Raw genomic sequence first — 72,089 nt, forward strand, 5'->3', positions numbered from 1 at the left:
AGAGTCACATTGTGCTGAGCTGAGATGCCACTGGGGATCGAACTGTGAGACTGGCAGTCCAGTTGCAGCCGCTCTGGCTGCTGCACCACACCTCTATTGTAATGAAGTGCCACTAGGGAAGACCTGGCAATCAGAACCAGAAAAAAATAATGATGCCACCAAACGGGAGAAAAATCCCAGGATATCAGTCATAATTTATTTGTTTTTCAAAAACAAACTCCCGCTTTGGGAGTTTGATTTTGAAAACAAAATAGTTTGGTGCACGTTCGTCTAAAAGATGGTGACTTTGCACCAAAGTTTCAGTGCCTTAATAGGAGCTACTATGGCATGTCTGAGTGTGCATTGCCACATGATCTGGATTTTTGCTTACTAATGTTTGACTGGACACCGACGTGGCTTAACGCAACATAAATAGATCCATTAATTAACGCACTTAAAAACGCCTGCATGCAAAGTGCAAACTACACAGAGCTGTGCATTTATCCATGCAACCTTTAGTAATATAAGGACCTACCCTGAAGAAAGTGATGAACTTCACTTAGGTGAACATGCAGGGCATGCAGTGCTATCACTTCTACATATACACACAACTAGAGTTGTAGGAGAGGGCTGCACCTAGGGATGCAAGGTAGATATATTTGACTTGGGAAGAAACATATTTCCAGCCATATGGCTTTTGCAGTGCCTGGGCTATGAATGTACATGAGGGTTTTGGGAAGTAGGACTAGGCTGCATTAGAGGCTGGGTAGAGGGTAGTGTAAGTTTACTAATATGGATGATGTGTTAGCAAAGGGAGGAACACAAACAACAAATCAAAACTGCATGTTACGCCAAGGTTGATAAAATATATTTGAGTCATTTACAATTGATCTATTTCGACCTGTTGCAAGGTTGATCAACAACCAACTATTTAAATTGAGAAGAGTTAAGATTCCTGAAAAATGACACACTCATGACTCCTACCCTATATTTGCTTTGCAAAGTGCACAAAAGTCTGAATAATCCACCGGGATGTCCTATAGTCTGATAAAAAAAATAGCACCTCAATTTGCGTTGACCACTTTTTGTTTCCTTTTATAACTTGCCTAAATATCTATTTGAGGGATACAAAATATTTCATACAAAAAGTACAGGATCTCCATTGGGGGAAGTCAAGTTGCATGGTATGCTTGACTGTAGCGATCCTCTACATGAGTATCAGTCACATTGATGGCCTGAATGCCTGTAAATAATTCCTATGGGCTAGAAGCATAAATTGTTTGACACATACTCACATGATCCTTAGACTGATAGAGATCTGCCTTTCGGAAAACATTTTCATGTTTGAGAATGAACTATTTAAACAAAATCAGGGGACTGTGATGGGCACCTGCTTTGCCTCCAGCTACGCCAATTTGGCAATGGGCTGGTGGGAGAAGCGGGTGCTCTGGGGCCACCTGGTACACTGGATAGAGAAGATCAGTGTTTGGCTGAGGTACATCAATGATGTTGTTATCATTTGTGATGGTAATGAAACTGAATTGAATACTTTTGGATTAGCCTTGAACAAAAACAATGTGAAGTTTAACTTTACCATGCAGTACAGTCAAAGCATGATTGATTTCTTAGACATAAGATTCATGGTTGTGGATGGAGTCCTGAACATGGAACTGTTTAGAAAACAGACAGCAGGTAATTCAATTCTTCATGCATCAAGTTGCAACCTACTGAGTTTTAGATGGACTTTTCTGTACAGTGATTATCTCTGAGCTAAAAGAAACTGACGCTCTAAACAAAGTTACATGAGAAGAAAATTACCCACTTAGCGCACTGCAATAAGCTAGTAGACAAGGTCAAGAGAGAGGAAGCCTTGTTCGCCCTCCCCCTACTAAATGCCAGTTGGGCAATGAACCTTATTTGGTGCATAAGAACATACAGTAGTCAGGCAGGGAAACTTTAGAGGATCTTGAAAAACAGATTGGGCATCTAGACACAGGATAACATTCTTAGACAAACGATTGGAAGAACCCCTACAATGACTTATCAAAGGAATGTGTCTTTGGAAGATATGTTAGTACACAGTCATCTAACTTCACAAGTGAACAACAGGCTAGGACAGGGTAAGGGATTCTGCCGTTGTAGTCTATGTAAAGCTTGCAAATCTAGAATCAATGTCCAGGAGGTTAAGCTTCAAAACTAAATCAAAAATGGCACATACAGAAAATTATAACATGTAAAACTGACTTTGTGGTCTATGCCATGGTATGTCCCTGTTAAAAGTGGCATATCGGCTCTGCAACTTTCCCTGTAAAAAAATGCCTACCAGTACATTGTAAAGCCATAACAAACAATGGCCAGAATTGCAGCACAGCCAAACACTTTAATGAGGCACACAGTGGGGACTGGACAATAGCCAGATTTTCTGGTGTCCTAAACACTCAAGAGGTGGGAACAGATTGTCAGCATTATGCAGGCTCATATCTCAATTCATCCTACAGGCTGGTTGCATCACCCATTGGGGATGAATGCCGTTGAGGAGTTGTACTCTCATCTTTAAAACGGCTACAGAGACAAGCCTCTCTTGATGGATACTGTTTGGTGCACCTTCTAATTTTTGTGTTTTTTTCAATTTGGTGGAGGGGGTTTAGGATGTGATGCTGAGATACCATGTGGGGAGGGACATTACCAATTCAGTTGAGACAAGTTCAAGGTCATTTAATGTCAGCAAGTAATATCATTATCTATTTGTTCTTTTACAGGTTCTTGGGGAAGTATGCACAAACGACCTGAGATTAGCCACATTTTAGACATGTAATCTGCATAGGAGAGGCATACTACGCAGTTGTGGACCTTTTTCTCCTTTTGGCGAGATTAGCAAAATCCCAAGGGCTGCTTATAGGTTTACTTATGAAAAGGGGATATTTTCTCTTCACAATAGAGTGCTGAATTTCTGACCCTGTTTAGTTTTCGGCCTTTTGCAAAATAAATATGTTAGAATGGAATATGATCAACTGTCTGATTTTTCAAAAGGGTACTTAACCCTGGAAACCTTTGTTTAGGTGAATGCTATATCAGACAATTAATGCTATTTTCTGCCACAGAGTTTGATGATTTTGGTTTAGGATTACTTTTAATAATGATTTATGGGGTACTTTGCCCTTAAACAATTTTTTAATCTTTTTTTTATATTCTAAATGCCTGACCTAATAATAATGGTCAGTGCATGAATTTGGCTACTTTTAGCCTTGCTTTCTGTTATTTTTTGTATATACTTTTGTCACATCCACGTTTTTTCTTTGACTGATCCACATGAAAATTGCCCTTTTTTCAATTTGAATATGCTTGTTTTCAAATGTATAAAAAGTGTCAAAGAACTGCTGTTTTGCTTTTCCCATTGTGATTGATACTTACTGAACGGCAGTCTTTTCTCTATGTTAATTATGATCCTGTTGAGCGTGATCTTGTTTAAAAATGCGCCAAGGTGGACCTGAGCTCATGTGATCAAGACCTCTATGTGGTCAAAACGCGTTATTTTGTTGTCTAATTAAAAAGGATTGCTAAAACCAACCCTATTCTGGAGTGGCTCGTCTTTTTACCAGGAACTGGGTGAGAATTTGCTTTGCACGTTAACAAATGGCTGGTCTTTGCCGCTCTTTTGGATGCGAAGCAAATGAGCTGACACAAGAATGATTGGATTGTTGTGGGCATCGAGGCGCCATATTTGGGATGCACATTAAAACAGATGATTTTTGTTTCCTGTGTGTGGAGGCACTGAGCATTGCAGACAGACGAAAAAGAGAGGATGGGAATAAGCAGAGCAAGGAATGAGGTACAAGAAACAGAAGGGGAAATAAAAACCTTAATGTAAAGAAATGAGCTAGACGGTGTGAATACACTATTAGATATACATATGGATGCTGATGTAAAGAAGGGGTCGAAGGGTTATGGGAGAGTTATGTTGCTGTTAAGATTAAGATGTTGATTTATTGTTTGAGGAGAGGCATGTGTGGCTCAGGTAGGGAATACATGGTGTGGCAGGTGCTGGAATGGTGGATTGACGGACACAACAAAGAAGGAATAGACAGAGAACACATTCTGAATGTTCAAGTGAGCTGTGACACTGTCATTTCATCTGCAGTAAATCTCCTGCAATACTCCCAGCTTTATCTGTTAATACCAAAGCACGCAGGGAAGCTTATTGTATTTCAGCCCGTTATTACTTTTCATAATATTCTCAAAAGAACACAAGAATAAATCAATATCTTGTCCTTAATATGTTGATAATCAGGTGATAATATTGAAAGTCCTCCTGCGGCCGAATTTATTTGTTAATCTCAAGGCTGTTTTTCAATATGTTCTCTCCCCTTGGATGCACCTTCTTCCCATCTGTCCCACATTTGCACTCCCCTTTGCCTTTTTTCTATATTTGTTTATTGCATTCTCTTCCTCAAAGAAACCAGTGCTCTATGATTTTTTTCACTTATTTCATATAAGAGTATGACCATATATAGGGGCTTAGGCCTGTTGATCAAACACCCAAAACGACTGTATACCTGTCGCATACAGTACGAAAAGTAACAATTATTGAGAGAGAATGAAGGGGCATATTATCAAGAAAATCAAGAAACGGCTTTAAAATGATCGCCGCTTTAGCAGCAGAGAATTCCAATAGAAGCCCATGTTCTGGTGTGAACATGGGCTTCTATTGGAATTCTCACGGGCATATTATCAAGCCCATTATCGCCGCTTTAACTGCAGTTTTCTGCCGCTAAAGCGGCGATAATTGTAATACCCTGCTTGATAATATGCACCAACGTTTGTTGACATGTACATCTTCTACGCACCAGTAACAATTTTTGAGAGAGAATGAAGTTTGTTGACATGTACATCTGCTACGCACCAAAGTCCCTGTCCTGACATCAACAGATGAAGCATTCCATTCATCACTTAATATTTGGTATAAACTTTGAGACAGAATGCGTTGGCCTTGCATCACACATGGTGTCGCAAAGGCAATGCAATCCAATTAGTCTGATTTGTATTTCTTTATTGATCTTTTCAATACAAAGGAAACATGGATAAAAATATTAATTAGAGCCAATTTCCTGCTGATGCTTTTCATCCAACACAGGACTTTCTAAAGGCTGATTGGTTTTGCTGCAGATATTTTAAAAGGACCAGAGTAGAGTGGTATGTTGGCTACAAAGTCATCCATAGTGACAGTAGAAATAGAGCACAATGCTCACATATGCAGTCTCAGTACGCAGACAGAAGGAACCTTAATAAATAAATATATATATTTTAAATCTATATATATGTGTGTGTATATGTGTGTATAAATATTTATGAAATATTTGTATATTTGTATATATTTGTGTGTTTGTGTATATAGATATATGTATATAGATAGATACATAGATAGATATATTCCTGAAGATTTCACTCGTACAAAACCAATTAAATTCAGCAGTTATAGTTACCTAAGCTAACTATGAACTCATGTTTCGGCAATGCATTGCTTATCACCTAAAATATTACATCACTCATGACATGGTAAGTGACATCACTGATGACATCATTGAAGACATTTTAAATGACATGTGAGGTCATAAGCAGTGCATTGCGGGGCGCAATTTATATATGTATAATTTGCAGCCTCTGGGAGGTGGTGGCTTCCGTGAGCTGGGGGGGGGGGAGGGGCGCGTGTCCCCCTCTCTGAATAAAATTTGCCTTGGGGAGGTGGTAGTCCCTTGGGCTCATTGAGCCTATGGAAGGGGGTCTGCGCGGCCTCCCTTCAAAATTTAAACAAAGCCCTGGTTGTCGTATAGTTCCTAGCAATCCGTAGGACCTGCGCATTGTTTAGACAATATAAACTAAGGGCCTGGTGTCAAGACTGATTCCGGACACCCTTGCAGGATATGTTGGCCTATAGACCAGATAGCCCACAGTGCCACTGTAAGCCCCCCTAACCTACCAGGGTGCAAATGGTTTCTGACAACCACTGTACATGACAACCCTAACCCCTCAGAAATCATTGAAACAATACAGAACCTTTTGCCCAGTCAATCGTGCTTACTTATTCCCAGAGAAGTATACAGAGAATACACATTGGGACATTTTCAATAATATTTATTGAACCAACATTATTCGTGCATAATGTGTGCTGCAATGACTAGCAGACAGAAGCAGATAAATGTGATTACAAGCATCAAAAGCGTAAATAGTAGATATAGTTCTACCATGGTGCTACGCAATGCATATATGCAGGCATATAAACAAGGCAGTAATCTAGTGTACTCTACTATGCAAACCCTACTCTTAAGTGTACCTAAAATGTGTGTAGGTGTAGAGCCAAGAATCCCCCCAAGGGTCAATCCATCCCCAATATCTGATGGGATAGAGTGAAGGACACCATCTTGGTTACAAACTGGTCACCACTTACAAGATGTCAGACCCTTACATGGTGATTTCTCAGCATGCAGGGACCCTCGGTGTCAGCGGGAGCACCTCCTCTGCTAATCTATCAGGATGATCATCTTTTATAATAGAAATCAGCCTTCCAATGTGCACATAGATTAGTGATGTTTTGGACATATGAATAGCCCTGTCACCTCGTGGATGAAGTTTAATCCAACATTGTCGTGCGAGCAAATGTGTGCAAAAGGTCACAGCTGGAAATGGTATTTGTGAGGACATTGTAAGAAATAAGCTGCTTGGGTACATGGGCCTAATTTGGGAATATAACACAGGGAGATGGTGGTCCTAGGGCTCAAAGAGCCTCAGGAGGGGGGTCCTGTTATCCCTCTCCTTTTTTAAATAAAATGCTCCTGGGACCGCTTCAAAACAAGCACAGACGCCCACCTTTGTTTTTATTTTGCCATGAATTTCGCGATTTCGCTGCAATATGTTTTAAAAAAAATTATTTTTGGGCCTGGCGGGGTCTGGACCCCCCAAGTTAAGGGGGTCAGGTTATTCCTACCGTGCCCTCTATTCTTTTTTGGACGTTTTCGGGGGGGGGGGACTTGGCTGAAGTCGAGTCCGATGATGGTTGCCAACACTTCCTGGTTGAAGTGTTGGCAGCCAATCAGAGCTCTCTGTTTCCGTGCACAAGCTCACATCGTCTCCCCTAAATACAATGAATAATTACATGATCAACTGGATAAAAAACATAAATATAGCAATTAATTTAAAAGCGCTTTGTTGCTATTTGAGAACTCAGAAAATATGTCCTCATTTTAGTTTTTTAATGCCATAACCATAATTTCTGTGAAAAAAAGATCTTCTCATATTTATATTTTCAAAAAGAAATGTTTTATGTATTACATTTTTGATTACATCAAGATGACATCGGACGTGCCACACTTTTGTGATAAATATAGCAGTCTATTTGTTCAGTAGAACACTGTGGGGAAGCAGATGTCAGGAGGGGCAGTGGCAGCACAACCAATGGAGGACCGGGGAAAGGGCGGCAGGCACAACAAATAAAACTTGCAGGACAGACAAGAGAGGCTGGGGAAAACAACAGACCATTGAGAGCAGAAGTGTGAGGCAGTGGCAGCACAATCATGCATGCCAACAGACCTGATTAAGGCAGGATACTCTCAATGTTTTTAATCCCAAAAGGACTTTATTTTAGCTGTCTCCCACCTAAAATCTCCTCTAACTCAAGTGTAAGTCAATGGGGAAAATCAATTCCCCAAATGTTGTTTTTCAAAGTCTCCCTCTTACCAAGTTCAAAATGTTGGCATGTATGGTACGTTGGACCACAGAGGGCAGGAGGAATGGGATAGGGACACAGACTCGGGCAATAGAGGGCAGGAGGGAGGGGAGCAGGGGCACCAAACTGGCATTATAGGGAAGTTGCCAGGGGTTGCATTAACACAATATACCACACTGGGCTAGCGGGAGAGCAGTACCGGACTAAGGGCCATAGAGAGCAATAGGGAAGTGATAGTGCCATGCACATGGACAACAGAGAGCAGAGGGAAGAGAGGGACGGGCAGCAACCTGACCCTACCGGTCTGACAAGAGGGGCAGTTGCAGCACCAAGAATCATGAAGGGCATTAGCGAGGGGATGGGTGCACGCACATGGCAAACAGAGGGCAGGGGAAAAGTGGGCAGGAGCAAAAGCTCACCATGCGGCATAGGTGGGATAGGAACTGAAAGCACAACGCACCTTGGAGGGAAACAGGAATACTATAATGGCAATCACAGAGACAACAGAGGGAAGGTGGGAGGGGGTCAGGGGCAGCAAGCTGACCACAAAGGGCAGGTTGGAGTGGCAGTGGGGCACAAAAGACCATGTCTGGCAAGTGTGTGGGCTAGTGGCTGAACAACAGACATCGTGGGCAAGAGGGAGGAGGCAGGGCCATGCACAAAGGCCCATGGAGGACAGAAGGGAGAGATAGGAGCTAGACAAAGGCAAGAGATGGCAGTGGAAGGACTTCACAACAGACGACACAGGGTGAGTAGGAGGAGCTATTGCGGCACAACAGATCATGGAGGGCAGAAGGGAGTGGCAGCAAAATAGACCATAGAGGACAGGAGGGAGGAGATAGGGGCATGGAGCTAGAACACTAGAAGGCAGGGTGGAAAGGGCAGGGACAGGTGGCAGACATTTGACTAGGCTAGGCAGATGGGAGGGGTCAATGGCTGCTCAACATAATACTCAGAATAGACAAGAGGGGCAGTGGCAGGTCCATGGAACATGATAGGCAAAGGAGAGGGAGCCCTCGCCATGCACTGCTTTTACCTTGAATATTAAATCACTAATGACATATACATTGACTACATTTATAACATCCCTAATTACATCTGAAATGCCATCTTTGTTGATAATACTGTGCATGGCGGGGTGCGAGTTATAGTTCATTTAGGGTACGAGTTATAGTTACATCTATCCATCTATCTGTCTATCTATCTATCTATCTATCTATCTATCTATCTATCTATCTATCTATCTATCTATCTATCTATCTATCTATCTATCTATCTATCTATCTATCTATCTATCTATCTATCTATCTATCTATCTATCTATCTATCTATCTATCTATCTATCTATCTATCTATCTATCTATCTATCTATCTATCTATCTATCTATCTATCTATCTATCTATCTATCTATCTATCTGTCTATCTATCTATCTATCTATCTGTCTGTCTGTCTGTCTATCTATCTATCTATCTATCTATCTATCTATCTATCTATCTATCTATCTATCTATCTATCTATCTATCTATCTATCTATCTATCTATCTATCTATCTATCTATCTATCTATCTATATATTTCCTACTGGCGGTCGCCAGTAGGTTGTTAGAGTTAGGACCCAGTTTCCATAGGAAAAGCATTTTTTGACTTGGCTATAACTTTGTCGTCGTTTGATCAATCTACATGAAATTTTGCCAAAAAAGTATCACGATGAGTACTATTGATTGAGAATGTTTGGGGGTTATTCATGCAGTGGGGACCGAGAATTTGGGGTGTGAAATTAGGTTGAGTTTGTGATGTAAATTTCCATAGGAACCTTTAGCCACCTCTACAGCCTGAACCGCTGAACACTTACACCAAATGTGGAAGGGAGGTAGATGTCAGTTCAAGGAAGTACCTTTTGCTTATTTGCCTTAAATCCATCCAGTAGTTTTTGAGAAATTTAAGTTTAAAATTATAATGATATCGCTGGCAGCAGATATTTTGCGAAGGTTCCCCAATGAATCGTGAATGCACGCACTAAGGGGAATGCTCTGATTGGCTGGTCGCAACCTGAGTAGAAAGTTGCAACTGCCATTTTATCTATCGGGAAAGGTTTCTGGGGCTGAAAATGTGTGTGAAAGCCCACATAAGGGGTCATGGTGGAAATACCCTGACCCCTCCCAATTGAGAAATGGGAGTGTTACTGACACAAATTATATGTCCCCAATGTTTTTTAATTGCACGCGATATTCGCAATGATGACACAACCGCTACTAGGGTGGCTCTGACAAGAGCCATTGCGTTGGTTGTGTGTATATGGCTGCTAAACATAGAACTGGATGCAGAGTTTCAGGTTACTTAGAAACACCTGTTGCCTTCACCCATAAAGTGCACTCCATCATTTATATGACTTCCATGCATGTCAAAATGCAGATTGTTGGTATAGATACAGCCCATGCAATGGTCTCTGAGAAATGCAGAAACCTTTTTATTAACATGTTTCCTGGCTTTGTCAATCTGTGGGCAAAATTGATTTGACACTCCCATTTCTGTCTTTGGCATATATGTGAGGAAAAGTGACATCAGTTCTGCAAAGGTTTCTTTCATTAGGATTAGCAGCCCTACCCCAGTCAATGTGCCTTTGTCATTGACACCACAGTCCACAATCATGAGGTGAAGAGCTTGGGAATCCACAATGGATTTACCCAAAGCCAGCAACTGATAAAACATTTACCCTCTCTGTCCAAACCAAGTAATCTGCACATTTGGCAAACCCAATTCTCTGTCAATACCTCTCTTTTTTTGCAGACTCTTTAGCCCAATAGATGCAGCTGTGGCCAACAATCCATACAGTAAGCATTTTGAAGTGAAGTAGCATTAGTAGTAAGGAGAAGGCTGGAGCTGAATGAGGTAGTTTTCCAAAGGAAAAGCAAGTAAAATAGAGGTGTTTTGTTTACAAAAAATATATATACATATTTCCTTGGATGCTGTCAGCATGAAAGTGAATACAGTTAAGTAGTATGTTGGATGGCTGAGAAAGAAGTCTTATTATTGGCTGCTTAAAAAAGAAATGTATACAGACATGGAAATGCCTTTGAATCTGTAGAGTAAACCACACTTGTGGTATTTATTTGAAAGCAAATGTGTTTCTAGATCTGCTATGAACGTTTGACCTTCTGGTTCCACTGGGATGCTAGCTACACTGAGCTAAGACTGTATTGGGGGTTTAAGACAGAACATTTTTTTGAAAAGTTGAGGAGTAATGACATAATGTAAGTAATGGCAAGTTTTAATTTCCAACTCAGGACTATGTAATAAACTGTTGTGTAGTATTTAAATTTCAGAAAAATGAAGCTAGATATCGGTTTGAACTCCTGTTTGTTTTCTTGATTATTCTGCGATGATCACAAAAATATTGGAAAAACACTGCAACAGGAACCTTTTTTAGAAAGCGAGGGAAGGGTTTAACAGATGCTAACCATTCACAAGTGGAGATGCAGTAATCTAAAAGGAAATACATTATTTAATGTGCTGCCTTTCGCATGATGATAGACTGGAAAGTTGAAGAGGTTGCCATTTTAGACTTGCTTTGTATGAGAGTGGTGCACCATTCTTGTGCTTAGTTTTTACAAACAGTGCCCAAACTCTGCAGAAAGAGCTAAAATAACAAAATTATCTACTAACTGAATTCAGAGGTATGTATATAACTTTGTAATTATTTTAAAAATGTACATTTGAAATGAAGATGTATATGGGAGTTTGATTAAAAGGAGTATCACAGTGATGAGAAACATATGTATGGGTAGAACTGTATCTATCAGAGGGTATGTGTTTAAGAGGTTAGTGGTGAATGTTTTGGGAAGTAAAGGAAAACTGATTTAGTGCCGGTTTATTACATTGTGTATTTTACTGAAAAATAACAGTATAGTTTTGTGGAAAGTTGCAATGAGTAAATAAGAATGTTTTAAATGAGTAAACATTATGTGCAGAATAGATGCATCTGTTGTTTGCGTTCTGAGAGTTGTAGTACTTTTAGTAACATCATTAAACAGGAATAGTGTAGTGAGAAATAAAGGATGGGAAAATCTCTATGTGTATATGAATTAGAAAGAAGTAATACTTGTTAGGTATGCATTGGTAAGTGTTTGTAAATGTGTCTTTTAACTTATATGAACACTTTGCATATCCTAAGATGGTGAGATATACTTTTAGTGCTTGCAGATAGCTATATATACAAGGTGGCACGTTTAAGTTTGCTTGAAGATGCAGAGAGGTATATATTTTGGGAAAGTTCGCTTGAAGGTGTACATCTATTAAGAAATCGCATATATGTTTACATGGCAATCTATCTTTAGTTGGGTTGATGAAAATTTCATGTATATGGTGAGGGTTGTGTTTTTCTTTAAACAATCTTTGTTTAAAATTGAGAATGATTAATAGTTCTTGTGCTAGCTTCATTTCAAGTATAATTTTGTTTGTGATGTGCAGAATATATGTTTTAGAAACAGAAGAAGTATTTGAGAAATGATGTAGGCATACCATTCGCAAAAGGTTTTGTGCTTTGAAAAAGTTCCAAATGTTATTTCCGTTTTAGAAACTTACTGATGCATGAGCAAGTTCAGTAGCAAAGCAATGTATGTTTCTAAAGGGCCATGTATGCTATTATATAACAAGTTTGCTACCCAGATTTCACTCACACATAGCTCATACGAAAAGCATGTATACAGTAAAACAGGTAGTTTGATACTGACAAAAGGAGTTAACGAATGATTCAGGGATAAAGTGACAATTGTTATGCATCTAACAGAAATGAAGGTACTTTTTCAGTCGCTCAGGCAGTATTCAGGCAGTAGTGGAATCACCCAGCAATTACTCAGGCATTCATGAAATCGGTGATTTACTATCCATGGAGTTATTCAATTATCCAGAAACTATTCATGCACTCTTGCAATCAGGCAGGCAGAAATGATGTCGTTATTGAAGTATGCTGGCACTACGTATGCATTCAACTTATCACCTAGGTGCTATCTATTGACTTATGCAATTACCAAGGCTGTAACTATGCAATCATTATTACATTTGGGCAGAACCTATGAAGTCATCTTAACACCCACTTACAACCCATGCCGTCATTGAAATACTGAGGCATACGCATGCACTGATGAAACACTCAGAGTCTACTCATGTAATTACGTGGCAAGTACCATTGTAGGAAACCTATCACCCATCCAGTACCTTTGCAGTCATTTAATTACTGAGCCAATAGCCTTGCACTAATACAATCACCCCAGCAGTATGCTTACTTTCATCCAATCTCTCAAGCTTTAACAATGGAATTATGCAGTCACTCAGACACTAGTCATGCACTCTTCTAATTAGGTGGGCACTACTGATGTACTTATTCAATTCAGCGGGCAATACTCATATAGTTATGTAATCATCCAGGCACTGCCTGTTCACTCAACCAAAAATACATGAGCTGCATCCAATTGCTGAAACACTATTCATCCACTGATTCAATGTGCTATGCATGGGCTAAAACAATGATGCATAAATCACCTATATACTTTGTACTCACTCGTGCAATCATCCAGGCATTAGTGTTACACTCATTTAATCATCCTACCAGTATCTATGCATGTATTGAATTATTGAAGCATGAGTCACGCACTTGTCGAATCATTCAGGCTCTACTCGTGCATTCATCTAAACACCCAGATACTAGTGGTATAGTCATGCAAATACGCAGGCAGTAAGTATGCAGATATGGAAATGACCTATCGTATTATGACATAGTCAGGGAATCATCTAGGCATTACGTGTATCCTCAGGGAATCACCTAGGCACTACCTATGGACCCATTCAATCATCCAGGGAGTATTGATGTATTTAGCCACATATCCATGTATTTACAAGTTTCACTGAGGAATATGAGTGCATGAGTAGAGCCTGAGTGTTTCATTAGTGCATGCCTATGCCTCAGTATTTCAATGCATGCATGGGTTGTAATTGGGTGTTTAGAGGGCTGCATTGGTTCTGCGCAAAAGTTATAATGAATGCATAGTTACAGCCTTGTAAATTAAGTGTTACATTTAAAAAAATATAGAAGTAGAGATGCAGTAAAACAGAAAGAACGAGTTGTGAGAGCAGTTGATAATGCCTTTGCTTTGTATAGGAAGCTCTTTATTTTAATTCTAATTAGAATGAAGACTCTTGCCAAAATAATGTTTTGCATTAGGAGACAAAACTAGAAGAAAATATAAGTGAATAGAAGCAACTGTTGTACAGTTTTTGGTGGACAATGGATACATACTTCTTGTACAGAGGTTTTCTTTAATAAAGAAAGCTATGTCCAGGATAACAAATTAGTTCATGCCATTGACTATAGAGGACAATGTTATCAAATGAAGAATGGTAGTTCCATAGCAAAAGAGATGATAGTATCTAGAAATGTAGAAGAAGGTATTGCAGAAGAGGTACGAGCAAAGTGTAGTCAGGGTACTGTGTACAAATGGAATTTTTAGTAGTGTTTCTATTATTAGACAGGAATCCATTGATATATTGAGGTAATTCCTAGGTATCTTTCCAAGGCAAAGTTTAAAACAAAAAATAAGCTATACCACTCAACAATGCAAACTTTCGGTAGGAGACTGTATTATGAGAAATCTCCAGCTTTATGTTTAGGAGAAATAAGTAGAGAACGTTTGCATGGTAGTGTGGCAGACATAGAAAAGGTTTCTGGTGATGTGCGCAGTATCATTTCCTTGGTCCTGAGCAGGATTCTAGGGAAAATGAAGGGTTGTTAAGAGGAGGAGTTGCCGACCAAGGTACATAAATTACAGTTGATAGTTTTAAAAAAGAGATAACAAAATGTATTAGAGTGTTCTGTACAGAAGAGAGTATGTTTGTATATGTTGTTGGTGCACTAAACGCAGACTGTTGACTTATATTTAAAAAGTGATAAATTAAATTATGATGACTGGCAAAAGTTAGCTGTGTATTTATTTGTAGTGGGATGGTTTGACTTCTGTGTATGGCAAGTTATATGTAAGTAGTGTTACAATAAATTGGAAGATAATAAAATAAACATTAGATAGATATTGGATTGTCACGCTGCCGCTGCCGCTTCTGAATTACTGCTGTACTTTTAAATATTGTCGGAGCACTTTGCTCCTTTTTAAAATTGGACTTGTTGTGTTGTTAATTTTTTCATAAATCGGAATTGGTGGTAACCTCATTTCTAAATTCATCCTCCTTACTCCCCCCATGTTCGCATTGCCTGCACATTAATAGAAATTAACACGACTCACCACTTGGGTGAAATTCGCGCCGTCTCACTCCCGACCGCCATCTTGAGTGTGGGCTTAGAGACGCTCCCAAGACGCCTCTGGGGGTAGCGCTCTAGTCTTCCCGAGTGCTCTTTGGCAAACACTATTTAGGGGACTAGTTGGCTGCACGCGGACAACTAATTGGATTGTCACGCTGCCGCTTCTGAATTACTGCTGTACTTTTAAATATTGTCGGAGCACTTTGCTCCTTTTTAAAATTGGACTTGTTGTGTTGTTAATTTTTTCATAAATCGGAATTGGTGGTAACCTCATTTTTAAATTCATCCTCCTTACTCCCCCCATGTTCGCATTGCCTGCACATTAATAGAAATTAACACGACTCACCACTTGGGTGAAATTCGCGCCGCCTCACTCCCGACCGCCATCTTGAGTGTGGGATTAGAGAAGCTCCCAAGACGCCTCTGGGGGTAGCACTCTAGTCTTCCCGAGTGCTCTTTGGCAAACACTATTTAGGGGACTAGTTGGCTGCGCGCAGACAATGAATTGGATTGTCATGCTGCCGCTGCCGCTTCTGAATTACTGCTGTACTTTTAAATATTGTCGGAGCACTTTGCTCCTTTTTAAAATTGGACTTGTTGTGTTGTTAATTTTTTCATAAATCGGAATTGGTGGTAACCTCATTTTTAAATTCATCCTCCTTACTCCCCCCATGTTCGCATTTCCTGCACATTAATAGAAATTAACACGATTCACCACTTGGGTGAAATTCGCGCCGCCTCACTCCCGACCGCCATCTTGAGTGTGGGCTTAGAGACGCTCCCAAGATGCCTCTGGGGGTAGCGCTCTAGTCTTCCAGAGTGCTCTTTGCCATACACTATTTAAAGGACTAGAATGCAAGCGCGCAGCACTCGCGCGCAGCGGCGCGCCGGAGGAGCGCCAGAGGAAAGCCCGTCTGCGCCCGTCCGCGCCAGGACGGGCCCAGGGGCCAGTACCCCTCGTCTTTCTTATATTTACTCTATGGATACCCTTCGGGCTCTAAGAACAGGTAATACGGGGCTAGACACTACAACACTAGCCACGCTTCGAAAAGAAGCTTTGCTGCAGGGAGAAGGCGAACCTAGACGATCCAGGAGTTCGCCACACCCCCTTAGGTCCCGAGGGCTAAAAATTGCGACGCTGAACACGCGCTCTTTGCAAAAACACCATCTGGAGGTTTTTTCACTCCTTGTTGATGGCGAGATTTATATCCTTGCCCTTACGGAGACCTGGCTAGGCACTTCATCTACGCCGGACATACTGGCGGCATTGCCTCCCGAATTTGATGCGCTATGGTATAATCGCCTCAATAACTGTAGAGGGGGGGGATCGCCATTTTATTTTTAAAAAGTCTCAAGGTGACACAGGTCGTAGCTGAAAACTGTGACTGTGCGGAGCTCCTGGGGATAAAAATCTCACTTAAATCCTCCTGTATTATGTTGCTGGTAGTGTACCGCCCACCACAGAGCTCGCCAGATTTTAATGACGCCTTCCTGGAGCTCTTGACGGATTTGGGCTCCAGATATAAATCCCTTATGGTGGTAGGGGACTTCAACTACCACTGGGATAAGGTACCTAGAGACCTCACAGAGGTAGAGTTCGAAAATAATCTTTCCTCGCTTAACTTACAGCAACTAGTAGTAGGACCAACGCATGTGAAGGGCCATACACTAGACTTAATTTGGTCTTCCATATCCCAGACAGAAATAACTGAAGTCAGTCCTGCATATGGTCAGACCATTTCCTGATCAAGTGCTGGGTTCCAGGAGACCCCTCACCTGCAGTGTCCAGTCAATTGTGGAGAAAGGTCCGGTCTTGGAAGAAGATTGAGGCAGACTCTCTACTTTCCACGCTGCTTTCCACTTCACTTCCTAAGATGAGGGAGACGAACCTAGACTCCGATACTACAGCCCTTATGGCCTGGATCCGTGCTGCTCTGGACAAACTGGCCCCTGAGCGGCTGGAGAAGACCAGAGCAAAAGGAAAGGGAGCACCGTGGTTTGATGCCTCACTCAGGGAAAAGAAACAAGCCCTCAGTAAGGTGGAAAGAAGGTGGAGACTCAGCTATAGCCCAGCGGAGTTAGAAACCTTTAAATTGCTTCTCTCAAAATACAAGGCGGATATCCTGGTGAGGAAGTCAGCCTTCTATGAGAATAGAATTAGAGGGGCCACGAACAAACAAAGGGAGACCTTTGCGATCCTAAGGGAATTGACACAGCTGGATGGGAAGATTCCTGCTAGTGACCAACCCGACTGTGACACCTTTCAGAGGTTCTTTCTTCAGAAAGTACAGGACATTATTAGGGACATCACGGAGATCCCAGCTGAACCTCTGCTGTCATCTTGCCCTGCTAGTCAGATGATAGGGATGTTGAACAGTTTCCCATGTATTGACGAGGAGAGCTTGGCTGAGCTTGTCGGCCTAGTCAAGTCAGGCTCCAGCACGGATCCATGCCCCCCGAGAATCTTTCAAATGGCCCTGCCTGGTATTCAAACTCAGCTGTTGAGCCTACTGAACGATTCATTAGAGGCGAGCTATCTCCCAGTCCAGCTGAAGGAAGCTAGGGTTTCTCCACTCTTAAAGAAAGCAGGAGCAGACACCAAGGCTTTAAAGAACTATAGGCCTATCTCGCAACTGCCATTCCTGGGCAAAATCCTGGAAAAACATGTTCTGAGCACACTGGCTGGCTACCTGGAGGAACATGGTTTACTCCATGCCAGGCAGGCGGGCTTTCGGCCCCAACACAGCACAGAACTAGTAATGGCCACTGTCACTGATGAGCTGAGAATCAGGGCGGACAATAAACAGCCTTGTGCCCTGATTCTACTGGACTTGTCAGCGGCATTCGATACGGTCAGCTATACCATCTTGCTGGACCGTATCGCAAAGCTGGGAATAACAGGACAAGCGATCAAGTGGCTTGAATCTTTCCTGACGGGTCGAACCCAGAGGGTGCAGCTGAGAGACCAGTTATCTGAGGCAAGTGATGTGACCTGGGGCGTACCCCAGGGGTCCGCACTTTCTCCCTCGCTCTTTAACATTTACCTACAACCTTTGGTGGAGGAGTTAATGCATAGGAATTGTCTAATTTTCAACTATGCTGATGATACCCAGCTATTGGTCCAGCTGGAAGATACAAGGGAAGCACAGGAATCGGTAAGGAATTTGCTCCGATTCACTGTAAATTGGATGACCAATAACCTTCTGAAAGTGAACGCTGAAAAAACAGAGGTGCTGGTCATCACAAACCGAGTCAATCCCTGGTGCGATCTGTTCTGGCCCCCAGAACTAGGTATAACACCTATTCCTGGTAGGGTGGTCAAAAGCCTAGGGCTAAAGGTTGATGTAGACCTTTCCATGGCCCCTCAAGTCTCGGCGGTGGAGGGGTCTTGCACGGGGGTGCTGAGGCAACTGCGAAAGTTAGCACCTATTCTATCAGCCCCCACTCTGCAGTCCATCATGTCCGCCACAGTCATCTCGAGGCTGGATTATGGAAATGCTTTATATCTTGGCCTGCCGCAGAAGTTGTTGAGGAAACTGCAGGTGGTGTAGAACGATGCGGCCAGGCTGATCTATTCCCTACCTAGGAACTCGCATGCAACCCCACTTCTCCGGATGCTGCACTGGCTGCCTGTTAAGTTTAGAGTGCAGTTTAAGTGTCTTTGCATGGCTCACAAGGCAATTTTCGGCAAAGCCCCAGAATACATTAAATAGCGCCTGAGGAAGTACATTCCAGGCAGAACCTTGCGTTCAAGGCCTTCAATCTGATCCAACCCAGATTTAAGTTAAAATCTAAAGGGGGCAGGGCTCTTTCTGTACTTCTCCCGCAATTGTGGAATGAGCTACAGGCCAGCCTGAAGGAAGACTCGCAGCTACTGTCCTTCAGGAAGAACTTGAAGACTCATCTGTTTAAAAAGTCAACATCTTCGCCCTAATTGGGGCGGACGGCGGAGTGATCTGGGAGACAGCAGGTTATGTTCTTTTTCTGTGTGAGCGCTTAGAGACCGGCGGTGATAGGCGCTATACAAAAACACTATAACATATAAGATGCCCATTTTGTAATATAATAAAAGGCCTGCTAATGTAGAATCACCATGAATGCCAGAAATTAAAAAAACACATCAACATTTATAATTCTTTCCAGCATTGTGAAGGGCCGTTATGGACAGCTCTCCAGCAGTAACTACAACTCCACAATCCATGCAGTATGATGCCATCAGGAAAAACTATGGAGCCAAATCTTGACGTTATGTTTGGACTTTTGAAAGGACTCTCTGCCTCGGTGTTGTTGTGCTGCTATTTGAGTGGAGGGTCCTTTAGCTTTGCATTGCCTTCTTGCTGCTCACTTGATCTTCTCTAATGAAATGTGCAATAAAAGGGGAGGAAAAACACAATGTATGATTTTTGGCAGCATTTTGAACACCTGTAACACACTGCTCACCAGCATGTATAACAACACTACAGTCCATGGAGTATGTGGCCATTCTTGACAACTCTGGAACCATATCTGTTGCAGTAGTCTGCAACTCAGAAGGGAGTTTTTGACCAGGAATTGTTGCTGCACCCACTGAAGTAGATGGTCCTCCAGCTTCACTCTCCTTGATTGCCAGTTGGAGAGGTTTTTATGATAAATTTTTAGATGGCATAATATGGACATTGTGCCACATGAATATCTTTTGTTCATCCCTATAGAGAGGGTCTTGTCAGACATTGTCGATTGCACTAGTTTTGAAGCAGTTTTTGATTCCCCATAAGTTTGGCTAACAATGGATAGTCTGATGTTTGTTTGGAAAGTTATGTTGTGTTTGTGTGTTTAGATGATGAAAGTTATTTCTTGAGACTTGTTTTTTTACAAATATGTTGTTAAACCAATATGTTACTAAACAGCTAGACTCAAACTTTGTGTAAAATATGTCTCAATCAGCCTCATGCATCAACCCAAAATCCAGTCGGTAAAATACCGATTCGGTAATAGCTCCCGGTATTAAGTAAAAAATACCCAATCCCAATGCATCAACCCAAAAGCAGAAATCGCTATTTAAGGAATCCTTAAATAGCGATTCTTTAAATAGGGATTCCTTAAATACCGATTCCTTAAATAGCGATTGCATTTAAGGAATCCCAAAGTGAGATTCCTTAAATGCAATGCATCAAAGTTAAAAAATTAGCGATTTCGCTAATAGGGGGAGCAAATTACCATGAAGATGAACTGCATGGTAATTTGCAAAAACTTTGAAAAATGCACTTTTGTGCATTTTTCAAAGTTTCATGTTGCGCACACACATGCCCTTAGAGCATGTGTGTGTGCAACATATGTGCACATATCATTTTCAGGGGTGCAACAGGGTGTCCTTTTGACACCCTGGCACCCTTGAAAGTGCTCCCGCTATTAGCGATTCGGTAATACCGAATCGCTAATACAGACTGGCTTTACATTCATTCCTATGGGCCTCCAAGCCCATAGGAATGAATGGGTAGGTATTCCTTATTACCGATTCGGTATTACCGATTCGGTAATAAGGAATATTAAGGAATCGCTATTTGAATAGCGATTCCTACATGCATAGCCTTTTGCTATTCCTTATTAGCGATTCCTTATTTTTCGCTAATAAGGAATCGCAAATGGCATTGTTGATGCATAGGCCCCTATATCTGTTTTACACTTTTTAATTTGTATTTGTGTTTACTAATGTCATTGCGACCTACGGTGTTGCTGTAGAAGAAAGAAAATGCACTTTTGATGTAGTTATTTTGACAAATGAATACAAAGGGAAAAGTTATATTAGTATCCTTCTAAATATCTACATTGAAACTTTATGTCAAATATGTCTATATATGTGTTTTACACTTTCTCAAAAACACCTGGTATTCCTTGTACTTTCTACAAGTCCTACTCAGTGGTATTTATGAGAGCTGGTCACAGGCCTCGCCCCTTTCCACTCAATACAGCAAAGACCATTGCTACTTAAAAAACAATGGAAATTCACTGAAAAAACAAAGATTACATGTAAGGTATAGTTAACAATTAGCATTCAAAACACCTTAAAAATTCACTGAAAAAAACATAGGTTACAGGGACGTTATAGTTAGGAAATCGAATTTTTTTTAAACGTAGAAATTCCCTGAAAAACAAAAGGTTGCAGAAACAATATGGTTAGGCTGATATTTCACTCGTACAAATCCAGAGAAATTCAGCAGTTATAGTCAGTTGAGCTAACTATAACTCGCGCCCCTCAATGCACTGCTTAGGTCCTCACATATTACATCACTGATGACATCTCAAATGACATCACTGCTGAGTGGTATAACTTATTTTGTATTTTAAACTTCACCTTGGAAAGATACATAGGAATTTTCATAATATATCAATTGATTCCTGTCTAATACTAGAAACACTACTACAATTCTATTTGTATACAGTACCCTGACTATGCCTTCCTCATACCGCTTCTGCAATACCTTCTTCTACATTTCTAGATACCATAACCTCTTTTGCTATAGAATTACCATTCTTCATTTGGTAACATTGTCCTCTTTAATCAATAAATGTAAATGTCCAGTATTTGTAAGGTGCAAACAAGTACCCAAGGGCATTAAGGAGCTGGGGGCCGTTGAGAAGATTAAGCAAGCTATTGCCCAGAGTCACATGGTGCTGGGCTAGCCTGCCACTGGTGATCGAACAGTGAGCCCCCGGGTTCCGGAGTCAGTTGCCCTGGCTGCTGCACCACACCTCTTCCCTTGCATAGCATGAACTAATTTGTTATTCTGGACATAGCTGTCTTCATTAAAGAAAGCCTTAGTACAAGAAGTATGTATTCTTTGTCCACTAAAAACTGTACAACAGTTGCTTCTATTCACTAATGTTTTCTTCTAGTTTTGTCTCGTCATGCAAAACACCATTTTGTCAAGAGTCTTCATTCTATTTAGAATCAAAATGAAAAGCTTCCTCTTCAAAGCAAAGGCTTTATTAACTGCTCTCACAACTCGGTCTTTCTGTTTTTCTGCATCTCGCCTTCTTCTAGACTTTTTAAAATTGAACACTAAATTTACAAGGCTGTAACTATGCAATCATTATAACATTTGAACAGAACCAATGCAGCCATCTAAACACTCACTTACAACCCATGCACGCAGTGAAATACTGAGGCATACACATGCACTAATGAAACACCCAGGCTGTACTCATGCATTTATTTTATTATGTAGAGAGTACCATTGTAGTAAACCCCTATTCTTCAGTAAAACTTGAAAATACATGGATTTGTGGTTAAATACATCCATACTCCCTGGATGTTTGAATTAGTGCATAGGTAGTACCTAGCTGATTCCCTGCGGATACAAGTAATGCCTAGATGAATCCCTGACTATGTCATAATTACATGGGTCATTCCATACCTGCATACTTACTGCCGGCGTGTTTGCATGAGTATACCACCAGGATCTAGGTGTTTGTATGACTGCATGAGTAGAGCCTGAATGATTCGACAAGGGCGTGACTAATGCTTCAATAATTCAATACATGCATAGATTCTGGTAGGATGATTACATAAGTGCAATTCTATTGCCTGGATTAGGGAAGGAGTGCATACATAGTATAAAGGTGATTTATGCAGTGCATGGATAGTGCATACATCATTGTTTACACCCATGCATAGCACCTAGCCTATTGGATGAGTGGATGAATAGTGTTTCAGCAATTGGAGGCAGCCCTTGTCTTTTTGGTTAAGTGAACTGGTAGTGTGTGGATGCTTACATAACTGCATGGGTAGTGCCCACAAATTTGAATAAGTCTTGACGACCTAATTAGATGAATGCATGACTAGGGTCTGAGTGACTGCATAATTCCATTGTTAAAGCTTGAGAGATTGGATGAAAGTAAATATACTGCTGGGGTGATTGTATTGGTTCATGACTATTGTCTCAGTAATTAAATGACTGCATAGGTATTTGCTACGTAATTACATGAGTAGACCCTGAGTGTTTCATCAATGCATGCGTATTCCTCAGAATTTCAATGACTGGGTGTTTAGATGACTGTATAGGTTGTGCACAAATGTGATAACGATTGTATTGTTACTGCCTTGTTACTTTCATAAGTCAAGAGATAGTACCTAGGTCATTGGATTAATCTATACGTAGTGCCTGCATACTTCAATAACTACATCATTTCTGCCTGCCTGATTGAAAGAGTACATGTATAGTTTCTGGATAATAGATAGTGAATCATGGATTTGAAGACTGCCTGAGTAGTGGCTGTGTGATTCCACCACTGCCTGAATACTGCCTGAGTGACTGAGAAAGTACCTTTATTTCTGTTAGATACATAACAATTGTCACTATATCTCTGAATCATTCGCTATCCCCTTCTGTCAGTATCAAACTACCTGTTTTACTGTATACATTATTTTCTTCGGAGCTATGTGTGAGTGAAATCTTGGTATAAAACTTGATATATATTAGCATACATGGCGGCCTAGAAAGATACATTGCTTTGCTACTGAGAGTGCACATGCATCAGTAAGTTTCTAAAATGGAAAACTGCATTTTGAACATTTCCAAAGTACAAAACCTTTTGCGAATGGCATACCTACATCATTTCTCAAATACTTCTTCTGCTTCTAAAACATATATTCTGCATATCACAAACAAAAGTTACACTCAAAATGAAGCTAGCACAAGAATTCTCATGGCATTCTGCACTACTAATCCTTCTCAATTTTAAATAAAGCATGTTTAAAGAAAAACACACCAGTCACCATGTGCATGAAATTTTCATCAGCCTTACTAAAAATAGATCACCATGTAAACATATATGCGATTTCTTGATAGATGTACACCTTCAAGTCATCTTTCCCAAAATATATACCTCTCTGCAAACTCAAAAGTCCCACCATATATTTAGCTATGTGCAAGCACAAAAACTATATCTCACCATCTAAGCATATGCAAAGTGGTCATATAAGTTGAAAACCACATTGACAAATACTTCCCAATATTTACCTAAAAAGTATTGCTTCTTTCTAATTCATATACACACATGTTCTCATCTTTTATTTCTCACTACACTATTAAAGTTTAATAATTTTACTAAAATGACTACAACTCCCACAATGCAAATGACAGTTGTATCTATTCTGCACATGATGTTTACTCATTTAAAACCTTCTTAGTTCCTCATTGCACCTGTCCATAAAACTATACTGTTATTTTTCAGTAAAATACACAATTTAATAAACAAACACTAATTCATTTTTCTCTTACTTCCCAAAACATTCACCACTAACCTTTTAAAAATGATGGGCCCGCTTCACAAAAGTAATCTGAGACAAAATCCTAACTTTACGACTTTTGGTATTCACAGAAGGCATTTAGGAGTACTAAAGTTAACTTTACTACTTTCGGTATTCACAAAAGGCATTTAGGAGTACTAAAATTAGGATTTTGTCTCAGTTGAATTTAAGGTTTGGTCTTAATTTAAACTTAAGACAAATTTAGGTTTAACTGAGACAAAATCCTAGTCGTAAAGTTAGGAGTTTGTCTCAGTAAACTTAAATTTGTCTTAAGTTGAACTAAGACCAAAATTTAAGATTAACTGAGACAAAATCCTAACTTTAGTACTCCTAAATGCCTTCTGTGAATACTGAGAGTCGTAAAAGTAGGATTTTGTCTCAGATTACTTTTGTGAATCGGGCCCATACCCTCTAATAGATATAATTTTACTCATATATGATTTTCTCATCACTGTGATACTCCTTGTAATCAAATTCCCATGTACATCTTCATTTCTAATGTACATTTCTTTAATAATTACAAAGTTATATACATATAACTGAATTCAGTTTGTAGATGATATTGTTGTTTTAGCTCTTTCTGCACAGTGTGGACACTGTTATGATTTTTAAAAACTAAGCACAAGAATGGTACATCACTCCCATACAAAAGCAAGTCTAAAATGGCAACCGCTTCAACTTTCCAGTCTACCATCATGAGAAAGCCAGCAAATGAAATCTTTCATTTTAGACTACTGCCTCTCCACTTGTGAATGGTTAGCATCTGTTAACCCTTTCTCTCTCTCTTTCGAAATGAGGTTCCTGGACCCGCGTTTTTACAATGTTTTGCGATCATCGCAGAATATTTGTGAAAACAAACAGGAGTTCAAACCGATATCAAGCTTAATTTTTCTGAAATTTAAATACTACACAACAGTTTATTACATAGTCCTGAGTTGGAAATTAAAACTTGCCATTATTTACATTGTGTCATCACTCCTCAACTTTTCAAAAACATTTTCTGTCTCTTTAACAACCTCTCACCCCAAAAACAGTTGTGGCATAGTTTAGCTAGCAACCCAGTGCAACCAGTAGTTCAAAAGTTCACAGCACATTCTCGAAAGAACATTCTGCTTTCAAATAAGATACAGCAGGTGTGGTTTACTCTACAAATTCAAAAGCATTTCCATGTCTGTAGTACATGTCTTTTTTTAAACAACAGACAAAAATAAGACTTCTTTCTCAGCCATCCAACACACTACCTAACTTTATTCACTTTCATTCTGACAGAATCTAATGAAATATGTATATATATTTTTGGTTAAAAAAAAAATAAAACACCTCCATTTTAACTGCTTTTCCTTTGGAAAACTACCTGATTCAACTAAAGCCTTCTCCTGACTACTATTGCTCCTTCACTTCACAATGCTCACAGTATGGAGTGTTGGCCATAGCTACATCTACTGGGCTAAAGAGGCTGGAAAAAAGAGAGGTATTGACAGAGACTTGAGTTTGCCAAATGTGCAGATTACTTGGTTTGGCAACAGAGGGTTAACGTTTTATCAGTTGCTGGCTTTGGTTAAATGCATTGTGGATTCCCAAGCTCCTCATCTCATGATTGTGTACTGTAGTGTCAATGACCTTGGTACTTTGACTGGGGTAGGGGTGATAATCCTAATGAAAGAAACCTTTGCAGAACTGGTGTCGCTTTTCCCTCAAACTGTCTTGGTGTACTTTAATATATGTCAAAGACAGAAATGCAAGTGGTCCAATCAATTCTGTCTCCTGATTGACAAAGCCAGGAAACATGTTAATAAAACTTTTTCTGCATTCCTCAGAGACCCCACATGGGCAGTATCTATAACAACAATCTGCGTTTTTACATGCATGGAATTTATAGGAGTGATGGAGTGCACTTTACAGATGAAGGCAACAGGTTGTTTCTTAGTAACCTGAAACTCTGCATCCAGTCTTATGTGTAGCAGCCATATCCACACAACCAATACAACGGCTCTTGTCAGAGCTACCCTGGTACCCATAATATTGTGAAGTGTTTTTCTAAAAGTTTTTTTCGCTTTAATTCTTGGAGATCTTCGCAATGATGTTGCGATCCTGCAGGTACGTCATGAAAACGAAACAAAAGCAGGTATTTAATGGCCACCAACACACCCAAACATAATATGTAAAAAAAAAAGCATTATGAACATTGAGCTACACACATTACTATATATATACTTCTTTCAAAGCATGTTTAGACTTATATTTTTATACTAGGTTTCTTTACAAACCATCTTTCAGACCCATTTTCCATTGTTGCGGTTATATGGGATGTCGGGACAACGTCGTTAACTTTGGTTCTTTACAAACCATCTTTCAGACCTATTTTCCATTTGGCGGTTATTCCAGACGTCGCAATGACATTGATACCCACGACGATCACTCCTTTCCTATAAAGCAAAAACACATATATGCACAGACATTACAGTATTCTACACACTAGAGGTGTATTACTGTACACTTCAAACTCATGTTTTTCTAGTGTATTTCTAAAACAACCATCGTTAAAATGTATTTTTCATTTTCGGGGTGACTCCGGAGATCGCGATGACGTTGCGCATTGTGATCCCTGCAGGTACGTCGTGAAAGCGGAAAGCAATAGCAGGATTTCAATAGCCAGAACCGCATTCAAATTTTATAACACAGTAGATAACTCACTATATAAATACCTCTATAAAAACATTTATTAGAATCTCAATGTCTGTATGAGAATTTCAATAGTGATTCACCAATATTCACGGCGACGTTGATAGTCACGGTGGTACACAGGGGCCGCGCTGGTGGTCATGTCGTTGTCCCGAATATTGCGTGAAATAAAAAAATCTATTTTGGACACATAACCTGTGTCACTAAAACCTCCATTTATCAATCATGGGGTCAGAGTATCTACACCCTGATGCCTTATGGGGGCTTTCACATACAGTTTCAGCCCCGGGAACCGCTCCCAAAAGAAAAATGGCAGCCAAAAGTTTCTATTCAGGTTGCGAAAAGCCAATGAGAGTGTTTTCCTTGGTGCGGGCAATAGCAATTCATCACAAAACCATCTCAAAATAGCAACAGCCAGAGATATCACTATCATTTTAAACTTACATTTCTCAAAAACTGCTGAACGGATTTACACCAAAAAAGCAAAAGGCACTTCCTTGAACCAACATCTACCTCCCTGCCAAATGTGGTGTAAGTCCGTTCAGCAATTCGAGCTGTAGATGTGGCTAAAGGGTCATATGGGAATGAACTTTACAAACGCAACCTTATATTGCACCCCAAATTCTCGTACCCACTGCACGGATCGCCCCCAATCAATAGTACACACCGTGACACTTTTTGGGCAAAATGTATGCAGATTGGTTAAACAATGCCACAGTTCTAGCCAAGTCAAACAATGCTTTTCTCATGGAAACTAGGTCCTAACTATAGCTACCGCCAGTGGGTAATACATACATATACACACACACATATATATATATATATATATATATATATATATATATATATATATATATATATATATATATATATATATCCAGGAATTCCGCTAATGTCGCTTCTGACAACGGATACGAACCACAGTTTCGTGCAGAAAATGTGTTTTATTCAAGATCACCTTGCCGCCATGACGCGTTTCAGCCCGAGCATGGGCCTTGATCACATGACACGGTAACGTTACAATTCATTGGTTTATATGATATGAACAACAAGCAAGCTGATTGGCATATATTAAAACAAATGACATGAATGACAGACTGCTAGCAAGTAGTTGGTAGTTCCGTACTCGTTCCAGGTTAAAACTACGTGAAAAATACAACGAGTAAAATACAGGTAATTTGACAGGAAAGATTTTTAAAAAACCTTAAAACCATTTAAAATGTATATTAAAAGGAAATTTTGGTTTAAATACCATGATTTGGGTTTTTAGGAACAAGTTGCTAATCTGAATGGAACTAATGCATGTTAGTTTGTTGCTTTATGCTTGACTATATCTGTAAACCTCAGAAAAGAATGTATTAAAGTGCATAGTGCCTGGGGGGATACACAGTATGGTAGTATATAAACACCCATTGACAATATGGATAGTATTAATGTCAAATGGACATGTGTTCTGTGTAATTGCAAGTATTTTTGTCATACCCCATTTCCCCTAATTGGTGCATAATTTTTTAGTGCAAAATGTATATCCACATTAAACTGCATAAATGCATCTCAGTAAAATACATTGCGAAATAACACCATGAAAAGAACATAGATAGGTGAATGAATAGACATAGTTATGTGTGAAAGATAATCATCACGGGAGCCCCAGTGATACCGTTTATACATGACATTCTAACATGTCTGATATAAACAAAGCTTCATTTCATACGTGTTGTAATTCATATTATAAATGATGTGGTCAGCTCATGTTGGAATGTTAAGTGGCAGTACAAGCTTACAGAAGGGACTATGGACTCTATAAGTCACAAATGTGCAAATACGCAAGTCAAAGATAATAAATGTACAGACGGCCTAGTGATACATATTAGTCATGCTGTTTGAGTTGAAAGATCTCGGACACGCACCATATGAGTATGGTTGGACTCTCTGTAAGATAAAAGTTGTGATAATGTATGTAGAAAAGTGAATATCCCAGTTAGTCAAATATTAATGTTAATATATGTGGGTAACCATAAGTATTGTGGACTTATTCGTAACTATAGATAGTGATACTACAATTTAATAACAAAACCGTTTGAGGTTTTATTGAGCGTTATAGGGATTTAGATCTGGTCTTCTTCCTTCTAGGGCACTCAATGGTTGACTATATAAATAAGTAAATATATAAATATATAAATATTATATTTCATAATATACAAATGTATGAATGTCCTAATATAATCTAAAATAGATCTTATTCTGTTTGTACAATATGTTCTATAATAAATAAATAAATAAATAAATAAATACATCTAGTAGTGAATATAAAAGACCCTAAACACTTACAATAATAGTCCAATAAATACTTATAAAATCCTTATAAAATTTCCTTTTAAAAGGTTTGTTGATTAAAAGGATCTAACAGAATATATTTATCACCTTTTTGCATATTACGTAGATAGTTGAGTGGTAACCCCAGTTATCTGTGGGTTTTTGTCTTGTACAGAGTTATCATAGGCATGTATAAAGATCTTCCGTTGCATTAAGGCCTGATGGGTGTTTGGTATTCAGTTCCAGGATATATTTAGTTTCAAGTTGGCGTAATCTATGCTCCCTGTCACCCCCTCTTCTGCTGGCTGGGATTGAGTCTATCACAAAATATCTTAAATCACTGCTCCGGGAGCCATGGTTGGATTTAAAATGTCGGGCTACAGGATATGTCTCGTCTTGATTGGTGATTGCCCTTAAGTGCTGTAGTATGCGTTTATGTACTTGAAGTTTTGTACTTCCTACATATTGTAGGTTACATGGGCATGAGAGTACATATATAGCAAATTCTGTTTTGCATGTTAGGAGCTTAGATATTTTGTGTTTTTTCTCACTGAAGGGGTTAATGTAGCATGATTTGTTTTCACCCTGTGAGCAAGCTTTACACGTTTTGCATTTAAAAAAACCCGTATGTGTTTGGAGCCAGCTCGTGGATTCTATGACTTCTGGGCTTGTTTTAACTAAGTCATCTCTCATAGAGCGGCTTCTACTGTAAGTTATTGGGGGTCTTTTCGGGAGCTCAGATCCTATCACAGGGTCACTAAGAACCATGGACCAATTGCGGTTTATGATCGATTCAATCTTTACACGTTGTTGGCTGTGTTGTAGTATGATTCTGAAGTCACCCCTAGTATTGTCATCTGATGCAGTTTCTTGTGTGTTTAATCTAATCACTTGCTTTTCCAAGAGAAGTGTTTCCCTGTTCTTTAGCATAGACTTGTTGATCGCATTTTGTATAACCTTTTCTGAATAGCCTCTTTCTTCAAATCTTCTTTTACTCTCATTTTGGGCTAATATGAGATCACTTTCTAGGCTGTGAATTCGTCTAAGGCGAAGCATTTCCCCATAGGGGATACTGGTTATCAAGTGCTTTACATGTGAGCTACTCGCGTGCAATGTGGAGTTGCCCGCTGTTTTCTTGCGGAACAATTTTGTGACTATTTGATTCTCCTTTATGTACACCTGGGTATCTAGAAATGTTACTGAAGAATCGCTAATGTCAGCTGTGAAACTTAAATTTAAATCATTGACATTGATATCATGTACAAATTTTTGTGCTTCCTCCTTACTACCATCCCATACTACGAATAAATTATCAATGAATCGCAGCCATAGCTTCACATGAGAACTAACTTTGTCATGATGCTGAGTTCTGAGGACCAACTCCTCCCACCATCCCATGTGTAGACACGCGTAGCTGGGGGAGAAGCTGGCCCCCATCGCTACGCCTCTTGTTTGTCTATATAACATATTGTTAAACATGAATACATTGTTTTCCAAGCAGAATGTGATCATCTTCATCAACATAGTCTTATGTTCTTTACTTGTGTCAAGAGCTTTATCTAAGAAAAAGTCTATGGCTCGTAGTCCATCTTTGTGTTGTATACTCGTGTATAAAGAGACGACATCGAGTGCTATGAAGTGGTAGCTGTTTTTCCATTTAAGATTTAGTATTTTTCTTAGAAAGTCACTGGTGTCACTCACATATGACGGTAAAGCTTTCACTAGGTCCTGCAAGAAAAAGTCTATGTATTGTGAAGTGTGTTCAAGATGACAGTTCATGGCTGATATTATAGGTCTTCCAGGAGGATTTACAGGGTCCTTGTGTAATTTGGGAATGAAGTAAATAGTCGGTACAATAGGATGATTGTTTTTCAAAAATTTGTATTAGTTTCCTGTGAGAATACCATTTGTTTTCCACATTGCAAGGCTTTTGTTGTATGATGCATACATGATCTTTAACTCCGCACCACTGAATTTGGCATAACATGTTCTGTCGTTAAGCTGACTGTAGGCTTCCTTACAGTAGTTTTCTTTGGACATAAGTACAATGTTCCCACCCTTGTCTGAAGCACGGACAATCACATTGTTGTTTTCTTTGAGTTTCACAATCAAGTTTCTATAGTCCTCATCTTTTTTGTTGTACTTCCTTTTGCTTCTGTATATTTTACTATTGAGGGCCTTTAATTCCTTGGTCACTTGATCATGGAATAGATCTATGGAATCCCGTAACATCACTGGGATAAATTTGGACTTCGGTTTGAAGCTTGTTTTAATTCCAGGACTTTGGGTATTTACATTTTGTTCACTGCCCCCATGCTGTTGACTGGGAGTAAAAATCACTGATTGATTTTCCGCATAGTTTATGTTTTCCGAAGAGTCCCATAGTTCTTGCATTGTGTTGAGGAAGGATGTCTCTGATTGACTTGGCATAGGAGTTGTTTGGCTTTCACCGCTTGGTGGAACGTATTTTTTGTTGTTATTCAGTCTGAAATATTTTTTAAGTTTTAGTTTGCGAGTACTCTTGAATATGTCTAGTCTCGTCTTGGTGTAGTTAAAGTTGTTGGGTGGACAGTATGTGAGGCCAAGATTGAGTATTTTCTTCTCACTGTCGCTTAATGTTATTTCAGATAGGTTGACAATAGTTTTGTTGATGTCTCCTTCCTTTCCTGTTTCATCTATTTGCCTCTTCTCCATGTGCCGCGTCTTTTCTGATTTGTTCCTTGTCTTATTTGCCTTTCGCCGTTGCTTGCGTTTGTGGTTTTTTGTGGGTCCGAGTTGTTTTTCTCTAAGCGTGGGCGAAGGGTTTGTCGCCTGTCCACACATAAAAAACTGAGTTCTTCGTCAAGTGTGTGTCTTTGCCCGCTGAGGTTGGTTGTTGAGCCTCTATCCGAATCACTGTCTGGGATCGAGCTTAGATCCGACGATGTCCCGGAAGTCATTTCACCTGCTTCGTGTACTCTAGGTGTAATTAGTCGTGACTTCTGTCCTTTATTAAGTCTTAGCGCTTCGTATTTTTTTGAAAATGTGAAGATTTGACCTACTTCATAGTCTGTTTTATCTCGTCCGAATTTAAAGGCTTTTCGTTCTTTTATTTTGTCCTCTTCTTTTTTTAGCCTAGATATCATTTCTTGGCGTAGTTTCGTTTTTTCTTCTTTTGGTTCCATTGCCTCAATTTCATCATTCAATTTAGCTATTTCCTCCAGCAGTACTGCGCGATCTATATCCGCATATTTGATCAGTATCTGCATAAGACGTTTAGAAGAGTCTAAATTACATTCCGCCCATTCTCTCATCATAAGCGGGTTAGGTGCCTCATGACTCGGAGCCAGTAGAATTCGTAGCCCTCGCGGGACTCTGTCCACGTCCAAATACATCCGTAATGAGCGTGACTCCCACCATTTACTTTGTTCGGAGCGGCTCTTTTTTTATAGGGTTTTACATTTTTCTTTCAGTGTGGCGTTCTTTTCCGGGGGGTTGATGGTAATGTTTGTTTCTTTACTTGTCCCCGCCTTGCAGTCATTAAATATGGCTAATGCTGCTGCTTCTCTCTCCTTTACCGTGTCAGCCGACATGGTGATATATATATTCCAACAAAGGCCTGAAAGCTTCGACATCGCACTCCCAGCAAAAGTAACCTTTCGGCAATTACATATGGAAAACCAGCCTTTGCATGTTCGGGAAAAACTTCTTCATTGACAACGCGTTTCGAGGCAGGCAGCCTCTTTTTCTTAGGCAGCTGTAAAAATGTGGTACAGAGTTCCTCATTGCATGCATCTCATTTATACTGCCCCCAGTGGGCCGCACTGAATTGCGCTCACTTTTATGATGCTTGCAGGGACTTGTAGTCCTGGAGATTCAATTAATTACCCTCAGTGGGTTCTGTGCCATCATTAAAAATCCATATAGCATTGTCTGTATTCAAAAGCCCTCCAGTGGGCCCCACGATGCCAGACAGGTTTAATTAATTCCAAATTTGCTGTGCTGATCGCAAATTTGACACAGGTCTGGTTTGCGCAGCCTCTCACCTTCCAGAGATGGTGCGACCTCGCACGGCAGGGCAGCCGTGTATTTTAATTATTCCAACAAAGGCCCGAAAGCTTCAACATCACACTCCCAGCAAAAGTAACCTTTCGGCAATTACATATGGAAAACCAGCCTTTGCATGTTAGGGAAAAACTTCTTCATTGCCAACGCGTTTCGAGGCAGGCAGCCTTTTCTTCTTAGGCAGCTGTAAAAATGTGGTACAGAGTTCCTCATTGCATGCATCTCATTTATACTGCCCCCAGTGGGCCGCACTGAATTGCGCTCACTTTTATGATGCTTGCAGGGACTTGTAGTCCTGGAGATTCAATTAATTACCCTCAGTGGGTTCTGTGCCATCATTAAAAATCCATATAGCATTGTCTGTATTCAAAAGCCCTCCAGTGGGCCCCACGATGCCAGACTCAAAATTTAAGAGTTCCATTCTCAAAACCATACATACTGCAATACCAATAACTACATACCCACTTATTAACTCTTAGGTCTACATACACCTCCACTCATTCACCTGTACAGTCACTCATACTTACAGTCACTCCATACAAAACTATCATATGCATTTATACACCTATATAGACACTCACACACTACCAATCGTCCATAGAGGTACTCTCACACCTACTCAGTCATGCAAATAATCACACTCCCATTTACTCACCTATGCGGTTATACACACTCAAGTTCACTTACTCATAAAAATAGTATCACATTCTTACTCTCTTATAGAATCATTGATACAAGCACACACTCATCCATACAGTCACTCTCAGAATCACACACTCTCACATCTACCCACTTATATACTCTTACACGCATATGTAGTTAGTCACAAATGTACCACTGAGATATACATTCAATCCCTAACACACCCATACATACACTCACTCAACCATACAGGCCATCACAGATGCACTCTTAAAACCATGCACCCATAGAATCACCCACTCACACATCTATGCATAGAGTCACACACACCCTACCCACACAAACACTCAGGAACCCATACAGATACTGAGACAAGCAATCAATAACTCATATAGACACTTATATAGGTATTCACAAAACCATGCCGCCACTTATACACCAACATACAGACACATATAAACATTTACACAGTTTAGTCACTAGTCTGCAGTAAGATACATTTAATGACTCACTTATAGAGTCAGTTACGCACCACAGAAAATCATCCATTTACACACTTGTACACCCACTCATTCTTCAACAGGCCTTTCCCTATATATATTAAACATATTAAAATTGTTCAGAAACACATACTCAATGGATGATGTCATCAGTGATGTCATCAGTGATGTCATTTGAGATGTCAAGAGTGATGTCATGAGTGATGTCACTGATCATGTCGTGAGTGATGTAATATGTGACGTCATCAGCAGTGGATTGCGGGCGCGCGAGTTATAGTTAGCTGAACTAACTATAACGGGGGAATTTCATTGGTTTTTTACGAGTGAAATGTCCAGCTAACTATAACATGTGTGAAACCTATGTTTTTTTCAGTGAATATATATATATATATATATATATATATATATATATATATATATATATATATATATATATATAGACACACACACACACAATGGCTGTCTTACTTGAATACACAAATGTAGTGTAAACTGGAGCATTGACTCGTGCCATTATTTACTGCATGTATTATAAACCAAAATACAATCGGGGGAAACCAAGCACATATTTTTGTCACATGAAGAATTTTATTTAACAGAATAACCAGCCATCGCCTCCGAATCACTTCAAAAGTCAAGTTGAAAAATTCATATTTTAAGGACGTGCTTAAGAGCTGTGGCACAGAGAGCACTTGACGTTTATGAAAAGGGTAAAGATGCAGCTGGGAATGTATTCACAGATGTGTTTGAATAAGTTATAAAACACCCAGCTCAATATTGCACCAAAGGGATATATTTGTACATGTTAAAGCATAAATTCAATTCTAGGTCGCAAAGAGATAGCGTAATGATAGACACATTTGTAACAACATTTATAGAATTAGCTGTTCTGTGTGATTTTGAGAAATGGCAGTTCAGTTGATGAGAGATCAATAGGAATCCAATGTTACCAGAAGCAACATTGCCAGAGGCAATATCAATAGCAAAAATGCAAGGCATCAATGAAATGTATAAGAGAATTCCGCATTAAGAAGACAGAATCCCAAAAAGAAATAAACATTGTAAAAGCTAATCTGAGGAGATGTCAGGAAGAGTAAACTAGACAAAAGTTTGCAAATGTTTAGAAAGTGGCGCAATGAAAGAAGGGACAACAAAGGTTGACGTGGAAGCAAACTCTTTTAGCAGTCAATAAGAAAGGACGCACCCTGGGCTAGAGATACGATAAACGGAAAAAGAAGGGGCATTTCATAAATAGTTGTGCAGAAAAAGTTGCATGAGTAATATGAATGCAGAATACATCGAAGAAGATAACAAGAATATGCAAGAATATACAACAGAACTACAATAATTAGGGCCTTATTTTACAAACTGCATTTTGTAGTATATAAAGTAGTCATATTGCATCAGTTACTACTAACTTCAACTCACAGAACGTGAGGTGCAAATCTCCATCTACAGCCCTCCTATATTTTCTATGAAGGAGATCCTCACACATGTAAGTTTACTACTTAGTATATGTGTGATATTGACCAAGGGAAGTTGATGAAAAATGGGGAATAAGTACTACTAAATTAAGGTTATGTTAATTTATAAACTCAAAAAAGGTTTATAACCTATTTTACAATTAAGGGCCTGATTACCACCACACCAGTGAACCGCTACCAGACCGTCAAAGTTGACTGCCACACACCCCATCAGATTACGATTTTCCTCATTGTCTAGTGGGCGGGTGGAGCGGCGGTCCCATTGCAGCACCTATTGAAAAGGTACCGCAATAGGAGCTCCAAGGCCATTCCTGTATGGCAAGGACTGTACAGTCCATGCCATGCAGGAAAGGGGATGCATGCATGCAGACAAGGGGGCACAGAATGTTCCCCCTGCATGTATCCCCATGCACAGGGGGCACTGTATGGCCACCTTTGTTTCCCCACCGCTAGCCTTTTCATGGCGGGCTCACTCGTAATATACATGGTGGTGCTACAGCATTGCATATGGCTTCCCCAGACTGCCACACTCCCACCACCAGGCATCACCGATCCCTGGCGGTTGTGACAGTTCCAAAGCAATCCGACTGCTGCACTCTTAATACAGCAGTCAGACCACAGGTGGTCCCCTCGTAATCGGGCCCTAAATCAGAAATATGTTTTATTTTTCTATATTTTAAGCATCACATTATATTTTAAATAATTGAATTTAATTTAACATTCTTTCCTATAGGGTTTTATTCTAAATTCCTACCCTCATTACTTTCTACAGAAGGGTGTTGCAGCACTAGTGATTGGCCACATGTGGTGCTGGACATACTCCAGCTCGGAGTTCGAGTAATGTGTTAAAGTCTTGGGTCACTTTTTAGAAGTGTAGTTTGTGAATGGCAATGGGTTTACTCTTTTGTGGGTGGGTGCGTTATTTTCTTAACCCTCACCTTACTAAACCCTTCCCATTTAGCAGTAAGTACACCCCTTTTCACTGTGACTCCACTTGGTCCCTCCCAAACGTACAATTAAGTAGTAAACTCACATATGCAAGGATCTCTGCACAGAGAAGAGAGGAGAGGTGGTGATTTACACTTGTAGGTTGGTGAATAGTATTTTGTAGTACTTTGGTAGCACTATTGTAGTACTATTAAGCTTCCTATAAAATGCAGTTTGTGAATAGACCTCTGCTCTTATAAAGTTACCACAGCCAAAAATAATCCAAAACAGTAGTCAATGAACTCCATACGTGGAGTAAGTCCAGCACCACACATGTGGGCCACCCACTGGCATATGAACGCACTCTCTTAGGAAATAGTAGAGGCAGGAACTAAAAGTATAAACCATAGAAACACTCACTGAAATTCACCAGTTATAGTTGTCTCTAGTAACTATAACTTGCGCCCCTGTCATGCATAATTTTGTCATGTAATTTCAAGAGGTGCAGCAATGTTATCAATGATGTTATACAACATGAAATGAGTGATGTAAAATGTGGGGTAATTAGCTGTACATGGCTAGGGTGTGAATTATAGTTACTTACGGCCCAAGCTGCTGGCCCCCACCCAGCACACAAAGGGTCTGATTTCGATGTCGGGAGGAATTCCTTCTGCCTGACACCGACTCAGTCCTGGGACTGACCGACACCTGGTTGGCGCCCCCTCCCTTCTATTAGGATGCGACCAAACACTGTTTGGTGTCATTCCTACATTTCACTATGGGAGCATGCATTACGGCTGTAAACTGGCCCTAATGCATGCTCCCACAGGGAAATGGTAGGTGTGGTTCATCCCTACACCCTGTGGCAGGCACCTAAAGGTGCCTGCCACGGGGTGCAGGGATCAACAGGGGGGGCAACGTAGGTGCCCCCTCGGCTCCCAACCAGAGGCCGCAAACACAAGGGAGCCATGCTTTCTGACATGCTTTCCATTTCAGACAGGCCGGCATGGAAACCATGCTGGAAACCGTGCATCATAATCTGAGAGCGCGGAAAGGCCAGCCCTTGAGATTATTGGTTGGCTTTCTACAGGCCGGCGGGCTTCTGGAACTCATCGGAAGCCAGCCAGAATTACAGGCCGGTTTACCATCCAGCCGCCTAGATCATAATTAGGTGCTCAGAAAGTAAACTGAGCAGCCCATTACGATGAGGCCCTAAAGGCTCCGGCCATTGGTCGGAGCCTTTATGGGCCACATTGTAAATGGCCCATAGTGTGTGCGAGCAGGAGCTGGCATACTTTTTATTTAGTGGGTGCCCCGGTGCCCACCTAGGGCACCAACAATTGCTTTTTTATTTGGGGGCTTGAAGGTCGCTCCAGATCTCCAGCACGCTCAGCCAGCTCCCTATGCTAGAGTCAGCCATTTTTTATATTATAAATTGGTGCTGTTGCAGGGATTCTGCTTATGCACAGAACTATGCGCAGGAAACCAGGACCTCAGTGAATTGTGGTGTACCAAAAACTCACCTCAGCACCCAGAACCCCTATCCGACCAGCATCAGTGTCCCATTCGTTATCCGTATCATCACGGAGGTCCCAATGTATAGACAACCCAGAACAAGCGACTAAGAGTATTCTCAGGCATGGTGGGAATCAGAAATACCTTTTCGCTATTATACATATATCAATCCACAACAAAGGAATCAGAGACACGGTGAAGTCTAAAAGGTTTATTTTATAAACTACGTGTCCTAAGATGCAGCTAAGATGGCTAACATAAGCAGACAAATGATTATAATCAAAACCATCAGCATTGTTACAATACCATAGAAAATGAAAGGAGAAATCATAGTCTAAATGACAGTGGCATACAGCCACCTTCCTTTCGCTAGTAAACTAATATTATTAGACTAGCAGAAGGTCTCTTAGGCTTGAATGGGGAACCCCATACCGTAAAGATCAGCTTTAGGTGGATCACATCACAGGATCAGCTTTGCTCTGCGCCTGGAAATGTTCTTCTCCAGAATGTGTTTCAAACGCATGCAAACTGTAATATTAAAGGCTCTCGACATTCAGGTATTTGCAGCTGTGTGCATATTATGGCTAGAGAGTGGGCCGATCAACCTGGATTCAAAAATATACATTGTCTGGCTGCTCAAAGTGTTTTGCACAAAGTGTTTCAGACCAAGGTCGCAGTGCACGTCTAGGGAGGTGAACAACAGACGGTTCTCATGTGAAGCAAAGGCAAGCAAGCAGTTTCTCAAATAATAACATGTATCTGCAGTGTCGCGTGCAAAAGCAGCAAAAGTGGCAAGATGGCTTTCTAAAAGCTAACGCGCTTATGCTAACATAACAATGTATGTGGACATCTTCACTACAGTGCCATGGTTTACATTTAGGGCACCCAAAGTGTAGAGGGTCGATGGGGCCCGCATCCCCCGATGGCTTCCCAGCCAGCACTAAATTGGATACTGGTGCAAGCCAGCACCTTTCTTTTTCTTCTTCCCGGGTAGGAGCAGCATTTCTTTACTGCACCTGCAGGGTGGGAGTAAGGTGAATTTCCCGGCCTGGGAGACTGTGGGCAGGGTATGGCCATGCTCTATCAGGCAGGAAACCAAGGTGTCCCTGTGGTAGGCTCCCCAGGACAATATGAAGTATTAAACCCGGAGGGATGGGGTCCCCCGGATGGATAAAAGCACATGGTGGGTTGCACACAGTCTCCCTCTCCTTTTTGAAGATATTTGACCCGGGGTATAGGGTCCCTGGGGCTCAACATTCACTTGGGGAAGGGGGCCACATGTGCCTCTCCCCTTTATTTTACAAATTGGCCCTGCGGGATGGGGTTCCTGAGGTCCAATAGTGGCTCAGGGAGGGGAGCACATGCCCCTCTCCCCTCTATTTAGTAATCAGCTGCATGTTCCCTCCGCTTTAATGTGTTTTTGGCCCAAGCAGATGCGATTTCTGGGGCCAGGAGTGGCTCAAGGAAGGAGGCCCCACTCATGTTTCCCTCCCACAATTCTGTAAAATAAAGACCCCCACAACCTGGCCCACCCTGAGTGTCAAATTACTAAAATAAAAAACACCAGCCAGTGTTTTTTTTTTATATACTCGAGACCTGCGGGATAGCAGCATTAAAAAAGAAAATCATTTTGGCCCAGGAAGGGTCCCTCTGGGACCGCCCACAAGAGTTAAGGGGGAGAGTATCCTTACCCTGTCCCTTTACAACTTTTTTGATAACAAAATGTCAGGTAGGGTGACTACGTTCCTAAGTCCTGTCATGGCTACCACAACAGTTTTCATCATTTTGCGGCCAGCCAATCAGAGCACCCACAGGAGCCTACTCCTTTGGTGGCAATTTGGCCCAAGAGAGAAAAGCCCCCTAGGCCAATCAGAATGCTCTATTTTTGTGCTGAGAACCTCTCAAATCCAACTGCCCATGTATCCCAATATTTTGATCCTTAATTTTTCAAACAATACTGATCAGATTTACATCAAATCACAAACAGCACACTTTCTGGACCAAGATCTAGCTTCTTGCCAAATTTGGTGTTGTTACCCAATTTTTCTGTATCGCGTTCTATAAAAGTCCATCTAAAATACAGGAAGCTTTGGTGTTTTGGAACTCCTCCCTTTTTCTCAGCCCTCACTTAACGGATCAGCCTGACACTATCCATGAAGAAACTTGACAAAAAAGGCCGTTTTTGGAAAGTTTTGCGAAGATTCGCCAAACAGTACAAATGTTATTAGCAAACCACAAAATGCATCTCCATTGGTAATGCAGACCTAGCTATCAGTTCTGATGATAAAATATTTTACTAAACTTTTTAATTTAAAAATAGGTAAAAAAAGCATACACATTTTAGTTTAGGTAACCTTAAAGATAGTTTTAATTTTAATTTATTTTAATACAATTCTTTTAATTAAATATTTTATTCAAAATTAAGTTGATAGTTCTGTGGTGCTGTTAGATGTTTATTTTTGTTCTGCATTTAAAATAAAGATATAAAGTTCATTTAACATTACTATTTTCCATAAAAATAGTTTTACTTTAAAAAAAAACAATTTAATACAATTCTTAACTTTTCCCTATAATTTACCATACAAAGATGTCCGCCCTGGTGGTGGGAACCTAGATGTGATATGTTACTAGTACCAAATTTCCACTCATAAATTTAACCTTCCTGTGCCACAAATTCAGGGTGTGTACACTTTGTCATAAATTTCTGCTCGGAAATGGTAAATAGTCAAAAGTAGCAAATTTACTACAATGTGTAACAGTAACTCTACATGTGTAGATTTACTCATGTGTAGACTTATCTTTATGAATAGGTACCTTAACGTGTTGTGCTTAAATGAAGAAATACATAAGGACAAAGATGTTTAAAAAAATCAAAACCCAAATTATATGGTAAAGGCAGATGAAGAGAGTGACCTGTTAGAGGCAGGTTTGTGCTCTTTGTACAGGATTGTTCCACAAATTATACAAAATAAAATATTTCAAGGGTTCAATAATGGAACAATAGACCTGATAGGCTACTAGGAAGCTACACTGAAGTTTAAGGAAATGTGTGTGGCAAAAATGGCCTGTAATCCTGGGAAGGAGGCACCAACATGATGTGGACATCAGCAAATGAAACCCCACCTGTTCAAAGTTTAATCATTCACGTGCCCAGATATGTGACACCTGCCTACGGCCGGTACACTCTCGGAGGGTAAACAGCCCTCACTATGAATCCGTCACCCTGCATGTTGTTACAATGCGGTCATTACAATGACCGCGCTGTAACAACGCATACCATTTAAAATTTAACATCCAGCACCTTCCCTACCGTCTGCACTGACTGGAGTTGGAATAGTAAATTATACTATTCCAACTTCCAGCGCCCCCCTCAGCAAGTCGTTGTTACGACTTGCAGGGTAATGGTATGCATTGTTACAATAATGATGCATATTCCTCTCTGAATAGCCGTGCCCTTTATATATCCCTCTATTCATTCATTCGTGCATGATTTTAAAAACATTTTTGGGGGTGACCGTTCATAGTGGTAGATTGAAGTGTAGGTGGCATCTCGGGAAAATACAAGGAACTATTTGAGAACAGATTTAGTAAATTGAAGAGTTGCTAACATAAAATGAAAATGAAGAGAAGAGAAGAGAAAAGCACATCACATAATGCACCGTCTTAGACCTGTTCCAGTAACATTTAACAAGGAAATAAAATAACTGTTGAAAAACATGAAAAACAACACAATTAAGCAAATTGAAGGTACTGGGTGTCTTTGACTCGTGGTAATTTCTAAATTAAACAGTGAAAAACGTAGATTCTGTGCAGACTTAAGAGTGAACAGATCTATACAATTAGATGGCTATAAGAAGCAAAGGGTTTCAGCAATAATGACTTTCAATCAAAAGTTTACCAAAATAAAATCACAACATTCATATTAGAAGGTGTGCATCAACTTAAAAGCTTACTATTCAGTTTAGCAAGAGCTGTTTCAGTGTTATAAAGATTAATGCCACACTATTTGAAGAAAAAAAAATATTAAATGCTTCCAGACTGACATGCTAATATATAGAAGAAATGAAAAAGACAAGCATAAAACATTATAAACAATCCTGTAAATCTTGAAGAAAGTTGAACTCACACTTAAGAGAAAAGAAATTCAATTTAACATACAAGAAACAGAGTACTTGATCCATGTAATATCAATCAAATTAATTAAGATAAAACAGGGTCTGTTGAAAGCAAGCCATAGGACTGACACCACAACCGGAAAATAAATACAAATTAATATCCTATTTAGCATTAACCAAATATTATTCAAAGCCTGTATGTCATTACAGTATAATGACTGAACCACTGAGAAAGTAAATGAAAAATCTCAAGTTTTGAATGGGAAGAAGAACAGAAGAAAGGATTCCAAAATATAAAAAAAATGATTTCTAAAAGCAAAGATAGTAAAATACTTCTGCATTAAAAAGAAAAACAAATATCTACACATACAGGCATCTATGGACTAGGTGCAATACTTATTATCAAGGACAGCAACTCCAACAGAGAGAAAATATGCTACAATTGAAAAAGAAATACAATGTATTTGGGCAGTACTACATTTCAAAACATATCTGTGAGACTGAGAATGTATTCTCAGATCACATCATAAGCCACTCCTCAAAGAAGTAGAAGCAGAGGTGATGATAAAGACTCACCGCAGCTCACAAGACTTGCATCCAATATACAGGAGTACCCCCACAAGACGAAGTGCTTACCTGGATGGAAAAATCAGATAGCTAACTGTTAATCATGACTGCTTGACCACACAAAGTAAGGAAAGCAGGAAGGCATATAAACTTGCATTGCTTGTGTAGAAAACTAGGCAATCGTGAAGGGACACCAACAAAATGCATCAATATTACTAGACCTGTCAATAGCATGTCATACCCTGAATCCTCAGCTTCTAGTGAATCTACTTTATACTACTTTCCTTTAAAATACTGTCCTGCAATTTTGATATCTTTCTTTTCTCATCACTCCTAACAGATCTCTTTTGGGCAATTTCACACAGGGCCAGGCAGGCTACCAGACAATTTTCCAGTGGGCAGGAACCCTTGGAGGCCTGTTATGAAAGCCCAGGAAGGCTCTCAGTGCCTCCTTCACTTTATTTAGATTTTATTTGCAGAAGACATTACAAAGATTCAAGAGAGTGAGAAAAGAGAGAGAGAGCAGGTAGTGAGAAAGTGATCAGAGTCGGAGAAGACAGGGAGACAAGGAGAGAGAAAGATCTATGTCAGAGAATCACAACGGCGGACCCCAGGTACTGCACCTCACACCAGTTCCAATATATTATATTCGTGTGCAAGACACCCCTGCGCCAAGTAATGTCAATAACGTTCTTTATTTTCAAATTATACAAATTGCATCAAGCGTATCAAGGCTCAGCCAACGCGTTTCATTCCCTCTCAGGGAACTTCATCAGGACTTACAGATAATAAGAAAGAGCGTCAGAAGCTCCTCCCGGCCCCACTGAAGGTTCAGCACAGCACACGATGTAGGAACTCCCTGTTGCATAAATATGAACCAAGGCTCCTGAGTTCCAGCAACTGCAGTTTCAAAGGGCTGGAAATAGAAAGTGTATGGTCAATCTCGAAGTCAAGGTCCAGTGTAATAAACTGGAAGAGTCTGGAAGGCTAGCTGTTAAGATGAGTCCTTCAGTACAGAACGTTTGGTTTTCACGAGCCGAATATCAATAATTCACGTAGTCAGGTCAAATATCAATGTCCAGTGTATTAGACTGGAACATTCTGAAAGGGCAGCAGGTATAATAAAACCTTCACCAAGAACCCGTTTTCCAAGTATGTCCGATCCACACCCCATCCCGCATTCTTGGATTCCCTTGATATTGTTAGGGGAGAAAGACAACTTTGGGACTTTTTGTAGGGTGTAGACCTATGTTTGTGTGACTTCATGCTACTTCACTCATTTGTGAAGTACTTCTACTGGAGACTTCACTGCTGACACTTTTCTTGTCTTTTTCCCGGACATTGGTCCATCAGCCGTTAGAATTAGGTTTGCTTACTAGGATAGGTTAGGGAAGGGTAGGATTCATGTTAGTTGTGGAGACTCAACTAATGAAATTTGATGTAACTTTCTTTTTCCTGATTGTTTATTTTGTAATCATCGAATTATTCATCCTTTCTCTTCTGTATCAACCTCATCTCTTCAGGAGACTGGACAAGTTCTACTAATTTTGTATTTCTAAATGCTGATGCTAAGTGGTTAATATGAACTTATTTTTAACTTTGTATATAATCCTACTAAGCCTTTTTCCAGTTGTGGACTGGATTATTGTGTCACGTAATGGGTTACACTGTGAATCTTTGAAAGTGAAAAGTATTCTACTTTTTGTCTATCATGCAGGCAAAGATCCATGGGTATCAGAAAGTAAATGTGCTCAGATTTTCTTAGTTGGAAGTAAATTGAAGTAATATTTTCAACTGTGTGGTGTGATTGCATTTGTCAAAGAAGGGCCTGATACTCCTGTGGTTGCAGTCTTTCATAGCAGCAGGCATATTGAAGTAAAATATAACTATTCAAGAACAGAAGAGGGGGTATTTTCACGTCTAGGGTGAGATGTGACTGGCATGATCAGCAGGCTGGCCGTAGCTGGTCCACAAAGCCTCACATTGTATAAGGCAAACATTCTTATATTGAAATCTGCAAACAGACAGTATGCTGGTCTCTTGGACAGGAAGGGGAACTTAAGAAGACTGTGCCACATAATGGGCCACCTCACTTGTATTTTGAGCTTCTCCCTTGCTCTCAATGCAGCAATGATAAGAATTCTTTACTATAATCCCCCAAAACATCTACTCTTGAATATGGGCATTTTGGTTACAACTGGGCAGCAGCACAAGCCTCCTGTCTTGAAAGAACTCCACTCTTCAGGTCACTATCCAGGCTATTGGGCAATGGGTCTCTGACCCGGTATTTCATTTGGGCATTCTTATTCCTTCTCTCTTCCAGTTCAGAGCAGTGCAACCTTTCTCCACAATTCTTTGAGTCTGTCTCAATCAGGGATGGCAGCTAACCTTCTTGTTCCTCCTGTGGTCTTTCTATAGCTGAGCACAGGGCTTCTACAGGAAGGCACATGGCTCACTTTTTCCTGGCTCCCAGGACCAGATTATATCCACAGAGAGTGTTGATGGTGTTACCCAAATAGTCACTTAGAACCATTAGAGCATTTGTATTTTGCGGGTATTCCACTCAGGTTCAAGTAAATCTTGCTTAAAAGTAAGTTTTGTCTCTTGGAAAAAACAAGCATCAAATAATGTTCTTGGTGCTTTGTGTTGGCAGACATCACAATCTTAGAAAGGATTGTGGATTTAAATAAAAACAGTTTGTCAGCTAATGACGTACATTTTGCTGAATGAGGGTTTCAGACTATCAACCCGCTGGGGCTCCTTCACAGGAATTAAGTCTCAAATATCCCCATAGCAACAGATGAAGAGTGTTGGAAGAACATAAAGAAAGATAACATCAACCTATACATCAGTATGTTTGTCCTTACATGCCCATACATCAACTCCATGGAAACTCAATCAACTATTCATTGGCAGAGTCATAAATCAATTGGTTGAGTTTGCAGGTCAAAGAGGATTATCTGATGGTCACAAATATCATGTATTATTGATTCTTATAGTCTTCTATTTTTTATTATTCAGCCTGATACCTGGGGTAATTGGCTTGAAAAAAAGAGCCCTATCCCCACCTCCTTTACTGTATAAAGTGATAGAAAGGACATTTTGCCCCGTCCTCACAGTCAGGCCCCAGCAAGCCATTGTCCACTCCTCCAAGGCTGAGGAAACTTAGAGTTCAGAGGCTGCTGTAGCCTGGGACCCTTGTTTAAAGCCTCCTTGAATTGCTTTAGTATCCTTCAACCCCACCAATAGTAAACCCAGCAGCATTATTCATCTTCAGATAAAACATTTGTGGCGTCCCTCAAGTGGACACCACCAATAAACATAGACCTTACCATAAAAAGAACACCTTAAGAAGACTGAAGATGGGGTGTCCCTCCCCTCCTACAGCACTGAATCCCTCTCAGCTATTAGCATACAAGGTACTGATGTGCACCCACTGCAGCAAATGGATGCTTAAGGATCCATCCATGCCAATGAAAGGACGTCTTTTGTAAGGCAGTGTAAGAAGAGCTGATGGAATGTAAGGAGACAGGTGATGAATCTATGTGACGCTTCCATTACTTGATGGATACACTGTAATATGTTCTCTAAAACATGGTGAACAGGGCAAAGAGCTTTATAACTTAGCACTACAGCTAACCGGCAGCCACTGAAAAGAGCAGAGAACTAGTGAAATGTGAGCCTTGCAGACCAATAGCAGTATCAGATGGGCCACCACATTCTGAAGCCTTTACAGTGGGAAGATAAATTATGGTGGAGACCAAACGAGATTCTGAACATTACCGATGGCAAGAGTCACTATATCCTATTGGAAAGAGCAGTTGAATTTTACTCTTTGAAGTCATGTGCTGGCATACGAATTTTTAATTCCTGCTCTCAGTGCTTAATTTGTGTCAGTATTTGCAGGTAGTGGGCATTACTGCTAATTTTTGGGGACCAGACCGTTGGACTAGGCCCCCTTGGCAGGGCCATTCCCAAACGCATTGCCTTCCCTGTCCTGTCTTCTCATCCCGTTTTGTTGGCTTTTAGGACTCAGCACTTTTTTACCACTGCTAACCAGTGCTACATGCTTGTGCTCTCTCCTTTAAACATGGTAGAATTGGCTTCCACCCAATTGGCACATTTAATTTACTTGTATGTCCCTAGTAAAGTGGTACTACTTGTACGCAGGGCCTGTAAATCAAATGCTACTAGTGGGCCTGCAGCACCTATTATGCCACCCAATGAGGTAGCCTTTTAAAACCTGTGTGTCCAGTTTTAAAACAACCATCTTGACTTGGCAAAATAAACCTTTTGCCAGACACACCTTTCTTTTTAACACATATGGGTTAACTCCTAGTGTAGGCCCTAAACAGCCCGCAAAGCAGGGTGCAGTATATCTAAAAAGTTGGAAATGTAGTTTTGACTCTTACATGTCCTGGTAGTGAAAAACTCTAACTATTGTTTTTCACTACAAGGATATGTGATACCTTTTAATTCGGAGGCAGTTGTAATGTAAAATTTTTATAATTGAAAACTCTCTATAATGGTAAATGTAGATTTTAAGTCGCAATCATTTGGTCCCTGTAGCCTGCATGTTGGGTCACATGACTAGATGTAGCTGACAGATGTTCTTTGTGTATTAATCCCAGACAGTGAGACAAGGGGAGAATAGGAGTTGGCAGGAAGGGCTATCTTTGAGCTGATATGGGGGTAAAGCTAGTACCCACCACACTGGCAATTCATAAAGGCTCCATTTCAGCACACTCACAAAGAGTTTCACACTAGTTTTGTGTGCCCCCAGACAAGCTGGGGTCAGGACAGGGAGGCAGGAGATTCCAGATAACTCTGTAGGGGTGAGCCTCTAGAAGCTTCTCTCACTTGAAAGTGGGACCCAGGTATAAATAATGGACCTCAGATCCAACTCTTCAGTGCGCATGTGGACCTGTGGACTTGTGGAAGATTTAGAAGAAGGACTGCGGTGATGCTCTACTGCAAAAAGGTCTGCTACTCTGCTGCTCTGCTGCCTGAGTGAGAAGGACTGGACCTGCATCTTGAACCCAGGACCACCAGTGTGACTTCAAGGGATAGTTGTCTGGCCTCTTGATCAGAGCTCCAGAGACAAAAAAGTCTCCAACCACATTGAACCCTGCACCTGAACTCTGCTTGCTGTCAGTCTTAACGCCCCAGGTCGTGCCACCTCAGTACTGGACCCTTGGTAGAGTGGGCCTGAAGGTGCTCTACCTGCCAATCGGTGGTCCCAGCAGAACCGCCACTGTGCAGCGCATCCCTGGGGAAGCACCTCGCACCGCAGACTGCCTTTGAACTACTGGTGAGCGATGCATCCTTGATGCAGGATCTCGCATTGTAGCCTGCAGCTCCTCGGAACTGCTGCTTCATGATGCATCCTCGACGTGGGATCTCCCTGCATTGGAGTCACCATAAACCTATGACTTTGTCCCTGTCCTGCATGGCCAGATAACCACAGTTGTTGCTTTGTGCTTTTAAGTAACTATGGACCTCAGTCCAATGTCGGTGACAGACCCAACAACATCCAGCATAGCGGGGCGACTGTGGTACTATATTGCAGTTGCTCAGATCGCAGCTGTCGGAGCGTTGGTCTGACCGCAATCCCTACAGTGGGGAGGTGCCTGAGTAGGGATTACAATATACCCTTTCCCTCTGCCTTTACATAGCAGTCCAACTGCCATGTAAAGGCAGATGGACTTTGGGGGGCCCTCGTCCTATGTGGGCCTCCACTATGGGGCCGGAGGGGCACATCTGGTGCCCCCACAAACATCCGTGCACCCTGTGCCAAGCGCCATATGCCTTTTTCAATTGTGGCTTGTGCTGCCACCCTTTTCCGGGCTGCAGTACAAGCTGCAATTAAAAATGTCATGTTTCCAACCACCTTCACAGCAGTCAGATTGTAATAATGCAGGTGGAGCCGCCGACTACATGTTGGGCGGTCTCCATCCCGATATGATGGTGGTCGGACGCTCGTCTGACTGCTATAGTAATGAGGGCCTACATTTTTAAGCTTGCATATATCTGGCTTGACTAATTGAATTTTTGTCGTTTTGATCTGTTTTTCCAAATTGGTTTGGGCATTTGCTTGTGTTGTGTTTTCACTTTATTACTTTAAAGATTGCCTGACTGCTTTTGAGCCAAGCTGTAAGAGAGTTAATCACAGGTTAAATTTGTGACTTTAGTGGCTGACCTGGACAGGGATTGTGGCTGATGTTTGAGCAGGGTTTCCACCCAACGCAAGAGAGAGAAATCCAAAGAAGGAGAAAAAAGGAAGAGAAAGATAGGAAAACAGTGAAAAAAGGAGAAAGCAGGAATGCAATAGAACCTGAAACAATGAGATAAAGATTGAGGAATCGTGGGGCAAAAGAATCAAAACTAGACAGCCTTTGTATTCCGCAACACCAGCGTTCATCAGTGTTGGGGGGCAGGACCCTCAGTTGTACTGTGAGCCCCTGCATTTATTCATTTGGCAAATTAAGCACTGAGGGGGCAGTTACATTCTAAAGCAACCCAATTTGCCCAATATGGCCACGTATTTCCAGTGACCATATATGGTGATTCGTGAACTGGTCAATTCTTCCATTATTTCTGGAGTGGTCCGCCCCCTCCTTGGAAATGTGCCATGGTCAAAGCACTGCTCAAAAAGCCCAACCTTGACCCAGACCACCTGGGGAACTACCGGCCTATCTGCCTCCTCCCCACGATCAGCATAATCCTAGAGAGGCATGTTAATTCCGTCCCATCCGGATTCTTGGAATCAAATAACCTGCTTCACCCCTCACAGACTGGTTTCCTGCCCCAACACAGAACAGAAACAGCACTGTTAGCGGTGGTCGAAGAATCCAGGAGAATAAGGTGGTGCAGCGGCCATCATTCTCCTGGACCTCAGTGCCACATTTGACACCGTCAACCGTGACATCTTAATCCTTAGACTCAGGAATCTTGGAGTGACTGGAGGTGTCATCACCTGGCTGCAGTCATTCTTAGAAGACAGGTTCTTTCAGGTTTGTGAGGCTAATGTCAGTTCTAAACGTATTGAACTATGACAAATTACTCCAACTGACCAATTAATGGTCAATCAAGATGCACTTAAATGGGTAGATGTGAAGATAGAGGTGTGAGGATAGATGTATAACTTCACCATAAGGTGAGCAAGGAAGCAATTCCTTTTTATTTAGTTACCCTCACACACCCTAATGGTGTCATGCTTCATCATCGGGTCACCCCAACGCCTAAATGTCGGGGTGGGCTCGACCACAGTGTTAGGAGCTCTTTGGAGTAGTTGAAGACCAGGGGGACATTAAAGATAAAACACCTCAGACAGATCCCCAGTTTCCCTTTATTCTTGGGTCTGCCTGGGTCATTAAAAAGTCTTAAAAAACGGGTCAATGGGAGTTTTATGGTCATATGGCCCTAGTGCCAACATGTTTCAGTCCATATGCGGCCGTAAAGGTCCTGGACTTTCTTCAGGGCAACGGTCGGCCTCTCAGGGGGGCAGAGAAAGAGGGCTCCCTATCCTGTCCAAACTTTGGAGAGTCACCGTATCTCTGGGGACCGTGTGGCCTGTGGGGGTAGCTCTGTAGTCAAACCTTCTTCAAGAGTCCTGCCCAGCCTGCTAACCTGCTTGTGCCAGGGACCGGAACCAAGCAGGTTAGCAGGGGGGGCAGGACTCTTGAAGAAGGTTTGACTACAGAGCTACCCCCACAGGCCACACGGTCCCCTGAGATACAGTGACTATCCAAAGTTTGGACAGGATAGGGATCCCTCTTTCTCTGCCCCCCTGAGAGGCCGACCGTTGCCCTGAAGAAAGTCCAGGACCTTTACGGCCGCATATGGACTGAAACATGTTGGCACTAGGGTCATAGGACCATAAAACTCCCATTGAACCCATTTTTGAAGAATTTTTAATAACCCAGGCAGACCCAAGAATAAAGGGAAACTGGGTATCTGTCTGAGGTGTTTTATCTTTAATGTCCCCCTGGTCTTCAACTACTCCAAAGAGCTCCCAATACTGTGGTCGAGTCCACCCCAACTTATAGGCGTCGGGGTGACCCGATGATGAAGCATGACACCACTAGGGTGTGTGAGGGTAACTAAACAAAAAGGAATTGCTTCCTTGCTCACCTTATGGTGAAGTTATACACCTATCCTCACACCTCTATCTTCACATCTACCCATTTAAGTGCATTTTGATTGACCATTAAGTGGTCAGTTGGAATAATTTTTCGTGGTTTAATGATTTAACTTGGGAGGTGTTACTCCGACCCAGAATCCTCTCGACCCTCCAGGCATTGAAAAAGTTTGTTCGTTAGCCCTGTTGTGTATACAGTTCTAAACGTATGCCACTTAGCTGCGGTGTGCCTCAAGGGTTCTCCCTGAGCCCTACATTATTCAATGAAAACATGTTTCTGCTGGTAGAGATAGTCCGCACCATTTGGCATAAAAATAGTCACCTATGCTGACAACACACAACTTGTTATATCCTTAAACCACCCAGGAATCTTGACCTCTAGCTTAGGTCCATGTTTGGAGAAGGTAGCTAAATGGATGGAGCTCTCCTGCCTGAATCTAAACGGAGACAAGACAGATCTCATGCTCCTAGGCAATTTGCCAACTTTCAATCCTGGGCTACTGTAGCCAAACTGTCTTGGGCCTCTACCAGTTACAAAAAAACAGATTAAGAGTCTGGGCATATGGCTAGACCAATCCCTGACTTTTGACTATCAAGCAGCAAAACTGTCGGCCACATGCTATGGGATTCTGAGGATGCTGAGGAAAATTCCTCTTCTCCCATTTCTTGCTAGGTGGATAATGGTCCAAGCTCTGATTTTATCACGCATAGACTATGGGAACGCGCTCTATCTGGGAGCCCCCCAATCTATCATCTATAAACTACAGATCATTCAAAACTGTGCAGCCCGCTTCCTTCTCAAACTCCCCTATCGGCAATCTGCCAAACCTGCACTAAACACTCTGCACTGGTTGCTTATACTGGAGAGAGTCGAATTTAAGGCCCTCTGCATCACCCACAAGTCCTTTTGGGGGAAAGGCCTGCCCATTAACCAATCCATTGCTGTCCCATACTGCCCTAATAGAAGCCTCCGCTCGCCTAACCTCTTGCTCACTGTTGTCCCAAAAATAAAGAGAGCAAGAGATGGCAGCCGCTCTTTCTCCTATACCGCTGCCAAGATTTGGATCCTCCCTCCCCAACTACGTAGGGAGTCTAACCATTTACCTTTCTGTAAACTCCTAAAAACCTGGCTGTTCCAAGTTAACCGCCAGTAAAGATGCCTACTCTGTCCGCGTCCAAAGATAGCGCTGGGATGCCTTAGGGGAGCTATGCGCTCTATAACTGCTTATTCTATTCTATTCTACTATTGCATGTGCCTGACAAAGGTTTCTAACATAAGTTAATGGTATTTGACATTACAAAAATATCAGAAAGTTCAATAATGCTTTGAAAACGGGAACAAGAACAAAGAAAAGCACCAACAACTTCATAAAACATGACCTTTTACTCTCTTTAATGTCTGATCTTTCCATCAATGCTCTGACTGCTGAGGGTATTGAGTTTATGCTCTAGAGGACTGTACTGACTACGTGTGCCCTGACCAGAAGGCTAGTCATTTCCGCTGTCACCGAACGAAAGCTGTAGAATGCAAAGGAAAGAAACAACACATCCTCCCGGCCAAAACTCAGCCATACACAAAACGGCCAAAGACTAAAAAAGAAACAAATTCAATGAAAATAAGCATTAAAATGTTCACATCTTGCTGGGAATGTGCATATTTGAGATAGCATTTGTGTTTTATTGGTCAAATCAGTTTGTAAAATACAAGGCAAGAACACAGATAATGTGGGAAAGCAATTTCTTGGTGTTGTGTTTTGTCAGTTCTGCCTGTCACCTAATAAAACTCTTGCAGCTCCTTTGCCCCTGCACCTTTATCTGAAATCTTATCTAGCATTTGGATACCCTAAAATTGAAGGGCTCTGTAGTAGAACATAAAGAAATATACATTTGGCAACAATGTCTACACCCGATTGTATCACAGGGCACACTTTCACCCGTGTTTGTTCCACCATTAGCGGCCCTCACAACTTTTTGACAACCGTGGTCATCTTGTGGGTTGATACCCATGGGAGACCTTGTAGTCAGGGCCATGAATGTTGCTGTGGTTGTCGGTGTGTTCCTGAGGGGCTGAGTGCATGATTGCATCGCTGCCTCACGGCTCATCAGTCAGGGCAGTGTCTGTTGCGGTGATTGTCAGTGTTCCAGCGGGGCTGAGCGCACACGATTGCATCGCTGCCTCGCAGCTCATTCCAAAACAGCGATAGTACTCATGCACTCAGAGGAATCCTACCTCTCTAAGGGGCATATCAACAAGGGCTTTATCTCTGCTTTTTTGGCTTTAAAAGCCAAAAAAGGAGAGATAAAACTAGCGCCCTATCAACAACAGGGTGCTAACATGCAAATTTGCATGTTAGCACCCTTTTATTCTACGCTTCCCCTTGCATCTCTAATGAGATGCAAAGGGGGCGTTCCAGAGTAAAATAATAGGAGAAATGTTGCTAGGCGACATTTCTCCTATTATCAAGAATGTTGCTAACCCTGTTAGAGACAAAAAAATCAGCGCTAACTGCGGTTAACGCTGCTTTTTTACGTCTGGTATTTTTCAGACTTAGCCATAATATCCTATGGAAGGAGGATATCATGGCTAAGTTTGCCTGTCCCTATCAACAAGGTAACGTGAGGATTTTTATCGCTATTGAGATAAGCGTTGCTAATAGCACGCTATCTCAGCGATAAAAATTCACGCTAGCCGGCGATAATTATCCTAGCGCTAAGTGCGCTTAGAGATAATTATCGACGGTTGTTGTTGATATGCCCCCAGTTTCTTTCCTGCGTTCTCAGGATACGAGTCCCAAACCACAGCTTTAACACTTTGGGGCAGATTTATGAGCCCCTTGCGCCACTTTTGCGTCACTTTTCCCATGTTAAAAGTGACGCAAAAGTGGCGCAAGGGGCTCATAAATCTGCCCCTTTGTTTCCGGCGTCTTCTTCCTGGGCTTGACGTCATGTTGCCCACAAAGTACTAGAATGCCAATTTCCACTAGATTGTTCTATGCGGAGGTTCTTCAGTAAAACGCTGTCTTACGACACTCAGCAGCAAAGACACTCAGTCATTGTTTTGTGATGGCCACACTCATCTATACTCCTGCTGTGCGTAATATTTCAGTGACGGGCACACTTTTCACCATATCCTTGTTGGATAGAGTTATACAGAGGCCTGTCTTTTCATCAAGCCAGTGACAGGCACACTTTTGAAGTAACTTTGTAAACTCCTGCTGTGCCCAATATTTCAGTAACAGGCACACTTTTACATACAGTTATACCAATGCCTGCCTTTCTGTCAATCCAGAGACAAGCACACTTTTGAGTCATTTTGGCAAATTAGTGATGGACAATCTTTTGGAAACAACATTGTATTCCACCTCTTTCTACTCTGTGTCAAACACATACACTGGGAAAAAAACAGTATACTTGTCTCTCCTTTTACGAACTTTCAGACATCCTGTGTTGTACTACATTGAAATGTACTATGAATACTTCAATTTTTTTATGACAACTTTAAACTTTTCCATTCATAGTATGCATACGGTGCTAAAGATCACTTGGTGAACACAGTGGGACACAGTTTAATTAATCGCATTGATAACATTTATGCTTATATTTGTTAGTTTCTTTTGTTAGCTCATCCTTTATCTCACCGTGTTTTCTTTACTGGAGGCTTATATTGGCTCCAGTGAAGTTTTGTCTTGTTGATTACCTTATACAATGTTTGGTCTGAACCTCCCCTTCCACCATGCAAGATGTTACTGCACCTCCTTTCTTCCTTACAAATCCTGAGGATACACCTATGAAGTGGCAGAAATGGAAAAAGGTATGCAAAAGTATGTTGATCATCTCTTAATGCTGAACGCAGGTCTTCTCTTCTCCTGCATTGCTTAGGGTCTAAAAGTCAAGTGATATTTGATCACATACCTGAACTTCATGTTACTGAATCAGAACACCTAAATGAGTATGAAATTTGTATTAAGAAATTAGACAAACATTTTTTACTGAAAGTAAGCACTATTTTGGAGAGATATCACTTTGCAAGAAGATTTCAATTGTAGGGTGAATCTTTAGACTTTGTGACTGCACTGAGGAAACTTGCTTCTTCATGCAGATTTGCTGAACTTATGGTTGAGCGTATCAGAGATCAATTCATGGTGGGTTGTGAATTGGAGAAAGTGAGAGAGGAATTATGGATGAGAGATGATCCTTCCTTAGATGAAGTGTTACAAGTTGCCTACAGGATAGAACACACCATGAAGCGTGTAGCAATCATTAAGAAAGAAAAAGAAAATGAGGGTTATATTCTCAAGAACGTGTGATAACCATGGCAAATTTAGCTTAACGCAACTTTGCATATCGCAGTCCATCATGGGAAAACAACACCATGTCAAAGTGGTATTCACAATCCGGCGGCACCATTCGATAGTCATACGATAACGTGTCAAATGACCGCGTTAAACAAAACCCCACGCCGCAAAAATGTGAAACACCAATGCCAAAAAAGTAGCGATGAGGCCAACCGTGATACAAAAATCAGCGATAACCAGCGACAGGCCTGCAATTCCCATGCCTCATGCGGGAAAACGCAACATAAAAGCAGAGCACAAAAAGGGCGAGATGACAATGTACGAGCACACTCCCACATCCGTGACGCAGAACAAATGACCATCGTCCCGCATCACATAGGCATCTCCACACAATCAAAATGTACAATGACACGCAGCCTGCATGTAAACTGCGCCAATGCAGACACATGCTTGGAACACGCAGTGAAACCGCATTTCCCAATGGCATTGCAGAGGGACAAGCAACCCCTCCTGCACACAGACGTGTCATGACCATGAGCAATCAATCATGTCAGTGTGGATGAATGTAGGGGTAGTGACTCCTGCTTATGTATATGTTGCACATGTTGTGGGATCTGAGTCACAGGGGGCATCCCTGCATCAAGGTGGTACATAACCGACCCCACAATGAGCTCCAATGTCACCTGTAGGCCAGAAATGGCAGCCAAAATGGAATGACCCTGGACACATGTGAAACGCCGAAGAGTGGGATACCCTACCAACTGTGACACACAGGACTGGCAGTTCGAATACGTGACAACCAAAACAGCACCACTGCACAGAGGTGACACACTCACCATCCATGAACACATCACAAACTCGCCATCAACACATGTCGCACTCACACCTGACTGAGTGACGTGCCGGTACAGATGAGTGACATGCACTCAGTGAATGTAGGTTTGTATGGCATTTATTTGAAAATTCCGTGCCTGTGGTCAATCTGTGCTGTTCCATGAATGCCAAGGACAGTCACAATGTGACTTGATCATCTAAAGAAATTTGTAATGATGTCGTCCTTGTGGGCTATTCCTGCTGCCGCTGCAGTGGGGCGTGGTCCACATGCCTCATCCTCAACCTCATCATCCGGTGCCTCTGGGACTGATATCCATGGTGCCTTGTTGCATACACATATGTTGTGCAACACACAACATGCAATGATCATCTTGCACATGATGTCTGGTCTGTACAGGAGCTGTCCACCTGTGATGTCCAGGCACCTGAAACATGACTTCAATATGCCAAATGTACATTCCACGATGCCCCTGATGCGTTTGTAGGCTGCATTGTACTGCCTCTGGGACTGTGTGTTCGAGACATGGAGGGGTGTCATCATCCAAGCACAGAGTGCATATCCCTGGTCACCTGAGACAGTCCAGAGAGACATGAGTCAACAGTTGGTTCGGCATGATGTGTTGGCAGGCTCACTGTGTCATTGGTGTGTGATATGTGTGACTATGTGATTCCTGTATGACATGTACTGCCTGTTGCACATGAGCGGCATCAATGTGCAGTACGTAGCCTCACTGCTGCTCCACCATCCCCCCGAGCCTATTCGCCAGCGTGTGCAGCGTGGTTGCATCACCTGCACCCTAAGGCACACCATTGCCATGCCCGTCTGCGCATGTCCACAGCCTGACAACGACACTTTGATGTAGTATGCTGAAGGTGTGCGGCCACATGCCTGTAAGCCTATGTTAAGGACAGGGCGCACACAGATGTAGGGTACATGCCTGGTCAATCTCGCCCTGCATTTGAATTTAGACCTCTGGCCCATGCTGTGGAAATAGTGACACAAACAACAGTTGGCATGAATGTTCCCAGACCCCGTGCGAGCTTGCCCACCTTCATGTACCCCTCGGACAAGGCCACATGCCGTGGGCATGCCACGAAGCAACATCACACATTAAGTGATGAGTAGCACCAGCACCACACTAGACACACACGCATCAGTTGCCACTTTCCCAAGGCCTAATCTCAACCACACCCCGAGCCACGTGTCGAAAGACCACACCCCACACCGTACTGCCGTACGTCAGTCAACTCACTTACGCTCACAGAGGGTTCCGACACAGCCACATATCAAAGGTTTACACCACTGCCTGAGATGACAAGGTTGCGCACGCTGTGATGTGATATGGCCCAGGGCCCACATGAATACATAAGGATCACACGGACACAATGAGATAATTTGTGGTGCGGGCTCATGCACCCGGCACCTTTATTGCCAGGGTCACATGTCCAGTGATGCCTCTGCTGGATGGGTGTGGGGTAGTGTAAGCCACCCCTCAGGAGTTGGCTGCTGCTGCCAACAACTACAACAGTGATCTGACAATCAGAAGTCCAAAGTACAAACAGCAAGGGTCCATGACATGAGCTTCACAGAGTTAGTGGCACAGGATGCACTGCGGGAGGCGCAGGCACACCCGCAAGGAACAGTGATTTGTGGCACTGAGATAGGGCCACAAGAGCTGAGCAGCTCCTCATTGATGTCCCAGGAGAATGTCACGGAGTGTTACGGGGCAAAGTGGAAGGTGTCCATACAGGGAATGATGCAGAGGACAGGAGCAAGCATAAACAGGCATAATATAGAAGATGAATGCTACAGTCTCCTGTATCCCACCATGCCAGTATCAGCTACATGATGAAGACAACCCCCAGGCCATGGACGCAGGCACCAAATTAGTCCAACAAGAGGGTGCACATGACTCCCGTGGCACACAGTCAGTGGCACCAGAGCTGGAAGGGGATGCAGTCTGCGATGAGGCCTGTACACTAATATCAACTCTGCAATTGACAAATCAGGAGTCTGTTCCAAATGAGTGTCTGACTCGACCTCAGTGTGTTCCGGAGGCAGGGGTCATCGTGGGGAAGCCACTGTGAAGCCAGCTCCTTCTGGATCACTGATACACGGCTGTGGAATGGTATGTGGAAAGGTTTCCTGGGTGACGAGGTGGAGGCACCAGAGCAGGGCGGGTGTGCACACAGCGAAGATGCCGTGTCCTGGCTATGACGGACTGGAAAGGATTTGTCTTAGGCCTACTGGACCGGTGTGTAGACCTAAGGCAGAAGTCCTCAAGGGCCTGCAGACATGTGTAGTCAGACTGCTATGCAAGGAGTTGGTGGCACCACATTGAAGGGAGTATAGGGATTTGAGCTCTGCCTTAAATATGTACTCTGCCATTGCGTAATCAAGACTCAGTTCCAAATGTGCAACCTACTTGTCCGCTGTGTATGCCGGTGGAGTGCTTCAACAGGAAGGAGTACTGCATGCCTTGCTCGCGGAGGCCGTGATGGTCTGAGGAGTCGGCCATGGTCGGAAGCCTCAGGCGTGGAGCTGGCACAGGCATGTGGTGGGCACTCATGGAGACACGCTGGTGTCGGCAGGTGTGCGTTGTGGCCAGGATGCGAAGGGGTGGATGAGTCTGGCTCGGGGAGCTGTGGCCCGGGCTGCGGCAGGCACACATGATCGCAGGCACCACCGCACGCGCAGTCAGCCTCATGGCCTGGTGGGAAGTGCCACCCTGGCAGAGACGTTGGACATTCCAGAACCACGCCCAGGGCTATGTGCTTTTTATTCACAACCCTGCGCTAGCCTGGCATACGCCGGGCAAGCCAACTACGCACACGCTTACATTTCCGAGATACTCCCCACTGGCTGGGGTGACATGGTTGCGTCCACTGTCCACAACACTACCACCACCAGCAGTATTTGTCGGCATGGAAATGTCTGCGGTCTGCATATTGCTGTCGGTCCAGCACACACACACCACAATTGGCATTGTGAGCATTCTCATTCATGGGTCCTCATGCCTGGTTGCCACCTACCTTCACATTCCACTGGTGTGTGGCTGATGTGCCATGCCATTGGTGGGTCATGTACATGGCCATCCCAGGTTGCCACAATAAGTTGTGCTGTCGGGTCTGGTGGGTGGGCATGTTATTTGGCATGTTGTTTGTGGGTTTGTGATGTGTGTACTGCCAGAGTTGTGGGTTGCATGATTGTGGAGTTGAGGTGTGTGGTGTGTCCTGTTGGTACTTACCAACGAGCACTGCATTTCCATAGTTGCCATCCTGGAAGCGCTGGTTGATGATGGACTGTCGAAAGATGTATGAGTTGTGCAAACTGCCTGGGTAGTTGGCGACGACATTGAAGAGTCCCCGGTGATCCTCTATTGCCTGCACATTGATTGAATGCGTGTACTTTCTGTTGCAGTAATTGTGTGCAGTGTGGGCAGGGGGGACAAGTAGGACATGTGTGCAGTCGCTTGCCCCCAAGATGTGCGGAAATCCAGCTATGGCGTAGAATACTTGCTTGGTCTCCAGCTGTTCCTGCGCTGTGTGAGGGAAGTATGGGTACTGGGGTACCAAGCTGATGATGACATCCAGGACAGGTGTGAGAAACCTGGATAGGGCTGGCTGCGAGACTCCTCCGACTATGACAGTTGTTGGTTGGAATGTCCCAGAGGCCAACAGGTGCAGCACAGCCAGCAGCTGTGTCTGTGGAGGGATGTTGGTTCTCCAGTGTGTTGGTACTGTCAGCCTGTGGGCAATAATGTTCAGGATGCGGAGGATGGTTGTCCTCTTGAGCCTATAGTGGGCAATGACATGCTCTAGTTTTACATCTGTGAGGCTGGTGCGTTTGCTGAAGGTACGCTGTCTTTGTCTGCACTGCCTCTGTGATGGTCCGAGGTGGGGGCAGTGGTGGTCTTGTTGGGGCTGGCAGTCCTGGGGTGGTGGCGGTGGGTGTTGGGTCTCTGAGCTGCATGATGAGTAGCTCCATGGCATCTGTTGATCTTCAGATGTGGCTGTGGGCTTGGTTCCTTTTCTGTTGCTGGTTGTCGTCCGACTTTGCACCAGGTCGGAGCAGGTGTTCATTTCCTGCTGCTAGCGCGCCTTATTGCCTCTTTTGGGATCTTTTTGCCATTGTGGATGGTCGTTGAGAATGTTGTGGAGTGGTGTTGTTGCGGCTTTTTGCTCAGGAACGCCTACTCTGCATCTCATTAGCGATAGTTGCTGGGGTCATCTGTGGCAATGTTTTTTGAGGATGTTATCTCCGGAAAACTGGTGATATGGGCTGTTAGCACCGGCTTGTGAACGGGGCGGTTACTTTATTGTGAGTTTGGCTGCGATAAAGTGCTGTTAAATCAGCGATAGCTCCTTGAGAATATGCCCCTGAGTGTACAGGTGTGAGGTAGAAACCTAAGAAAACCATTAATAAAAATGAAGTGAGTGGTGCAAAGCATAAACCAATACCACAGAAAATGCTTTCAGTGTGATAGAATAGGTCTTCTAGCAAATGACAAGGGGTGCTCAGCTTTAAAAGCAATTTGTACTAAGTGCAATAGAAGAGGGCAATTTGCTGTCGACTGCAGATCTAAAGGTTCTGCAGCATAGGTCAAAAGTGTAAATATAGACATTGAACATGAGGTGGAAAATTTTGAATGTGGTCAAATTGTGTTACAGGTTGCTAGTGAAAAGAGTGCAACTAAATTGAGCCCTGTTGACACTATCTGCGTGGAGGGAGAACCGGTAAAAGTCCTATTTGATTCCGGAGCTAAGATTATGATTATTTCAAAGAAGTTCCAATAATGCAAAAATACTTTCCCTCTCGACCTAAATTTCTTTTTTATCGGCTCTACTGAGCTCAGTTTTGGGGCATAGAAAATATACTTTTCCACGCAAGGTAATTGGAAACTATTCCATATTTTATTATACTTTTTTCCTTTTTTTCTTTGTTATGTTTCACATTTTAAATAGCATAATTTCATTGACTTTCATAATATTGTACATGCATATATAGCTGTCATAATGGTACATATTGAATAGTATACGTACAGTGCAATTAATCTCAACACCTATTGGTAACAGCTGACTAAATACAATAAAATCAATTGACACAACACCCCCACACAGACTCAAACCTCTTTCATCTCTACTAACATATCCCTTGCACACTTTACACTCTCACTCTACACCCCAGAGCAACACTGCATGCACAGATGGAAATATCTGGGTGATGAAATCAACCCTCAGTTGCTGTGCTGGTAGCTGGGGTGTCACACTCACCCTCTGGTTGACGTACGTTTCAATGGAATGAATAATTGTTCTCCATCTTCTTCAGGACCTATTATTTTATAATTTATAGCGGGTGGAAGGGTAGGGGTACAATCTGTAATGATAATGGAGAAGAATATTACTCTAAATGTTACTTAATGGGCCCCTAGAGATATCTTACATTTCTCCTTTGAGTATATTAAAAATGCAAGTGAATGTGCCTCTGCAAACCACATATCCTGGGTGGTGTTCCCAATTTTTGTTGTGAATGAAAATTATATTAGTATTCATACTTTTGAAAAGTTTTTAGAAAATAAAATAGTTACTAGTTCTCTGCTTCTTACCATGCAGAGAAACCATATTTGTTTCTACCCCTGAAAAATGTGGGGCAGATATATTAAGGTGACAAAAAACAAAAAGGAACAAAGAGGAGACGAATCCAGTGTGCTTTCATGCATTATGGTGCTAATATCCCATATCTATGCAAAATAGGCCTACTTTGGAGTATGTGTGTAGCCTGAAAGGGAAAGAAAGAGAGAAGATAAAGAGAAGAAGAGGAAAAAGCTAAAGAGAGAAGAAACAAAGAGACTACAAAAAAACGGAGGTAAAAAAGGAAAAAAGAGAAGAGAGGGAGGGAGAGGAAATGAAATGTAAAAGAATGTTTATATTATAGGAATACACTTGTCTACATCCTTTGAACATGTTTCTGTGTCTTTGTGATGATAGCAATTTTCTTTTACATAAGTTTTAGTGTTCATATTAAAGGAGGAAGGTTTGTGGTATCTTAGTTGCTGACAATATGGTCACCTTGGCAGCAAAAGAATGTAGGCTCTGGAATGACAGAGATAGGAATGTTAAGATTCAAAGAGGTGAGGGCAGTTGCCTAAGGACGCTGTTGGTGTATGGATAGGATCCTCTGTTGAAGTAATAAACATGACTTCAGTTGAATAAGGCTCCTGTCTTGCTGCGCTCTAACAAGGACTAGATCCTACACTGATATTTCCAAGTCAGATCCTAGTAAGGATGTAATCTCAGTAGTGGCTGCTACTGGACAGGGGTGGGGGAAATTAAAAGGATAATAAGACACTTACCTGGTTACAGCCGCCCAGCCGCCGCAACTCCTCCATCTTCTTTATCTTCTTGTCTTCTTCCTGTCTGGGCTCCCCTAAGCCAATGCAGCATTGTGATTGGTTTGAGCACCATGGTTTGGTGATCAGGCAGGGACTGGGAGCCTGGACATGTTATCCACCCAGGCTGTAATGCAGCTTGGGCGGAGAATATTCCAAGTGCACATGACTGTTTGGTCGGCCCAAGACAACCAGCCAAACTCTCATATGCACTTGGAGAGTGCCCCCACTCCTCCCCCTGCAGTGCTCTGGCATCATGGAGCCCAGCCCCGCCCACAGGAAACAACTGAGCCACTGCAGTAGGAAAAATAAAATGATAATACTGTTGTATTATAATCATTTTATTTTTCCTTTTTTCACTGCTTGAAGGACAGTGGGGTGACGTTCCTGTGTAATCTTAGGCCATGTATGTGACAATCTTCTGCAATGCAGAAGAGCAGCCATTTTGGAAAATGGCAGTCCTTACTCTATCCTCCTTTTGCCTAATGGTTTCCAGCTCATCCTATATATATGGTATTTTACCAATCCAAAGCTGTAATACTGTGCCTGGAGTGGCAAAAGGCTTTGGCCATTTTACAGCTCGGCATGGATAGCACTGTGCTAATCCTATGCTTAAAGGATTTGCTGTTGAAATGGTAAAAGACTTTGTCCCTTTCTATCTCGCGTGGATGACACTGTGCTAAGCCTATGCTTATAGACTTTGATAGAAAAGCAGACATTTACGGTAATCAAATTAAGACTGTAGCTGGTGTTGAGAGTGCTCTTTATTGGAGCTGCTTTCCACCTAAACTTGAGAACTAACCAGTGTGTTCTCTGCTTCCTTTTTTTGCATATATATATATATATATATATATATATATATATATATATATATATATATATATATATATATATATATATATATATATATATGAGAGAAAATAAAATAATGCTGAACACAGTTGGTCTACGCTGGTGATTTCCGCACGCAAGCGGGTGAATATCGCGAGTTGCTGAGATATATATATATATATGCATGTATATCTCTCTCTATATATATATGCAAGTATGTATATATTTATATTATCTACTGGCAGTCGCCAGTAGATAGTTATAGTTAGGACCGTGTTTCCATAGGAAATCTCAAAATTCTATTTTGAATAACTTTGGCGCCGGTTGACGAATCTTCGCGAAATTTTCAAAACTAATGGGGCGCTCCGCTCAGCTCCTACCCTGAAAGTCTCGGGGGGATTCGTCAAGCGGGGGCCGACAAAAAAGGGGGGTCCCAAAACGCGTTTTCCCCATGCATTTTCCCATAGGACCTTAAGTCGAAGGTACAGCCCGAACGGCTGAACAGAATTACTTGAAATTTGGCAGAGAGGTAGTCCTCAGGTCAGGGATATGCCTTTTGCATATATGGAGTCAATCTGTTCAGTAGTTCCTGAGAAAATTGCAGTTAAAGCACATAAATAACTATAGCCGTGCACCGTGCGCGCATCCTAACGTGCACGAGCGTAATTCTGATTGGTGGTTACATGTCAGTCAACGTTCGAATCGGTTGAAATCAGGAAGTGTCGGCCGCCATTTTGTTTGTTTTCAGTGCGAGAGTGAAAAAGGAAGGTGGCGAACGTGAAAAGGGGGCAGGGTAGAGAGTTCCTGACCCCCTAGCCTTTGTCAGGGGGTCCCTGAAGGAACCCGAAGGCAGAAAAAAACATTTAAATTTTTATTTTAATTTTTAAATCGCGGGGGTGCGCGCACCGTGCGCGCACAGTGAAAAACCATAAAAAATGTTTATTGTAAAATAAATATATAAAAAAAATTATAATACATACATAACTTAGCATTTAAAAAAACGTACAAATTCACTGAAAAAACCATAGGTTTCACACACGTTATAGTTAGGAATTAGCATTTAAAAAACCTTGCAAATTCACTTAAAAAACCATAGGTTTCACACATGTTATAGTTAGGTGGATATTTCACTCGTAAAAAACCAATGAAATTCCCCCGTTATAGTTAGTTCAGATAACTATAACTCGCGCGACCGCCACTCTATCACAAGGATGATGTCATCAGTTATGTCATGAGTGATGCCACTGACCATGTCATGAGTGATGTAATATGTGACGTCATGAGCAGGATTGCGGGCGTGCGAGTTATAGTTATCTGAACTAACTATAACGGGGGTTTTTTTTTTTTTTTTTTTTTTTACCGTACGCTTACGGTAAGCGTACGGTAAGCGTACTCGGCGAAATTGCCAAAAAAAAAATAAAACCGTTTTTGCTCTTGGGGGATGTTTGGGGACTCCCTCAACATGACTGTGTGGGAGGGAGTTGTCAAAAATGCCCCGTAACATGTTTTTGGGCATCAAGTTTGAGAAATAACTCTCAATGCGAGAGACAAAATGGCGGACGCCGCTTCCTGGTTTCGGCCGATTCGAATGTTTACTAAGATCTAAGAGCCAATCAGAATCGCGCTCGCGCACGCCACCGTACGCTTACGGTAAGCGTACGGTAAGCGTACCGTAAGCGGGCTCAGATATATATATTGATTTAAAGGCTATTTTCTCAGACTCTACTGAACAGATTTACACCAAACCTACAAAAGGCACTTCCTTGACCTAGGGACTACCTCTCTGCCAAATTTCTAGTAATTCTGTTCAGCCGTTCGGGCTGTAGCTCGTTCTAAAGGTCCTATGGAAAAATGCATGGGAAAACGCGTTTTGGGACCCCCCTTTTATCTCAGCCCCCGCTTGACGAATCCCCCCGAGACTTTCAGGGTAGGAGCGGAGCGTAGCGCCCCACCTATTTTGAGAAATTCGCGAGGATTCATCGACCGGCGCCAAAGTTATTCAAAATAGAATGTTGAGGTTTTCCTATGGAAAAGGGGTCCTAACTATAACTACCTACTGGCGACCGCCAGTAGGTAATATATGTATATATATATATATATATATATATATATATACGCATATATAAAGTCATGTAGCGATTACAGGAATAACAGAACTCAATAAAGAGCACAACTAAAACAGGTGCCATCTTGGAATGTGTATACACATTTCAACCATTTTTATATACACATATAGACATAACTAAGAACATAAAAAAATATTAAGCCTGCTTGTGTGAGGGTTGCATGGGCAACCAGTACAGAACCGCATGTGGTTCCTGGATTGCCTGTCTGCAAGTATTATTTTTTGATCACAGGCTGTATATTTTCTGTGTGTGCTCACTTGGGCTTTATGTTTTCTGTGTTTGACTCGCATCTACCTGTGCCTCATAATAAGTGGTATGTGGTCTGGAACCCTTTATCTTTTATTTTCATCACCCTATCTCCTCATAAATTTTCCATAGTATGTCAGCTTACACTTACATGCCAGTTGGGCGCATGCTATTTATGAATGCTTTTCCGATTGGAGACTACACCATTACTTTCAAGTACTCCTCCTTCACCCTTAATAAATTATATTATATAGAGGTTGATATTGGAGCGCTACTAGTGTGGTTTTTCATGATGTTGTGAGAAGTCTGTACATATTTATCTCTATGTTAATATGATGATGCACTGCTTTTGTACTCACTCTATAAAACATTTGGAAACACCTATTCTATGAATTATTAGATCTATTTTCAATTTTGGTTCACAATTCTCACAATATGTGTTTTACTCCACATGATCCTGAGAAATTGCATATTCCGATGTCTTGTGGAGATGATAATGACAGCTTTATCGTATGTACTACACTTAGTGTATACCTGTTCATGGAGAATCTATCATGTCATTAGTCACCTCTATATGTGTATATCTAAATAGTTTCATGAGAATGTCTATAAAGCATAGTACACTCCAAGATGGAGTCTGTTCTATGCATAATGGTACGCTCTATTGGGCACCGTTTTCTCTGTTGTTTGTAAGCACTATGTCACTTTCAATTTGAGATTCACGAATTGGCCACCACTCATGATCAAGGCCTTTGGCTGAAATGTGTAGGGTTGTTTTTCCATTAAAATAAAACAGGATTTCTGTGTCTTCTTGTTACCCAGAAACCGGTCCCAGGATGCTTGTTTCCGGTTCAGGGAAGACCTAGCTTGGCAGTTCGGGCTGGACTGTTCCCATGAGGCACAGGGTCAAGACTGATTTGCATATAGCTGGGTCTGAACTGAGGTGGCGAAGTGAGCTAAAAAATGATGATGGATTTAACCCAGATCTGTGACTGGGGGTGAGTGTCTGAAAAGTTTCAGCGCTCCTTCCATCATCTCCTTGTGTTTGCTCAGTCAGGAGATTTGCAAGGACATTTTGATTTGGGATCAATGTCTCTTCTTGATCACACCCAAACATTTTGCCTTCAACCTCCCTGTTTTCTGAACCCATTTTTGTTGGCTTTTAGGACTCTGTGCACTTTACAACTGCTAACTAGTGTAAAGTGCTTGAGTTCTTTCCTGTTAACATGGTAAAATTGGCTCTGTTGGCATATTTAATTTACATGTAAGTCCCTAGTAAAGTGATACTACATGTACCCATGACCTATAAATTAAATGCTAGTAATGGTGCTGCAGCTACCCACTTAAAAGCCTTTTAAAACTGTTTAGGGCTACCACTGCAGCTTTTGTGCGCAGTTTTAAAACTTCCATTTCTACCAGGTAAAGTATACCTTTTGCCATGCATTGGGTTATCTTATTATTATTATTAGATTTAATAAGTGATAACTTTTGATTGGGAGCAGGCAAAAATGTTATGCTTGGTGTCTGAGGAATTGGAATTAAAACCCATCTTCATTGATAAGTCAATTCTGAAAATGCCACTTTTAGAAAGATGGTATGTTCTTGCCCTAACCATTTGGTGCCTGCAGCCTGTTCCTGGGTCACATGAGTAGGTGTAATTGGCTGTTGGTCTTTGTGTATTCCTCCTAGACAGCCACACAATAGAGGGTCTTAGTATTGGCAGGTTGGGCCATCGTGACTTGAGGAGGGAGCAGAGTTTTCACACTTGCACTTCAAAGACACTGCCTCAGCTCACACATAAAGAACTACAAACTAGCTTTTCGTGCGTGCAGAAAGACTGGGACCAGGACGGAGAGCCAGGCAATTCCAGACACATCTTTAGGGGGAAGACTCCAGAAGTTTCTTCTACTTAAAAGTAGGACCAGGTATAAAAAGGCGACACTCAGACCCCCTCTTGAATAGACGTCTGGACATGTGGATACTACAGAAAAAGGACTGCCTGCTTGAGGCCTGACCTGCTGTCTCTGAAGGAAGACTGGAGTTGCACACTTCATCCCAGCCTGAAGTGACAACAATGGTTAGTTGACTGGCCTCCTGTTCTGCGGTTCAGGGAAACAACAATCTCCAGAGGCGTCCTTGCAACTGCTCAGCTGACCTGCTGTACTAGACCTTTCGGGACTTGCAACTGGACCTGTCTGAGCCCTGCTGGCCTCTGCTGGAGTGAGTTCCCCAAGCAGTGCCCCTCAGGTCTCGGACCCTTGGCGTAGCATCAGTTGAGCTCCTTCAAAAATAAACAAGCATTGTCATAGCCAATAGGGCTCGCTTTTGGGACCTTATAAGTATTTAGTTATACAGCACAATATCCTTGGTGCAACAACAATAACTGTTGCATGGTTAAACACTAAGAAGCTCCCAAAGGCGAAACCTATTGGCTATGCCAATGCTTGTGTTTTTTAGTGTTGGGGGGTTAATAGGGCCTTGTTGGGACAAGCCGGGTGGAGTAGAGGCTTGAGAAGGGTTGAAGGTGACATTGGGGTGAAAAGTAATTACTTCTAAGACAATACCGAGGTATCAAAGCGTTTGTTGTATAAAAGATGGAGGAAAAGCTGCAATGGATCGGCGCATGCCACGGAAACACTGGTCAGTTGCAGGTCCGAGGCTCCAATCCCAATGAGGGTTTAGCAGGTTGAGTGTCTGCTTCAGTGATCTGTCTGTATCCTGCTGATGACGGATTCAATGCAAATAGGGTATCTTGGCCGATTAATACCGCGTGGTTCCATTTTTAATTTGTTGGGGATATTGAATACCACAATTTCAACTAGCAGTGTAGTGTGTGCATGTATGTAGTGTGTGTATATGTCGCACTTGACAGCGCAACTTTCGGCAGATCTTGAGTGATTTAAAAAATAAAATAAAGATATCAATTTCCACAAAGTGCACAGCTTTATTTCAGTTTTAAAGGCATGGAGAAGGACAGACACCGAAGCAATATAATGTTTTAATGCAGCTCGCCAGCTTATATCATCTATAAATCATACAATACATAAGGTTTCAAACGCCGATTTCATATATATGGTTTGGGACAACCTACTGGAAGAAATGTAATAAAAGTTACTGACTCTGATATTTCGCATATAATATTCTACAAATGGGTCAGAGTTCTCTCCTTCCACTCTTCACGAGGCTAGATCACATACCAGGGAATGGCAGAGTACATCCAGTAGCATCGTCCAGTACTTGAATTTGTTTCAGGTAGGTAACCGAGATGCCACAGCCTGTCAAATTTGTATACTTTTTCATGAATTATAGCCAGAAACATTTCCATAGGAAAGATGAACTATACCTTACCCCACCACATGTTAATCAGCAGGGCGGGCAGTTGATTCTGTGTCTGGGCTATGGACAATCAGGCCACAAGTAACAAATGAAAAGTCGGTTTTCTCACTGGCATGGTCGGGGCGAAAGTCCAGGGCTGTCCTCTGAATCCCCTGTTATGGCTTTGATACGAGAGAGGATTTGCCGCAAATGTTTTTATGTGAAAAGTGCATACTCCTCCCCCCCCAGCCTTTCCAGCAAGAGTCATAACCTCCAAAGACTTCCTTAAGTGTACAGTAGAAGGGGAGATACCAGCTTGTCACTAGTGTTTATGCATTCTCGTTGTGTTAAATGCAAATAGGATTCAACAGCTCTCTTTCAAATACACTGGGAAAAGGTCTTTGGAGTGGAGCTCTGGCAAGTCTCTTGGGTGTTAAACGCATTTATATTCTGCCAATAGCCTAATAGCCTGGACGTATCTGTATAGCCATGTTATGCCCTTGCATCTCACCTAGTTGGCTCCAGAGGTTGAGGGGAGATCTTAACTAAATGTTAAGAATTAAGCTTTACTGTAACTCCTTTTTAAGTGATCTAACATCAAACAGCTGCACTTGATTCGTTTAATTATTGGAGGAAACCATAACAGTTTTGGGTATTTTAGCAATACTTTTTTAACTGAACTTTGTCAAAAGTGAAAGCATTTTACACAAGCATTGGCCACGCGGCCGTAAAAGTAACGGCCGTGCGGCTGTGAAAATGAAAGTGATCACCATCCCAATCAAAGCGAAAGACCTGCGGCTGGCGGCTGCGCGTGTGCACGCTCGCGTGATCACAAGCGCTAGGCCAGCCAGTAGCACTTTGAAAACTCACCTACTACAGTCTCTCCAAGCAGCGCATGCGCGCTGACTCAGTGAGAACTAAAAATGAAAACCTGAAGTTGTGGGCTCTTCAAAACCACAAACTGGCCTATTAACACCAAGATCTTGTCACATGCCTCAACCGCCAATGCAAAGCTCCAGTGAACGTGATTCTTGGTTCTACAATGACTGCCGGAAATGACCGCCAACGGGAGATCTGCACTTTGTGCTACTGCATTGACAGCCCTCGGTGACCGCCAACACGAATCTCTAGCAACAGCCGACTGTGACACCCAACAGGATCTTCACACGATGACCATCCATGATGCCCAGCCTCCTCTTTGAGCTATAGCGATGAACATCTGCGACGCTCTCCCTGCTCCTTTTGGCCTGCAATACAGTATCTGTTCATCTATTTTTCCATGGATACCCTACACATAAACAGTGCAGTGCTCCTAATCTTCAATAACAACTGATTATAAGAACGAAAGGTTAGACATGAGAGGCATCTCATTCTTTGAGGAAATGGCAGCATTCACTGAAGATTTAAAGGTGATTGTCCACTGCATGTGGTTGACCTTAAAGATTGAAAAAAAATTCTTTGTGACCACTCAACATACCAAAATGACTGTATATTGATTTTCTGTCTTTGCCTCACACACTGAATTCATCAGTCAATAGATGTTGATATACATAAAAAGCACCCAGTAGAGGTCAAAACAATACCCTTTCAGGCACAAAGTGCCACAAGGATTATGCAAGGAAGAAGATGAAAACTCTGGGTAGTTTCCAAGTTTAGGTAGAGATCAGCTCCTCTATAGAGAGCAGCCTACAGCACCAGCAGAACTCTCCATTTCCTCACCTCAAATGTCTGACTTTCAATCAAAAATTTTAAGCATAAGATTAGCACAATGCCATCCCCGCTGGGATAGAAAGGGATAAAGTGTGTTGCCATTCCAACAGCAGTCTTTAACCACAGCGGTGGTGCTGAGGCTGTGGTGTGCTTGTAAAGAGTGGCGCTCAGGTGGTGCTGTGTGATACTGAGGCGTTGCTGAGTGATGTTAAGGGGGTGCTGAGTGATGCTGAGGTGGTGCTCAGGTGGTGCTGTCCAAGTGCTCAGGTGGTACTTAGTGATGCGTAGGCGGTGCTGCGCTAGTGCTGATGTGATGTTGCACTGATGCTGAGGTGGTGCTGCGATGGTGCTGAGTTGCTACTGAGGTGGTGCTGTGCTGGAGCTGGGGTGGTGCTGTGCTGGTGCTGGGTTGGTGCTGTGCTGGTGCTGTGGTGGGGCTGCGCTGGTGCTGAGTTGGTTCTGCAATGGTGGTGGTGGTGCACTGATGCAGAGGTGATGCTCTGCTGATGCTGAGATGGTGCTGTGCTGCTACTGAGGTGGTGCTGTGGGAGTGCTGTGATCGTGTTGAGTGATACTATGGAGATACTATGCTGGTGCTGAGGTGGTGCTGAGCAATGCTGTGGTGGCACTGAGGGATGTTGTGCTGATGCTGAGGTGGTGGTGCTGCACTGATGCTGAGGTAGTACTGTGAGGTTGTAGTGAGGTAGTGCTGTGCTTTTAGTAAGACAGTGCTACACTGGTAGTGAGGTGGCGCTGCACTGGTGCAGAGGTTGTGCTCTGCTGGTGGGGAGGTGGTGCTGAGCTGGTGCTAAGGTGGTTGATGTTCTGGTGCTGAGGTGGTGCTGCACCAGTGTTGGGTGATGCTGAGGTGGTGCTGTGCTGGTTTTCTGGTGGTGCTCAGGTGCTTTTGAGTGATGGTCAGGTGATGCTGCAGTGGTGCTGCTAAAGTGTTGCTGAGTGAAGCTGATGTGTGCTGTGGTGGTTCTGTGCTGATGCTGAGGTAGTGCTGTGGTAGTGCTGAATTGGTCCTGAGATGGTGCTGAGGTGCTGTTGCACTGATGCACTGGTGCTGAGGTGGAGCTGTGCTGATGCCGAGGTGGTCCTCAGGTGGTGCTGTGC

The sequence above is a fragment of the Triturus cristatus genome, chromosome 1_2, assembly GCF_964204655.1.
Source record: "Triturus cristatus chromosome 1_2, aTriCri1.1, whole genome shotgun sequence".
NCBI lineage: Eukaryota > Metazoa > Chordata > Amphibia > Caudata > Salamandridae > Triturus > Triturus cristatus.